The sequence below is a fragment of the Scomber japonicus genome, chromosome 2 (genome assembly GCF_027409825.1).
Source record: "Scomber japonicus isolate fScoJap1 chromosome 2, fScoJap1.pri, whole genome shotgun sequence".
In the NCBI taxonomy this organism is placed as follows: Eukaryota; Metazoa; Chordata; class Actinopteri; order Scombriformes; family Scombridae; genus Scomber; species Scomber japonicus.
In genome coordinates this window covers 22,135,898-22,206,400 of record NC_070579.1, presented here as the reverse complement: position 1 = coordinate 22,206,400, position 70,503 = coordinate 22,135,898, and the positions used below count along the sequence as shown (strand labels likewise).

Genomic DNA, 70,503 nt, shown 5'->3' with positions numbered 1-70,503 from the left:
AATACTCCACAGGGTGACACTGTTGCGCCATTTATTCCTCTGTGAATACAGCAAATATTGATGTTTGTCCCTTACGCAACACCGTAGTTGGGTTATTCATGCCGTGCGGGACGCCATTTTGGTTAAATGTTTTCATTCATTGTCCTGTAAGGTAAGCAGTGTTAGGCTACGTTCACACAGCAGGCCTTAATGCTCAATTCCGATTTGTTGCTCAAATCCGATTTTTTTGTTTGGCTGTTCATATTACACTTTTAAATGTGACTTCCTAAAGTGACCCGCATGCTCAGTTGATCATTAATGACATCACGCACAGAACGGTGTTTACTGAAGCGAACATGGCAACAGCAACAGCTAGTGAAGTTACTGGTAGTCTCATTTATGGTCTAACGTTAAAAACAGTGTGTAGCGGCAGCCGGGCAAATTTGTGAGCAGGTGATGTTTAAAAAGGTGTGTTGCTCCAGAATAACGTCAAAGTCGCATTAAATGCGACCTGACGGTCGCATTCCAAAAAATCAGATATGTATCTGATTCAGTACCACATTTGAAAGTGGCCTGAATCGGATTTGGACATGTCAGTTTCAATGCGACTTGCGCTGTTCACATTGTCAGAAACAAGATATGGGTCACATTTGAGCAAACAAATCGGATTCAGGTGACTTTTAACTGCGGTGTGAACATAGCCTTAGTGGCAGCCTGCATCTTTTTAAAATATCTTAACTAAAATCACCCATCTAGTCATTATGTTCATCTGATGTGTTAATTTACATGTTAGTTTACATTTCGGTGTGGGTTTGAGAAGCAACTACTTGTATTTTGTATGAAAACTTTGGCTGTAATATTGGCTAGCTTGCTGTGCACTAGTAGAGCACCTGTTCAGTGGAAATAGTGCAGAATTAAGCATTATTCTTTCAGTTTGCTGTTTTAAGTCATTTAATTTATTTTTATGAAGTCATATGTTTATAGGGTTACACTTCCTATAATTTATCATTTTAAGTTGTAGAGTATTATTTCGACACGTTGTTTATTTGCACTAGAATATAGCTTTTTAAGAGAAAACTACAAAAAATGTTTTCATTCGTTGTCCTGTAAGGGTGACGGAGCCAGCAGCCAGTGTAGAGGACCAGAGGTGAAAGCTGTCAATGTGTGCCAATAAAGTCTCTCCAGGTCTCAGTCACAATCCAGAACTCCTGTCTCCAGTGCTTCTCTTCTCTCCCCATGCAAACACCCTATCACAACCATAAACACAACGCAGTCTCTGGGTGTGTAGGGAGGCTTCGGCACATCCAGTGGGTTACATTAACATAATTGGCAACACCTGTCCCAGCCACTGTAGACACGCAACCCCAGTGAACTCAAGTTGTGCGTTTATGGTGGAGATGCACATTCTCAGGCGATGAATAGTAGTAGACCCAAGTACGAAAAAAACATAATATCTGTGGAGAAATGTGTATGTGTTTTTTAATGCTATAGCGAGCCTAGCTGCAACACTTCAACTTACAATTTTCAGATGACACATTTCAGAACACGACGTGTAAAAAAATCAGACTTGCTTAGCTTGAACTCTGTTTTTTGGTGCTGGGTAGATAGTGTGCAGTGGGCTGAAAACAGCTCCCTGTTGTGGCAGAAAAAGACACTGAGTGGTGAGTGTGAAGCAAAAGAGAAAAGTTGGGATTGGACAGGTAAACAATGAGCTAAAACTCAAACCAAAGGGAAGCTGCAGAGTTCGGTAGTAATTCTCTAGGTTAATCACTAACTTGGGGTACCTCTCACATTCTCATTTCATTCATTGTAATTATAAGCTTATCAATGAAAGTACATTTTAAAAAACTGTATGTTATTAATATCTTGATGCAGGGGCTCCCCAGTAGCCTAATGGTTAAGAGAAATACTACAGAACAACGTCTATGGTTCAATTCAGGCTGCAGAAAACAGGTTTTTGCATGTTGTGCTCTTCTCTCTTCCCTGCTTCCAGTCTGTTTGCACACTCAGCTGTCGAATAAAGGCCAAAAATACCAAAAACAATCTGTAAAAAAATTTAAACTCAAAGGTATGTTATGCAGCATAAATAATATACAGCTGTAGCACGGGCACACATGTGGACACACACACAGACACCCATGAAATTTGGATTAACCTAGACAGATGGCTTTGCACAAATTTCTCTTTTCTCTCATGTTATCTATCCCTGCTGTTCTCTTTTTATCACTCTCTATCTTTACCTCTCCTTTTCTCTTGCTCCATCTTTTCTTAACCACCCACATAGTAACACACACTCCCTCTAACTGTGAGTTATCCACACATAAATTCACCGCATAGTTAAAGAAAGAAGGGGGCATGATAGACACACACACACACACACAGAGAAGAAGAGAGAGAGAGAGAATGTAGGTAAGAAGGACCAGACGCCTACATTACATGCATACATAAAGGCACCAGCACAGGCTGAGATATTGACACCCACATCCCATCTGTCACATGAGAACCTTACACTAATAATGACTTTTTTCTCTTGATATGACACTTCTCATAATTTCTTTGCAGAAAAAAGTTTTGTTGCACCATGACCAGTGCAACAAATCACACACACACACACACACACACACACACACACACTCTAACAAGAAGGTTTTTTTTTAACTTTGATTTTTATTAGTTATTCTTTTTTTAAAGACATCACTAAAAAGAAAAAGGAACAAACAAATAAAACAAAGAACAATACCATTAAGGGAGTCTCATTCTATGCATTTTCAAGTCCTCATTTCCTGAGTCATTTGTCCATTTTTCGTGTGTGTTTTTAAATTGTGTCCATTTGTCCCATTTTTGCTCTCCCTGCTCCTCCTGCAGTCTCATGCGAAATGTCATCCTCTCCATCATGTAGATTTCTTCCACTATTTCCAGCCTTTGGTCGTTATTAGGAGGATCTGGTTTACACTACTTTCTGGTTATAGCCTTTTTACTGGCTATCAGTAAAATCTTTACCAGATATCTATCACTTACATGTACATTTCCCTCGTTGAAATTACACATATATAAAGTTTTACAGTCCATAGGAATATTATATCCTAGTATCTTTTGCAAAGTATTATGCACCATTTCCAAAACATTGACAACTTACAAAACATTTCCAAAAGACATGAAAATGGTCAGCATCTAAATCACCACATTCTGGCCAGCACATATGATTAGTATTTGAATATTTATTCTTAATCGTACGTGTGATAAAGTAGCATACTAAGTTCTTCCACGAGCACTCCCTCCATGTCCGAGAACTGGTGGATGTTTGATGCATCTTCCACATATCTTGCCATTCTATGTCTGTGATTTCTATACCAAATTCTGCTTCCCATTTCTCCGTAATATAGTTGGTTGAGTTCTCATTTGCTGTCAATGCTTGATATAGTGCAGATATAAGTCTGATTGGGTTTCCTTTGTAATCTAACAGGAAGTATAATAATGAAAGCATTGCCTTCACTGTCATTTTTGGATCTCATACAGTGCAATAACTATTTCATAACACTTTATTAACTATTAACTATAATTTCACAGTTTGGTATATTTTCATTACAGCTGGAAAAAATGCTAAAGATAAAAACTGATTTGCATTTGTTCAGATAGTAATAAGAGACGACCCTTCAGGAGCCCTCCACACTACTATACCCACTGTGTCACAGAATTGGCTTCCTCTTGTTCAAATGAATGAGAGAGTTGGTTTTTTTTGTGGCATGGCTAAAGTCGGCCTTAAGCCCAATTAAAGAGGACATAACATGCACATTTCCAGGTTTATATTTTTATTCAGAGGCTCTATTAGAATATCTGGGCTTTTGACTTGCAGGGAGCATGTGACCATAGACATCCAACATTATAACTGGAATGACAGAAAATCAAAAAGCATGATTGGTCCCTTTTGACAGTGCACTGTGATGTATTGGCTGCTGTCCCATGTCTGCTTCAAAATGGTTTGTGGGACAAGTACTTGCACCCCAAAATTTCAGAATTCAATCTAGGTCTGCAAGACAGAAAAACATGTGGCGAATGCGAAGATTTGTGTTAGACATCCTAAAGTTTGCCGAAACGTTAATCTCAGTTTGTTGAAATAAGTGCATAGAAGTCATGAGTGTACAACTTCCCCATTTATATGATTACTAGACATTTATCACTATTAGGGAAATATTCTGCAGAGTCCTCCATTAGCTGGCTCTTCTTTCGCTTTCTGTGTGTGCTCAGCACTGAAGATGATTTAGAAGTGAGGTACACCATCTCCAAAATTACAGAACAACATGGAGAACATGGATCAAATCCCTGCAGAGTCAAAAGCAGCAAGCACATAAGGTGAAATGACTGATAAAAAAAACAGGTGACGCATAGTATGACAACAACCACTGAAATCAATAATCCCTTCATCCCTGAGCAACCAATACATTTAAAAGAGAGTCTCACTTCGCTCTAAATCCAGATACCAAGACTTGACACTGCAATGGAAAAAAACGTACAAATGAGGCACGATTTTCTTTTTTCTTTCACAGTGCCAGCCCAGGACTTGAGCCTTGGTAAACCAGTGCATTAAAATGCCATTGATGTGGATTTCTTGTACAGTTAATATCTCCCCCTCTGTGTTGGTGTTTTAAAGCATCAATCCCTACATATCTGAACGTGTTGTGTTTTTGCATTGAAAAATGTACAGCCACAGGACTGGATATTACATTATTTCTGATGGTGCTGCAGTGATTTGAGTTTTTAGAGGTCTGATGGTCTTACCAATGTATGTAAGTCCACATGGGCAATTAAGCATGTACAGTATATGACATTGTCAGCAGAACATGAAATAATTAATTTTGTTATTTTTTTTCCTGTGTGAGGTGGTTGAACAAATTCGTTTTGATGTGTGAAATGGCCAGATGGATAATTTCCAGAGGGGATCGAGATAAGAAAATGTGAGGGTGATGGAGAGGGAAGATTTGCCCTCACTAGCTTGTTATGCAGATTAGGGGGTCTGTTATGGACCACTCAAGGGGGTTTGGAAAAACAGTTATTATGTACTGGATCTATTTCAATTATATGTTCTTTGATTCCACTGTCCTTGGATAACAGTGGATACCTAATGGCACAAAAACGTCAATATTCTGTTTCTTTTGATTTAGTTTTAACAAAGCATTCAGTTTATGACAAGTTGGAAGCACTTTTAATCCAAGTCTCTTCATATTGTCTTCGTCTGAAATAGTTTTTAAGCTCTTTAGTTTTGGTGTTGAAGTCCTCATTTGAGCAGCAGATCTATCTGATTTGGTTGAACTGGGAGACAGGAAGACTTTTTTTGAGAGAGAAATTCCCTATGCTAAGTAAAGACAATGACACCAAAAGAAACAGAACAAAGAGTTTGCTTCTACCACTCAGTATTCACCTGTATCCAAGGACACTGAGATTGCAGTTAGAAAACATTGGCATATTATTGAGTCGGATTCAGTACTTATAAACTGCTTTTCCAAACCCCCTTGGACTAAAAAGGACACCCTCATAGTGTCAGATTTATGTCATATGTTGCCACCACAAGAAAATACACTCGCCAGCAAATTATACTATTTCAAACATAAAACAACTGAGAGTTGTACAGGCAGCTTAAAGCAAGAAACAAGACATAGGGCAAGACCAAAAATGGCAACTGTTATAGCTGTGCCATGTGACCTGGAATTGAAATATGAATAAAAAATGTGCCCAACCCATGATTTTTTACTACTGTGATCTTTAACCATTAATATGTTTCTTGCAAGAAAGCTATTTTGGATTTTAAAAGTTTAAGATGTAGAAATATTCTAGTTCGTTTTACAGGTCCATTCAAACCCTTGACATTGCATGAGATAAATCTTGCACTTGCCCCTCCTGCATTCAGACTACTATTCTGTGTCCTGGTCATGTTTGAAATCAGTAATCAGTAATGCTTGTGTGGGCCTACATGCTCTGCCACATCATAGCCCAACACTTGCGTACTGTGAAAGCATATAATGGTACCTTCACTAATAAATATAGAGAAGAACGGTGACAACAACAAATAAAAACTGTAAAAATGGTATTGAAAGCCAGAGATGCACAAACCCAATACCCTAATAAGCCAAACAGAATCTCATATTAACCAGGATAACACAACATTGTATAAACATTGCCTCACTATTTCTTCAAGAGTACATCCTTTCTAACACTATTCTAACCTGAGGTGTTGCAGATCACTTAAGTATCAACATAACTACAGAAACATATAGTAAAGTTGTCTAGAGGGTCCCTATGTCAAATGACGAGAGTAAGTTATGAACAACAGGAGTCCCATGGTTTATATAGGGCCCAGATCATTAAGTCATGTGCTTGTTGTAGAGGCCATTCTTCACCAGTCAAAGATGCTTTCTTCCAGCAATTTTAAAATTCATGGGCTTCTTCAAGTGATTTGAAAGTGAGCATCTGTGCCTCGAAAGTTACCACCAGGCAGGCGGGGTGCATCAGACTCAACTCAACCGCCTTCTGGTAGCATGCCTGTTTCACACCGTGGTAGGTTGCATGTTTCTTTGCCAACGCAGAGCTAAGGTCATCTCAGAGCTGTCTCTTAAAAGTTTACCACATCGTTCCTGGACCACTGTAAGGCTGCCAGTTTTGTAGAGGAAAGCCTGATGTTAAAGTAGTAAAACTGATAATATGATCCAGAGACCTGCTGCCAACATCTTTACTATTACATCGCCAACCAGAAGGCCCAGGTCGACAGTTTTATTACACTCTTTTTCTTTCTGTGTCATGCACGCACTCGTATGCACTAACACACACGCAAAAATACACACAGCACGACGGTGGTTGAGTCACTGATCTTCCCTGCGCTTTTGTTCCTGATACACCTGCTCAATTTAAGACCCCCCCACACACACACACACACACACACACACACACACACACACTGGTAAACAGTCACAGCACCTCCAAACAGCTCAAGCAACTCAGAACTTGGTTCCCATGAGAGCAGCAGTGAGGGAGAGAAATAGAAAGATAGATTGAATGAAAATGAGAAACAATGGAAGCAACAAAAAAAGAACAAAAGGATCTTTGCTTCGCTGTCTCCTCTTTTCTTTTCCTCTGTTTTCCCTCCTCCTCTTCTCTATACCCTTTACTACCCTCTGCGCCTCCTTTCTTCTTCTGTTCTCGTATCTTGCTTTCTTTGCACCGTAACATCCTATATTCAGCCCTTCTTGTTGCCTTTTCACCTATACCATCTCCTGCTCCTCATCCATACATTGGGTTACTATTTGTCTTCAGATGATATTAATACATTCTACAAAGACAGAGACTTTGTTTATCTCTGGATCTTGAGAACTCATGCCAAATTTAGCCACTTTTTCCTCCATTTCTCATGATAATAAGAAAAATATGAACAGAGAAAGAACCTTCCAACAGCTAGATGCCATCCATTTTACATCTGCCACTGTGCCCAACTACTTTATAACTCCAGCGCACATGCTAGCCTGCCCGTTTGCTTCGTTGGCTGCCAAACAGTTAGATTTGTTCTCTGAGCACAGACGTTTTCCCCTGCCAGAACAGTTTGTCCCAGTTTCCCACAGAGAAACTCTTATGGAGTTTGTTGAGAAATGTGTGCGCATGTGTGGGCTTGCACAGGCATTTGAATGTCTGTATATGTGGAGATGGATGTACACTGAGGTGTCGCTGTGCTTCTCTGTGTGTGAATGATGTCAGATCTTCTGTCCCCAGGGGATCATGCAGAGGTAGGCATCGCTTGTCTATAGATAAAAAAGACAAACTCTCAGAACCACACAAAATGAATGTTGCTTGGCATTCGTGGTTTGTGGCTGTCTGCAAGGCTTGTAATTATGATAGGCTTCAGTCCATACAAATTCCATCCTCTAACACTCAATTTCACACGCACACACTTGCAAACACACACACACAATTTTCTACATCACATTATTGTTATATTTCTAGCATACCATCCTAACCTCCCCCAAGCGTAGCTCATTATAGGTTGAATTCAGTGTTTCATTAGAGTAAGGTATTAATGTTTCATTTTCAGTAACTGTGGTAACTGCCGATGATTTAAATCAGGGATATTCAATTAAAATTCACTAAGATCCAATTTGTGAAAATTTCCTCAAGTGAAGGTCTAGAACAGCATCTGTGTCTAGTGGGTCGATTGTAGACTGTTAAATAAATACAATGTAATTAATTTATTAGTATTTACACTGACCGTGTGGGATTCAAATAAATACTAAAATAAATAAATAAGAATAAAAAAGAATAAGATAAATACATTTCTTATGTCAAATAAAGATGACATTTAAAATAAAGTGCATTACAGAAAGCTTTTGATTGTGTTTCTTAAAGAAAGTGCTTAGTTTAAGAAAAATAAAATGAACTGGCCTCTGGAAGGATGAACATGTAGCTTACTGACCATTCTGGATTAAAAGCCCAATTTTCATTGTCCACTTTCCTTTTCTTCAAGAACTTCATGTGAAATAGCTACTTATTATCTGCCTCCTCTCTAAGATACTGCGTGTATCTCACTGACAGTCAAGTCTCTTCGCATCCGAAGCTGGATAGCTGGAGAAGCTGCACCCGTTAAAATAGAAACGCTCAGACAAAATATAACAATCCGCAACATTTCATCAGTTACAGGTCCGGTCCGAATAGGATGGCATATAGGACCACAGTCTATTAGTGACCTCTGATTTAAACCAATATTTACCAAGGAAGCATAACCCTGTCAATGTGTGTTGAAGAGGCTAAATGTTTTGATAAATTAACATATTCTCATTTTTTTCATCTGCACCATACAATGAGTTAAATTCAACAGACAATCTGTTAACAGGAACTAAACTATTTAGTCTATCAACTCTCGGTTGATGACATAAAATGGTTGCAATTCGAGATGCGACTGTGCTGCTTTTGGTTGTAATTTCCATTCAAAATGAAAGAAGGCAAGTGGTGTAATTCTTTACAGCTTTCCTAGCAATGAGAAGAGAAACAAGTGGGAAAATACAATTTCCTAAGTGTTCTCCAAGTAATGCTGATGCAGTTTTATCATACAATAGTTTGATCCAACACTTACCTTGAACAACTGCTGACAGAAAGTGCAGCTCTTTATAACAAACACTCTCCCTCCCGGTTAGCATAGGCGAGCAGCTGCTGCACCGACACTGTACCCTCCTCTCCTCTCCTCTCCTCTCTGATCATCTTCATTTTGATTTAAAATTACGGTAAAATCGTATGTGTTGTTCTCTTTGCCAACATTGTGTTTGGGTTCAAATTGAAAAGGCTGTAGAAGACATGTTTATCTTGCTGTACTGTAAACAGACAGGGACCAAAGACTGCTGCAACCATGGCGACCAGAGTTAAAGCATTTTTTTTCCAATTTTATGAAAAATTAAGACACCAAGAGTGTTTTTATATCACATTTAGTTGATGACAACAGAGATCGGTCTTGGTCTCGAGACCACATTTTTAAGGTCTTGGTCTTGTCTCGGAATCTGCCGCCTTTTTACTACTTTTTTTTATTTTTTATTGTGATTTAGTGTAAAACACTCACTTCAGATGCAACCAATAACTTTTACTTTGAAAGTTTTAACGCTGCAACCGGGGCACCCCCTCCACCTGTGAGCGTTTTAAACAGCACGCCAGTGTTATGTTGAAGTCTGTTCCCCCATCGATATGTGTTTCGATATGTGGACGTGGTGCTACGACTCCGAGAAACACAATTTTATCAGGAGAAGAACATTATTCGTGAAAGAGACTTCGACATAACACAGTTTTTTCAGATTCAGAGGTTTGAGGTGGAGCTGCAGGGTTGAGTGGAAGTGTGTGGGGAAGTTTATTTGTGCTGTTGAACGTAACCGCTGTGAAACAATCAGAAAATAGCTGGCTCGACCACAACTAATACAACATCATCAGTAAATTCGGCTCTGTGACTGCCTAACCGCTTATTGGCAAAGAAACCCCCCCCCCCCCCCCTCAGTGTCTGGACCTCTACAGCAAGGTGGAATAAAGTGGCAGCATTCTCATCTTGAGCAAAAGAGAGCAGCACCATGAGAAATGACAGCAAACAGCAGCAGAGGCTAACGTTAGCTGCACCTCTCTCTGGCTCTCCTGGAGCAGAGCACTTTGTGCAGCAAACACAGACAGGTGGAGGGTTGACATAATTTAACACATAAAGTTAACAACATAATCTGCATGAAAAAAGACTCCAAATTATGAAAAATACTGAAGGAGTATGATTTGATGATAAACGATATGCTAGCAAAATATGAAACGGTATACGTTTTTCTCTCGTCATACTCCCATACTCATACCCGCCACTTAAATAGCTTCACCTGTGTAATCTAATTCAATCCAATCAAACAGCTCTGCTATAAATTCGACATTTATGAAGTTTATACATTTTTATTAACATTGTCAAAAAAGTGATAATTCTACTTCATGTTTATTACTGAGGTCATAGTGAGTGATGGTGGTGTATTAGGGTGCATCATCTTAACATACCTGAGAGGGGCAAAATATTAGGACCACCAGTCAGTAACCCAGTATGCAACCACCACTTAATACATCCTCAGTAATAAACAAAGTAGAATTATCACTCTTTTGGCAATGGTAACAAAAACTGAAAAAAGTAGGATTTATAGCAGAGCTGTTGTATTGGATTGATTGAATTAGATTGCCTAATGAAGTGGCTGGTGACTATATATCATCATATCACACAGCCCTACTGTACATCTATTTGTATTTTACTAACATTCCTACATAAAGAAGTTTGAAAAGAGAACGTCTTTAACAACTTAAAAAGCTCCTTCAGTGAGCGACTTGTAATGCCTCAATGTTCTACTGAACATTTTAGAAGGTCTTTTGTTCCAGCAGCAGTCAGATTCTTGAATGAACGCTTTTAGTTGTTGTTCTGATCAAATGCTGTAGATCATGTTTCTAATGTGTTTTATTTATTTATTTCCTTGATTTTACTGTCCATACTGTTGTATGTATGAGCTGCTTGGTGGCAAATGAGTTTCTCCTCTAGGGGATTAATAAAGTTTTCTAATCTAATCTAAAACTACAACACTATTAATCTAATAAGGTCTACAAGTCTTAATAGTCGGCGATCCTTTTAAGCGGCCTGATCAGGGAAACATCAGTGTCAAACTAGTTATGTAAGGGATAACACTAAGAATGCCTTTACCTCTGCAACATAGGCTAAGATACGTTGTCGACAGGTTGTGCACCAGTAACACAGATACATGATGTCATCTGTCAGACTGCATTGCAGAATTGCTGCCCGTGTCTACAAAATCTATCAAAGTCTGAATAAGATTCCAGTGACAGGTGATTGGCATGACTTTTAGGACATAAGATAACAAGAATGTAATGCAGAAGCAAGGTAATAAGTAGTTGGATTGCATGCCTACCAACTTACTTACCCCTCAATGCAAAATGAGTAATCTTATAACAGTTTTAAGAAGGCAGAAGTAGCACTTTCTAACACACAAATAAATCTCTGAAACATGCTCATAGACCAGCTCATAATGAAAATAAACCAACAAATAAATTTCCTATAAACAGTATAATGAAAAAAATCATGATCAAGAGAAGATTCCATAGTTTTGCATTAAAATATCTCAAGAACTGGTAGATGTACCAAGTCTCCCAGAAGTTCTCACTCCTGTACTCCCCAACACTTCTCACTGTGCTGCAGATTGGTCACAAGGAGTCCACCCACAGAATGGCAGCAATGCGCAGACTGTTCTTACGCTGCTGGATATGCTTCATGTAGAGATATTTGCTTTTACAGCTATTTTGAAGGAGTCCATCTGTTAGTATTGACTAATTTGACAAAGTGTAGGCTAACTGAAGGAAATGAAGGGAATAGAAATAGATACAGGGAATATTAAGTGAGAAATTGATATCACTTTTAGATTTTATTCAGCACTATGTTGGTGAATATCACATTTTCATGTGTCAAAAAAAAATTAAACCATAGGGCTTTGTTTTTTAATAAGGCTAGAAATAGTATGCATGCATGCTCCTTAACTGCATGTTATTATTCAGGGCGATGTAAGGGCTGTGGTTCATTAAATGTCCTGAGTGTCTGGTGGAAACCTGCAGAGAATTTATAAACTCCACACAGAAAGGTTCCAAACTGAGATTCAAACCAGAGCAACAATGCTAAATATTGATGCTTTTTTTTTTTTAAATGGAGAAATCAACAAATACTTATAGGTTGTGATCACATCAAATTAGAGCACACTGTGAGCTTAATAGAGTGAACACTACTTAAAAAAAATGACAATCAATTAAATCAAAAACTTAACTTGGTTGGCAACCTCTTAGCACAGCATAAAATATGGTTCTTGTCAAAGGTTGCATCTGATTCATAGAAAATACTGACAGCTTAACCAGCTATCTATCAGCTATATATTTGTGTCTATATTACAAAATGGGTGATCATGGGTGTTTCTCTCTTATTTTAATGAAACATTAAGGTTCACCTGATTTTTTAAAGAAAGCCCCCAAAGTGTCTGTATATTTATATATATATATATATTTGTGAGTATTTAGCCTACATCTTAGCTAATAAGCAATGGGCTAGATGGTATTCTTTTGCTCCACTCTGCTTCGATTTACATTTGCCTGTTAGACATTGATCATTATTGACTATGTTAACAATCAGTAGCAGCATATAGTCAACCTGTCAGGCAGAAAACAGACAAATATTTGATCCTAGCTAAATGGTATAGTCAATGGAAACAACTCTTGGCATGGGCAGTTAGCCAGCCTGGCTCAGAAATGCAGTCTAATATTTGTGTTTGTTTATTGGTACTTTGACTGGTTTACTTGTTTTATAGCCATTTTGACAATGTTGTGACAATATTCTCATTACAAAAATATTACCCAAAAATATAAGTTACATAAAATCACCCATGTAATACATTTTCAGTCACAAAGACATTTCTCATTGTACCACTGACTGTTGCTGGAGATAAGTGACAGTTGAATAAATGGGTCATAAAGAAACAGCAGAAGTGGAAGATAAAAAAAACAACAACAAATAAACTGAACAGCTTCCACTTGCAGCTGCTACCAAAAGTAGCTTGGTTAAAACTGTCCTCTTAGCAACATTGTAAACATCCCAACTCTCCTATGACCCTATCAAAAGAAGCCTTAACCTTAGTCAGCCAAGCCCAGTTGACAATGTATAAGAACATCAGCAACATCCCCAACACCCAACACACACCTACACACATTTGCTCAATACACACAAATGCACACACCCTGCACATAGAGAGAGAGAATGCTCTGTGTGTTTATTCATCCCCCATACTGCTGCAGCATATAGAAATCACCCCCACCCCCACCCCCCCCAACATCCCTGCACCTGACCTTCAGTATTATTAAGGAGTCTTTATTCCTAACACTCTCACAGCTCTTCCCTGAAAAAAGCAATTCATCCATTTTTCCAATAACTTACCACCCTGGGCAATTATGTCTGTTTTTCTGCCACCTTTCTGCTTCTCAATAAAGTGTTCATAAATGGGGAGGGCAAAGATGTGGATCAAGGAAGTGATTTTGAAAAGATTGCTAGGTGTGTGAGGAAATGAGACAGTGAGAGTGAGAGAGATGGCTGCGTTAAGAGATGTGTGAAGATAGCAAAAGTGAAAGTGATATTAAAAAGCAGGAGTTAAAAGGAGAGAGAGAGTGGAGGATGGTTAGCAGAAGTTGTGAATTTGATGTGTCTGAAGCACAGAAGATACATTCAACCCAGCTCTGTTCAGAAACTGCTCCAGAAATGCAGTCACAGAAAAAGGGTAACAGGTTTTAAAAATGAAAATCATAGCTACCTTACTTCACCTGTGGATATTTGATTAGCTTGCCTTATTGATTTCATTTATACCCAAGCAGTCTTTCATAACAACAATAGTAACAATTAATAACAATTTAAGTATATTTTCATCAACAAAATGTCATTCAATTGCTTACTGATTTATTTATTATTTCTATTCCAGCATCTCAGAGGAAAACATTAATATTTTGAGTCTATCTTGTATATATATAAATGATAAATGATGCATGCTGTGCCTTTACACAGCTTCATGTGCAGTGATGACAAGTGATAAAATACATTCCAATCTTTGAAGCCAGAAAAAACTAATCCGAAGCTATACTGAAAAAATTTAAATACTTAATATTACCTGAAATTATATTATACATATAATTATTACAGGTCTTTTTTAAGATGTTACTAAACCGAGGTGGAAAAAAGACAGTGATTAACAAATGTATTTAACTGAATCATATCAATTAGTCTTAATTAAAATGTTAATTAACTGATGCAATTAGTGGCTACAAACACCTTACATCTGTTATATTTAAGCAAAGCTATGTACTACTTTAAAAGGACTTAACTCCTTTTTCACTCACTGCAATATTCTACAGTAACAAGCTGCAGAGGCTTGAATACAGGTCCACACCACATCCGTGCGTGCTAAAGCACATGCAGTAGGGTGCATACGCACACGCTGCTTCACTGTAAAATACATCCTCTGTTTTCTCAGTGACCAGAAAAAAAATGGAAAACCTAGTTCAGCCCCTTCTTTGTGTTTGATAACCACTGCCATCTGTTTTGACAGTAACTCAGTAAGAGACCCGTAGCTGACATCGCTGCTTCAAACAGCCAAGGTTGATTCCAGTTATTCTGTTAAACTCAATATATCTTTTACACCCCTTGAGGGTAATTTATATGGGGGTGTGTGCCACTGAAATAATTATAAACTTCTTCGGTGCTTAATTATAATGGATTAATTAATTGATATATTGAAACAAGTTATTAAGAGATTAAATGAATTTGCATTTAAATTGTGCACTTTAAAAAACTATTAGTAATAAAAAAAGTTATTTAAAAAAAATACAAACACATAATTGACATATGTGTCATTAGTCTATGATTGACTCATTTTTATTTTAAAAGGATTTTAGAAGGATTTAACATTTTACATAATATCATTCTTTTGCTAACATGTTAAATAATCAATTATTCTTATGTATGACAGTTTCTATTTCATCCACGTTTATTTAAAGATGCTACTTAATTTTAAGGACACCTTTCTTTAATTAAACGATGTGCATCTACTAAAAGTGTGCCACACCAAAAAATAAAGGATGTTTGGGGCGCTTCTGTGGCTCAAGGGGTTAAAAAAATCAACCATAACATTTAAAAAATAAATAAATAAAACAGATGCCAAATCCACAGGACCGCCAACTATTCACCATTAGAGAGCCATGACTATGGACCTAAACAATATCAACTTCTTAATGCACTCATGTAGCACAACCCAAGTTTTAGGTATCAGCACATATATTGAGCAGATCCACATTTTTCCATTTTTCATTAAAGAAAGTCTTTGCTTAGTCTCAACAGCAACAATCCCCCCCCCGAAAGCCCCCACTGCCCATTTCTCATGGTTGGTTTTACCTCCTTCTCTGACAGTGGCGTGACTTGTTTACAGGTGGAGCTCTCCAGAGAGACTAATAATACCCACAACTGAGATATCACTGCTGCCTACACCAAACACCCAAACACCCAGGCTCAGCAAGGGAGAGAGAAATGGAGAAAGCAGGGAGAGAATAAGATGTGTGCTGATAACTTTGCAATAGGAGAGAGGAAAGAATATTGAGAGGATGAAGAAAGCGTAAGAGAATGAAGTCAATTTTAGTATCATCATTTGCTCTAATCAACAGCTAATATTAAACAGCAACCTGGAAGGTGACAGTTATTCACAAAGTAAACTCACACTATATCACACTATTAGGCAATGCTACATTTCTGTCGAGCGAAGCATATATTTTAACCACGTTTCCAGAAAATCAGCAAAAGAAAATGCTAAATTAATGTCAAATATTGGAAATATCAGGAGTTGGCTTCATCAAGATAAACAGTTTGTGACGCTGATTATTTAGTCCTAGTGCCAATAAACTATTTTTTAGAGGAAAAGAGATGAAATTAAAAGTGCCAGTCAAACCTCGAACAATGGAAAATCTTATGGAAATCATGACAGAAGTATGGTATTTATTTGTTTTTCATTTTACTTTGTCACATTTTCTTTTCATCAGCCATGTGTAAAACATTTTTGGATATTTTATTTCAACTTTTACAAAAAGTAGAAAAAACCTACATATAATGATGGGTATACAGCACCTGACCTTGTTACATGAAGTAATTGAAGTAATAAAAGAAAGACAGAGGCAATAAGAGGATATATACAATAACCAAAGTAGTCCAGTGTTTCCACTCATGATACCGTCAGGAGTATGAATAAAAAAACACACACACACACACAAACACACACACACACACGAAAAAAGAGGAGGATCAAATCCTTAGTCAGTACAGAAAAAAATACAAAATAAATTATACAAATACATAGCAGCCAGATTCATATGTTGATCATTTAGGTCTCATAAAGTAAAGCCAAAAATGGCTTACACGCTTTCTCATAATAGTTTGGTGCATTCCTTCTGTTAAGGTGAATCTGTTCCATCCTAGAAACACAAACCATTTCGTTGAGCCACCTCTTAAAGCAAGGGGAGTAAAAGCCATCAGGTAAGTGTTATTTTAATAAACTCCTGGTGTACTTACAAACTTTCCAATGCATCGATTTATGAGTAAAGACCCTATTTGTACTACTGTAGAAGTTTGATAACAATCCAGGCATTATTAGTGGGGTCATTTACGAGATACACTGGTGAACCTGTTAGAGCCTGTACTAAGACATTCGGCTGATGGCTCCAACTCCACTAATTTGCGACCAAATGAAAAAAAAAGGGCTGAGGTGGTGTTTAGATAGACCTCATGGTGCATATGATGCTAGATCGAAATTACGCCAAACCATTCCTGTAATTGTATACCCAGACAATTTACTAAATGATTTTATATAATTCAGGAGGTTAGGAACTGAGACCACTGGGTCTGATAAACAGATCAATAAATCACCAGCATACAGATTAACAAGGCTTTCAACATTACCAAACTTTATCCCATGAATACCTGGGTGACCCCTTATTATACCTATTGCAAGTGTTTCCAAGGTAATATCAAAGAGAAGAGGAGAAAGAGGGTCCGGTTTTCAAAATATTTCTGTTTAATTTTCAATAGAAGACTACCAACACGTTTATTAAGAATGGTATTATATTCATATTTTAATTTCAAGATCTCATTGTAATCAGTGGATGAAAGGGATGATCTATAGGCCTCTTCCAGTACTGGAAGCATTTTTTCAATGTCCTTAAGGTGGCTGTTAAGTCCTCTTTTCTTGGCTGATTCAAATGAAATAATGTGGCCCCTCATAACTACTTTGAAGGTCTCCCACAAAATAAAATCAGAGACCTCCCCATTATCATTTGTAACAAGAAATCCGTCTATACGTGCAGTCATATGCTCAATAAAAGACTGGTCTTGAAGACCCCTTAAGAAGAGGGTTGAGATGCCAGCTATATTTTGGACTAAACAGGATATTTCTGAAATTGAGAGAAACTGGACTGTGATCAGATATTAAAATATTATGATAAGTTAGTAAGGTACCAGAAGTTAGTAACACTGGGCAGTAATCCAGAAGCCATCAGAAAGTAATTGATCCTAGTGTAAGACTTATGGACATGAGAATAAAAAGAAAATTCCTTATCTGTAGGATGCTGCAGTGGCCATATTTCAACCATATTCCTTGTTTTAATTAAATCATTCAGAATTCCCACTGAGGTTATTGCAGGAGGTGGTTTTGTAGAAAGTCTATCTATGACCGGGATCTCCCTCGGTCTGGGGCTCCATGCAAGAACTCACCTCGTGGGGCATCAATGAACATGAGGAAGGTGAGGGATCAGCCCAGAACTACACGGCAGGACCTGGTCGATGACCTGAAGAGAGCTGGGACAACAGTCTCAAAGAAAACCATTAGTAACACACTACGCCGTCATAGATTAAAATCCTGCAGCGCACGCAAGGTCCCCCTGCTCAAACCAGTGGGACGCTTTTCTGCAAAGGGGACAGGACGACTGCACCGTATTGAGGGGAGGATGGATGGGGCCATGTATTGCGAGATCTTGGCCAACAACCTTCTTCCCTCAGTAAGAGCATTCAAGATGGGTCTTGGCTGGGTCTTCCATCATGACAACGACCCGAAACACACAGCCAGGGCAACTAAGGAGTGGCTCCGTAAGAAGCATCTCAAGGTCCTGGAGTGGCCTAGCCAGTCTCCAGACCTGAACCCAATAGAAAATCTTTGGAGGGAGCTGAAAGTCCGTATTGCCCAGAGACAACCCCGAAACCAGAAGGATCTGGAGAAGATCTGTATGGAGGAGTGGGCCAAAATCCCTGCTACAGTGTGTGCAAACCTGGTCAAGAACTACAGGAAACGTCTGATCTCTGTAATTGCAAACAAAGGTTTCTGTGCCAAATATTAAGTTCTGTTTTATCTGATGTATCAAATACTTATGTCATGCAATAAAATGCAAATTAATTACTTAAGAATCATACGATGCGATTTTCTGGATTTCTGTTTTAGATTCCATCTCTCACAGTTGAAGAGTACCTATGATAAAAATTAAGTGAGAAAACCTGCAAAATCCCCACTGTACATCTAGTATTGTATTGCGCAGTAAGGTGTTGTGTGTGTAGATACAGGATCTCACACACTCACAGCGCAAACACATGGTAGTGAATGAATAGCTATTGCAGCGTCTTCTGAAGGATCTGTGGCTGTATGTGCTCAACGTGCTGCGGAAGCTCCAATAAAGGAGGATAAAGGGGAGTGTGGAAGGAGAGGGGAACACTGGGCCGAGGCAATCATCTCATTATAATGACTATTGAATCTCAACCCAAATTGGAAGAGAGCTTGATCCTCCACATTCAGCCTCCAAGGCCAGAGTACCAACTTTAGATGACTGTCTTCATTATGCAACAACATGCACCAAATTCCCATTTAAATTGATCTCAATAATGTGGATTTTAGTCATCTCTCTGCCAATGTTGCAATTAATATCCTCAGAGCCTATAAATTGCTTAAAGCTGCACTCAATAATTTTATGATAATTTTGGTCAGTTGATCGGCCAGCTGGTCCACTACTGTGGTCAAGACTGAAATATCTTAACAGCTATTTAATGGGTTATCGTTAAATTTTGTGACATTCATGGTCCTTCAGAATGAGAGTGCCAAAGTCATACATAATTGTAGCTCAGCTTTCTAGGCCACAGACTTCTCTTTTTATAAACCTAATATACAGCAGGCACCTTTCTTGAGCAAAAAAAAAATCCTAAAAACAAGCCCATTACTTGACGAACACCAAATGACAGACAAAACAGTGGCTAGCTGGTTAACATAGAGGAGCATGCAGCAATTGAAAGAGGTAAAGTGTAAATAATTAAATAAATAGTAATGATTTCATAACAGAAAGTAGTGTATGTATTCTACTAAAATCATGAAGTTGAGTTACAAATTACAAACAAACATAAGCATAAAACTCTTATGTGTGTTTAGAAATATACTTCACAGATTCTGACTTTAAGACAAAAACAGAAGTGTTGCATTCTTGGCTTAGAAGAAAAGGAAGAAAAAGTCAGTGTGCTGTGGTGAAATTCTGCTTTCCTAATGAGAATATGGGCTGGGATATGGATTTTGTTAATGATATTGCCTGATATGATATGACCTGATTATTTTGTCCTATTGGCATTATAAATGTATTACCCATTACTTAATGTTACCAACTGGGATACCCCCACAGATCCGACACGTATACTTTGTGTCATATCTCACAGGTGATTTATTTCATTATTTCGTTATTTTCATTACTTTGTTAATCAGTTTGTTCCTAACGACTTCATATCATTGTTTTCTGTTTTAATTACTTCTACTACAACAACAACAACAACAACAACACAACGTATTGGGGTGCTGGGGGACCCCAGTCAAAAGCAACCCCTGCCTATGCAGTTTTAATAGACGGAACTATGTTCATGTTTGCCATGGGTCCTAATTTAAGAGCTGAATTTTATTTCAGAAAAGTATACCTTTTTGTTGTACACAATGTACAAATTAACTGTAACTTTCCTAAATTAATGTAATCTATTTTTTGTTTTTATTTCAGATGTCATTAATTACTTAACCAGTAATGTTTTGAGAAGAAATAAGATGGTTGTGTCTTACAGTAGTTCATTCTTTGAGTCCCCAGGGACCCCAGTCAGTTGTCCTTGTTGTTAAATATGTTGGTAGGATGAGGGTTAAACATGATTTAAACAAGCAGAGAGACACTGGATGAAGTATGTCTCTTTTACAGTTTCCTAATGAAAGGCCTTTAAATTAGCCCTAATGTCTAACCTAAACAGCTTATTAAGCTACCCTGTTTGCCTCATTAGTTGGGATGCTAAGAGGGAAAATATGTGAAGTATTGTATCAGATTTTACTTCATTATTCAATTGGTTTTCCATTCTGGTCTGGGAAACACTTATGAAGAGAGAAGAGGATTATGAGAGAGGCTGGGAAAGTAATGTGTGCCAGCTGATATCAGGGGAATTCCTGAATAAATTAAGCACACACACGCACACACACACACACACACACACACACAGATATAAATGCATACACATGGAAGCACACATGCACACAAATGACTGACCCTTCGTGTTCCCACGACATCTGTTGCCACAGAGTACATTTGGTCGAATATGAAAGCTAAAATGATCCATGCTAAAGCACAACAGGAATTCACAAAAACATGATAATGAGAAGGCCAGGAACAGTAAAAGAGCAGTGGATATAAGTGTCTTTAGTGAAACTGTGCAATTGTGGTCATTTAATTAACAAGTGATTAAGATCAACAATACATCAGTAATGTGTCATGGATAACTCTTTTTTTTGTATGGTCAACAATTACCATGAAAAGATCAAAACCAATATATAACTCTATTTCCTCACCCTGTCTGTGGCACTCAAGCCTAAGCTCATATAGTAGACTCTATGTGCCACTGAAGATGTTAATATTTAACATTTTATTTAAAAGGGGGGCTTTCCTAAAACAGTTTTGCACTGAGACAGCCCTAGTGCAAATCACCAATGACCTCCTGATGGCATCTGACTCTGGACTTCTCTCCATTCTGGTTCTCCTCGACCTGAGCGCAGCTTTCGACACTGTTTCTCATGACATCCTCCTGGACCGATTAGCCTCCATTGGAATCACTGACATCCCTCTGGCTTGGTTCACATCATGGCTCTGTCCTTGGCCCCCTCCTGTTCATTATTTATCTTCTGCCTCTTGGTCACATTCTCAGGAAATTTGACATACAATTCCACTGTTACGCTGATGATACCCAACTCTATCTTTCCACTAAGTCTACTTCTACTCTGCCACCCACAGCTCTATCAGACTGCTTACTGGAAATTAAATCGTGGCTCTCACTCAACTTTCTTAAACTCAATGGTGACAAAACTGAGGTCCTCTTCATCGGTACCAGATCAACCTTAGCAACACTCAACACTTTCTCCATGTCCATCAACAATTCCACTGTTCCTCCATCCACTCAGGTAAAGAGCCTGGGTGTCATCCTGGACAGCACATTATCTTTTGAAGCCCACATCAATAACGTTACTCGGTCTGCATTCTTCCATCTACGCAACATCAATCATCTCCGTCCCTCACTTTCACCAACTTCACCGCTATCCTGGTAAACACCCTGATTACATCCCATCTGGATTATACTGTAACTCCCTCCTCTTTGGTCTTCCACGGAAATCTCTTAATAAACTCCAACTGGTACAGAACGCAGCTGCTTGTATCATAACCAGAACTCCCTCTATTGAACACATCACTCCTGCCCTGAAGCAACTTCATTGGCTCCCTATCAAATCCTGCATTGACTTTAAGATTCTACTCCTCACTTTCAAGATCCTTCACAACCTGGCACCATCATATCTCTCTGAACTTAATCACATCTACACACCCTCCTGAACTCTCCAATCCTCCTCTGCCAACCAGGTGCCTCTGCCCCATCTGCCAAGAGCCTTCAGACTCACACACTTCTGACTCTGTCTCCACCTTTAAATCCCGCCTAAAAACGCACCTATTCAGAGTGGCATACTCTGTCTCACACCAACTATGCAATCACATTCTTGTTTATTTATTGTACTAATGCACTTTGTAGTCACAATCATATTTATTCTTTATCTTTGCACTAAATGTTACCTGATTTATATTGTTTGATGTACTGTTGTTGTGTTATATGTGCTTTGTATGGTGCCCTTGAGTGCTTTGAAAGGCACCTTTAAATAAAATGCATTATTATTATTTTTATTATTTGGTATGCTAGTGCAACCGTATATTTCCAAGATATTACAATACACTACTCATTTTTTTCCAAATATGTTTCAGTGGTAAATGTAATTACTACCTCGATTTTATTCACTGGGAACATTTATCCAGTGTAAGTAAGTGCTGTTTCCTATTTAATTGTGTTATCATATATTGTTATTTATTTGTTACTCCTTTACATTCTTTTTAAATCTTGCTTTTTATATTGTCATGTGTGTTTTTATATCCTGTCCTAATGCCTTTCATGTCTTGTTAAAAGGTGCTACACAAATAAACTTTCCTTGCATTTTTTTTTTTAACATATCGAAGTCACAGGGAGGTGATTGGGGTGAGATTGGGGACTGTGATACCAGAGAGGGGTTTGTTTCACATGTTCTGTGTGTGTGTGTTTAGGTTTGGAAAACAAAAGCACTTTAGATAATGTTAGGAAAATGTTGTGGTTTCAGTTAATAAAAATGTAACATGTCCTATGTCAGCCTCAATTTGAGTGATTTCATGATTTGGTATAGTATAATCACGGTTTCCTTGCTACAAGCATATTTACTGTATTGCAAGAGAGGATATTATAGGGTATAAATAGGGTTGTCAGGGAATATTTGACTTATTTCATTCAGTATCAACATTTTGTGACAGTGAAAATACAAAGTAGCATCCTCACAAAGCCCATAATCCAGCAAGAATTATATTTCTACCATAATATATGTTGCAAATTAGTGGTATGAAGATAATTTCCAGAGGACAGGGTTAGGTGATGAGTATTCAGCGGGATTCTTTAAAAATAAACAGTATATATATTCATCATAATGAAGACACGTGTCACCCAGGGAAATAATGTGAATGTTATTAATAGTTCATGGATAATAATTTAGATCCATCGCTCAGAGTAATAAACTGTATCAAGCTTTGGCTACAAAGGCAATACTTGGCAGTGGGATTCATGTTTGTTTTTCACCTGACCTGACAATAAGAATAATATAGAATATCATCAGACATATCCTCTAACAATATGAGGGAAACAAGTTTTACTGTAAATCATTAGTGCTGTATCTTTTTCTTTGATATGGCATTTTATTTCCTCGGTAAACCTGAAAGTTTGGTGCCTCTGATACTAATTTGTCAGTTGCACAGTGATGGGAGTTTTGTTTCTCTAATAATGACAGTATTTTGCAGTTTGTAAGATTTCAAACACCATCATTATGGGTTATGCCCATGAGTAAGACAACCCGTTGTGTAATCATTGCCATAGAAACTATTTTATGAACTGTGCTTTGGCTCTATTTGTGCGACCCCCCACCATCGGTACCACCACCACTTCCAGTCCCCTGCAGAGTCTGACTCTAAGAGCGGTAAACATGGACCTTTTTATCTGCAAGAATTAATGAAATATGGACACATTTGAATTGTTTTTCATATTATTTTTTGAAAATTAGAGCTTGAAAACAGAGGTCAGGTGTTTCTCAATGTGAGCCGTGTAATTTGATCTGCTGTGCCTCAAATCATTTTATTATTCTGGCAAAAACTGAAAACCATATCTTACTGTGGTGTCTAAAGAGGAAATCAATGTTGTATTATACCTGAAATTCTGGACACCATAATCGGTGTTTGTAACACAAACAACTCTCTCAAATGAAGAAACCAAACTCAAAAAGCAAGAGACAAAATAGAAACACAAACAGTGAAAATAGAAGAGAAGGGATACATCAAACATTTCTTGTTTGCTGTTGTTCATTGCTGTTGTTTTGTGCACTCCCAGCTGGCAAAAATGATGTGCCGCTGAAAAGTCTCCATGAAAAAAATAAACATTAGCATCATAAAGCACTGTTTGACACATACGTTTTCTGTTTCTTTTTGGCAATAATGGTCAAAAATTCACAAGCAAACACTGTACTCTGCTAATTGTTTTTTTATGCCATGAGGAATAGAAAAGGACCGACTGGTGACAGACTGTAGGCGGACAATGCTAGCCTGAATACAGCACTCGTTTGTTTTTTTTATATTCTCTCATATTTGTCACATGGTTATGGAACAAATTTGAGTAAGAACAAAAATGGGGATTCATAAAGCTGAGCCCAGATTGCAGATTGTTCATGTTGAGTTTGACAATGTTTTTATTCATGTGTGAGCTAATTATTCCACAGAATGTGACTAGTCAATCTATTAGAAAAAGTGGGCTGCCATTCACTTATTAAAATGACACTTGACAGCTTTGCAGAACGGAACTCTGAATCTTTTGTTTCTAACTTTAGGAAAGTAGTGCTGTTCATGCATATAAATCAAGTTCCTATAAAACACTTGGGAAAAATATATGAAAATCTATTTTGAAATTTTGTGGTAAGCAGATGTTTTGAAGACTTTGTGAACTACGCAGCACTGCGGACTATGGTTATTAAAGATGCAGTAAGAGAATAGAGAATGGGATGCTGAAGAGAGAGCTACATGGAAACAAACTGTGTATACAAACGTGCATGTGTGTGTTCTTGCGTGCACACAGACACAAACTTCAGTAGATGTGATGCGTTTGAAGGGTTTAATGCTGGAGATTATCACAACCCACACAAACACACACGCACGCATAATGTGTGGGCCCCATATTATGGGCCCGCTCCTCAGGAGTTGGCCCTTCTGTGACATTTGGAAAGGGCAAGTGGAGCCACACACACACACACACACACACACACACACACACACACACACACACACACACACACACACACACACACACACACACACACACACACACACACACACACACACAGCTTTGACCTCCACACCGTCAGGTGTCAGCATGGCCCCCCCACACAGAAGCTCAATACTCAGATTATCATCAGGATCCAGGATTAGCTTACCCCTACAGCGTTTGGACACTGCCAAATCGTTTCACCTGGCTGTTCAATAGCAATTGGGAGCCACCCACACAAGTACACATCACACAGACACATGCATGCATCTGACAGTACCGCACAGATATACATATATCTATATATTGACATGAGGAACTGATGTTAAAGTGATGAATGTAATCGGTGAAGATCCTTAAAAGTATAGTAATAAAGATGTGTGTGTGTATAAAAGGAAAACAGTGGAAAATGGATGAAGAGCCTTTAACCCTGGCTGTATATTCATGAGAATCGCCCCTCTCCCAGTTACATAAACAGCAGAATAATGCATTAATGTTATTCCTCATCTCACATCCACAAGCCTATAAGACTCATTCTGGGACACTATTTCTGCTACAAAGTACAGAATAGTTGAAAAAGTGCCTCAGCAACAAAACTCTGCCCCATCCTTTAGTGCCTGTGCTGTCTTACATAACGATGCCTCACAGCAAGTGAGCTTGTTCAAAATCCTTATGAGGCATCTCTTCCTTCTTTCAAATTGTCAGGTTTAGCAAAAAAATGCCTGGCTTGACCATGGCAGTCCTCACCAGTCAGTCAAAATCAGATAATTGATTTCTTTGATGTAAGGTTTGAAGAAAGGGCACACTAAAAAGTGTCTGAACAAAGCCTGTAGACTGCATGGGCCGGTTTAGAGCGTGACAGCATGTCAAAACTCTACATCTCCTCTATTATACGTGCTCTGTCCCATGATCTTCTCTATTTATATTTAACAAGCAAATCTGGATGCTTCCGCAGCCACGGTGTGCTTTTCATTCTGAAAGGTTAGTAGATGAACTGCAGCCTTGAGACTGGGGTCAATACAGCAGGTTTGGTTGTTTTTATCTCCTCTGTCTGTCTGAGAGGCTGCAGCTCCTCTGGTTCGATGAGTCACTCACCAGGCTGGAGCAGAAAATAATGCTGTGCTACTGCCACCATGTGGAGACTGTCATTTTAGAGATCAATTCCAAAATCCCTCCCTCCTTCTCTCGAAGTTATCTCATTACAGGAAAACAGCATTTGGAATCTGAACTAATTTCACAGGTAAAATGTTCACAGATATAGGTTGCCACTGCAAAATGAACTGTTAGCAGTTACTTATATGAGCCCTATTCCCATAATTTACTCATAAAATCACTATGTATCATCTTGAATTTGCATGTATTTCATTGCTGAACTATTATTTTATTGTCATAAACATAATGACAATTATGCGTGGTAGCTCCTGCCATCAGTGTATGAATGTGTGTGAATGGGTCAATGACAGGTAATGTAAAGCGCTTTGAGTGGTCACAAAGACTAGAAAGGTGCTATATAACTACAGTCCATTTACCATTTACCATAATTCCTACATGTCATAAAGCTGCTATGGATATAATATAATAATAATATAATGCTATAATTCAGTTTTCCACAACAATCATTTAAAGAGGGGCCAAAAGTGTATTACACACATACAGTATGTATCATCTTTCGGTCTGGAGCTGGTTTTCATGGTTTAGGCTGAGCCCCTTAAATCCAATTAACAGAAATCATAATGCTACAGCATACAATAATATCCTAGACAATAGTATATGTCCAATTTTGTGGAAAGCATTTGGGGAAGACCCTTTCCTGTGTCAAGATGACAATGTTGCAAAAAGCAAGATTTGTAAAGAAACATTTTCTGAGTTTAGTGTGGATGACTTGCCTACACTGAGCCCTGACCTAAACCCCACTGAACACTGTCAAGATGCCTTATTAGTCAACATCAGGATTCAATAATCTGGTTCCTGAATGGGAGCAAATCCTTGCTCAGAGGAGCAGATTCCAGCATGGTTTGTGAATGATATGTGTTCAACAATCGAATGTTGGTGTAAGGTTCATGTTTCCACACTCTTCTGGCCATGTAGTGTATTTTCAGTGATAGTGAAGGCTAACCAGAGGTTAGACAGCTAATAAGCTTTAGCCAGACATCCTTATACTGTGCATCTGCATTGTCCCTTACATTATTAAATTAAGTAAAGGCTTCAAAACACCATCTATATCCAGGACATACACTCCTCTCTTTGGGTTTAGGTCCAACAGCAGTTCAACCCAGACACCTGAGGATACAGCACGGACAAAATGTGTGAATGAGGCACAGACAAAGAAAAAAGGAAAGAAGGCAGGAAATATGTGGCTCTCTTGTGTGTACATGAGGTACTTTCAATTCAGAAGCTGTGACATCGAACTGTCAGTGAATCCCAGAAGTGCAGAGAGGTAGTGCACACACACACACACACACACACACACACACACACACACACACACACACACACACACACACACACACACACACACACACACACACACACACACACGTTCTCATACTGTTGTAATTGAAAGCTGTCACTATGAGATTTTCTCTTCCACAGGGATTTGTACTGGTTGGCTGCAGCTCCAGCACTTCACTTGTCTCTTCTCTTTGATATTACACCTCACCTCTAGATTACAGTATTACTTCCTCTCACTCTCTCTCTCTCTCTTTCTGTTACTGTACATACAGTAACACACAAACACTTTCTCATTCCTCTCTTGTATGCACACACACACACACCTGGCCATCTCTCACAATTTGAGCTGTGAAAAACAACTGAACAAGGTCCAAATGAATAAAATAGGACATGGTGACTCAGAAAATAGATCAAATTCCGTCTCCAGTTCAGTTCACTCCAGAGTGACAGCATCGGTCTAATTGGCCATGGTTATACCTTGATTTGCCCAGGTTGCTGCGGCTCACAGAAGAAGTTGTGAGGTCGAGCCATCTGAAGCAGAATAATTTGTGTTTGTCACTTGGAAAGTCTCAGTATTCACTGATGTCTAAATCTTCTCCCCCTCTCCCTAGCATTCTCTCTCTCTGCTATGACTAAACAGTGTAATTCATTTATTATGGATTAGACCCTAAATTAGGTTAGCACATTTTTAATCATTCATGTGGGCTCACTTCTTTGACTGGCCTGCTGAATCATTAATTAGGACTTTTGGAAATGCTAATTTCTTCTATGATCCCAATGAACATCTGAAAGTTGAGTGAATTGATGGATGCTTTTCTTCTGTTCTGCACCTAGACATAAATAGTTTTCTGAATCAAGGACTGAGTTGAAGTTTTGGAATAATATGCCTAACCAAGGACTTCTGACCACCCACCCATTCACACCTGCAAACACACCAGAGCTCATCCTTAGCCTTTTTAATTATCAGTATCTCCGGCTTTTGATGTGAAGATACAGGAACAGATGGTGGATATAAGATAATATGAGTTTGTTTTTTGTTTTCTTTACCAGAAATGTCCAGCTAATGTACAAAAACATACACACACACTCAAATTCAAATTTTCATACCCCTGCGGAGTAGCTAATAATACACTTTACATTCCATAGTGCGTTTCACAGTTAATAAAGAAGTCTAGCAGGGCTTTTAAATGCAAATACAATAGATCAAAAACTAAATCCAATAAAGTAAGCACAGGGCTGTGGCACCCTGCTTGCATGGACTTGCTAACATCCTTATAATGAATACATGAGAGCTACCCAGATAGTGGACAAGGAAAGCCAAACTGTTTTGGACATTTCCAGTTCATCCTAGAGGAAGGAAAAGGTATCAGTGTGGGCTGTGCACTATTTTAGCCTATTTTTCCCTACACTACGTGATCGTCTAAGTGGTTTGAACTGGGCAGAGTTCAGTTTCAATAAAATAAGCAAATATGCACCAATTAGTATTTAACAAAACTTTGATTGGTGTGAATCTAATATAGAGAAAACCACACCCACACAGTCATAAAAAACAGACTAGCTGAATTTTCAAGTGTTAACCTCCAGCGCACATACACTGAGAACTGACTTTTAGTAGGAGACAGCTTGCGTTCAGCACATAAACTTTTAAAATGAAAAATATGTACATATTCATAGATTCTGCAATTTAATGAGGGAGAAAGTGTAGATTTAAAGAATTTAACAAAATAACATTCAATTTCTTTTTTAATATCTGGAGAGGACCTTTAAGATTTACCAAGTTTTAAGGGACTTTAATATGACAGAGCTAACAGATCCAACTCGACTGACACAGCAATTGAATTCATAAAGAAAACACACTTATACTATGTTCAGGCTAATCACAACGAACATAAATGGCATTTTATTCATAAAAGGCATTTTAATGTAAATGTCCATGGAGCTCTGAGAGAAGTTACTGTGTGATTCTTGAATAAAACGAGGGAACATCCTTTATGTTAAATCCCCTACCAATTAATCTGTGCATTAAAGCTTTGAGTGTGCAATAATATAAAACTAATCTGGGGGAAGACTGCCCTGTATGTAGTGATCTACTCTACTCTGTGCTTTCAACAGTCTGGGCATCCTTAAACAAATAACATAATTTGGTGATTTTTAATTGAAAACATACACAGCCTCTCTACATAAGGAGTATAATAAGGAGCATAAAACACAATATTTTCAGTGTCAATATTTTTCTTTTTTATGCCATTAATGGAATAAAAAGTGCTTCTAGTTCAGCAATATTCTTGGACCATCTTGCATGCACAGCTCTTTTAAAATCTACCCACACATTTTCAACTATGCTTAACTCTGGACTATGAGGGCCATTCTAAAACCTGCAGTTCATGTCTCTTGTGGTAGTCCATGGTGGATTTTGATAGGATCATTGTTGTAGAATATTTAGTGTAATCTATTCTTTCCTCCACCTGTGCAATGTTTCCTGTGCCACTGGCTACAACACAGGGGCAGATCCAGATTATTGCCAGGTTGGGGTTACAGGGCTGAACAACAGTTAAATTGGAGGGGGCACCAAAAATAAAATTTATTTATAAGTCTGCTGGCACTTTGGCAGCTTGGATCCATTTCATGCGTTCACACTGGAAAGCCATGTCACCAGCGTATGCATTTACTGACACAGCAACCCATGCTGATAGGTTGGTAAGATATCTTCCTCCAGCACTGACACAGCGCTAAAACAAAGTCTGAATCCAAATGTCCATCCACAGGACTTGCAGACTGAGCACTTGTGGATTCCAATGTATATACTGTGCTGGGCCGCAAGGGGACAACATTGTGCTCTGAGTGGGAAATGAATTTGAAATTCCTGACCCTGTAACTCACATCAAAGTGTTTTTCTGAATGGCTCCTGACGATTTTGGTATGTCTGCTGCTTTAATCCCAACAAATCTGGTAAGAATGCTCAGGGAGATGTAATTTAGCAGATTATTAGAAACATGAAGTTATTAAGCCTATGATCATTCTGTATCATTTACAGAACAAAAGTGGAAAAAAAGCTAATTTCATCAACAGTATTTTACATAGACTACTATTATGATAATAATAATAATCAAGCATATGGATTCAGCTGAAGTGTACAGATAGGTCTTGCCATAGGACACGAGTGATGCTTGGATACACAAATCTGATCCAATCACTTGCAAATAACAGTGCAGATAGTCTGTCTTAAAGATCTGATTTGAGAAACAAATCTGATTTGACTGCAGTCAGAATACACCCAAACTTTTGCACGTTTTTGTTTTTGTTCAGTTTGGCATAAATGTATGCATTAATTAAACATCAGCAAATGTTATGTGCCATGGTGTGCCCAAACTTTTGCACACAACTATATTGTGCTTAGCTCTCCATTTACTTGGGTGACCTGGTTATACTCTGGTCTTATCTCACTTTTTCTCTCTCCTGATTACCAAGTGGTGGAACTGCCTTCCTTCCTCAGTCAGCAAAGTCCAGCTTCAGTTAGATGAACTGATGCACTCAGCTGCATAACAACAATATCTTGAGTGTGGAAGTTATGGCCCTTTAAAATTCTCCAACCTCCTATACAGCACATATTTGGAAGCCATGAGTAGTGATAAGGCTACACCATATTTATTGATTAATACACAGAGGAGATTATAGCCCCTGTATTGGCCAAATTTGCACTATAGGCACATCATAATAGTTAATTCCCTTAGGGAGTAGAATTTCTCATTGAAACGGTGCCAGAGGACAGCAATGGTTGAATAGTCCCTTAACGTAAACTGTACTGTAGACATGAGGTAGGTTTGTATTAAAGCACTAAAACACCATGATGAATAGTGATCATGACATTCAGGTTTTAACGCTTTCACATTTTTTTCTAATGTTTTGTCAGTGTTGTACTCTGTTCCTGAAGAACTCCTCTTTCATTGTAACTACATTTTTTAAGTTTACATCAAAGCAAGGAATAACTGCAATGTTGTTTCATTTGCTGTGATATTGACAAGTTGGACTATAAAATCAACATTTTCTAATTTTTTCTCAGTTTGTTATTAATTTCTCTCTGTTAAGATGTAACTTGTAGATATTCAATTTAATGTGAACTTGAAAGTTAGAACATGCTTCCCTCAAAACCATCAATGTGCAGTCCTGATGGCTCTTCAGGCACAGCAGGAAATTATTCCAGAGATAAAATTATTTCTATTTCAAATGTTTGCTAGCTCTGGAGAAATGCCAGTGTTCTATCAGATTTTTAGTTTGCAGCTTGCAGCTTGCAGAAAGGAAAAAGAGAGAGATGTGAATGTGTGTCCAAGGTAGAAGCTTAAGTTAACCACTAAGTGGCGCCCTTTTGCTATTTTCTCCAAGGAGAATTTAGTCTTAGTTATTGTAAATACCTGACACATTCATGCATATGGGATGTAAGTACAATCAAATCATCATTTATGCTGTGGCTAAAGAACTATTCATATCAGTAGTATTCTGAACAGTTCTGATAAGATACACAAAAAGAATAGAGATCCAGTTATCTTGCATTTTCCTTATTGACAAAAGCTAAATACTAATATTTTAGAAAGATTGAACAAAATATGTCATTGCAATGAATTCTTAGGCAATGTATACTGTAATTTATATAACAGTATATATCACAGCTTGAAATATGCTGAGTTCCCTTAAAGTTGGACTCCTACTCCTGACCTGCAGTCTTCTTCTTCTTCTTGTTAAAAGAAAGAAAACAGCAAGAAACACCATTGTCAGCTATAGTGAAATCAAAGTTGACAATGAAGGGATTTTGACAGTGTGGGAAAGTGGAAGTGACACAAATAGATAAGGAAATAGCAATGTTCACCTAATATATTTAATTTCAATAAGAAGAGATCAACTGAAAGTGAACAACAATATTTACTGTGATAAGCAACACAGCATTTCACACCAACCCATCATCCTTTCACAGGGCCCAGTGGAGCGCGCTGGTGTCATTCTGCTCTCTTCTGACTGAGGGAATAGCTGCTTCTAGATGGGAGAGAGAAAAAGGGAGATGGTAGCTGATGGTGGTGTTATGAGACACACATGCACAAGGATTGGCAGGATTGCCAATTGGCATTTCTATTTAGTTTGACATACTTTAATTTTGGAGTTCAGTTGAGCATGCTTATATTCTCAATTTAGGAATTTAAGTTTCAGTATTTTGTAACTATTGTAAATACAGATCTTGTCCAAAATGATACCCACAATATCCTGCAATATTCTAGACCACAAGATATCAATGAGTGGTGGTGAGAGGGGAGAGAACTGCTGCAGTTGTAGCTGCAGGAAATCCTGTATGTACGACTGAGAAATAGGTATTAACAAATACCAATAACTGTTGACACTTAAATAAACAAAGCACATAGACTCGTTCTGACAAGACAGAGATGTGATTCAAAATAAAGGTATGAAAGGAAGGAAAATGACAAATGTGGCTGAAACATAGATAGACAGGTTGATAGTGGTTAAAAAACAAAACACAATACAGAGTTAAGATTAAAAATAAAATAAAGGCAGTTCCATGTATATTAAAGTGAAATGATAACAACTAATCTTGCATATACTCTTTTTGTGATGAAGAGATTTTTGAAAAAAAAAGTGAGTCATGAAGGAACACAAATAATAGTAATTTATTTTTTTAACTAAAAAACTCTAAATCAATAAATAAATAAATACAAAGCAAAAAACAAAAATAAGGATGATAAACATGTTAATCCACCCAAAATATAAACACATTTTTCACTTATTTGCCCCCACCCCCCTTTTTTTTCCTGTGAACTGTGTGACGTCACTCGAGGATTAGTTATCGATACTCGACAAATCGAACAAGAGACGGAAGTACAACAGCAGGAAACAGTGGAGATAAATTGTGTGTATGAAGTTAGTTAGCTAACGTTCACTTAAATAAAACAAAAAGCGGCGTTTAATATAAGGAAGTGTTTTTTTTTTGGTGTATATATCATCGATATCTTACCCGTCACTTTCTCTGACAACAGGAGCAGCTTCAGGTAACGTTGAAAACTACCGAGCTAACACTCAAGCTAGTAACACTTTGCTTCCTTCTTTTGTCGTCCAAATGTCCAAAGTTGATGGCAAAGTTAGATGTAATACATACCCTGGTAACCTTTGCTATATTGTGGGTTTACATTTCCACGGTAACACGACCTCAGACTTAACCGCATGACCGACAACTGGCTGGCTAGCTGATAGTAGCTCCCTTACATGTCGCCACATTTTCTTTACAGACACCAAATGAACTTAGTGTGGAATCACTGATCATTCATATACATATTTATACCGCTGTAGGTCTCTCCTGTTTAGCTAATGTTCGCTGGCATCATTTGAAACTGTTTAAATGTGATTAAGCTATTTTCAAAAACTGAATAGAGATTCAGCTTTAAGTCAACAAGGCATCTGTCAGTCGCCTTGTGTTTTATCTCGTTTAAGTCTTAATATATGTTTGTGTGCTGTCAGCCAGGATGGATCCGGCTCTGCTGAGGGAGAGGGAGCTGTTCAAGAAGAGAGCTCTGTCCACCCCAGCTGTAGAGAAGAGACCAGCTGCTTCAGAGTCCGGATCACACAAGAAGAAGAAGCCCAAAGTTGATAAGGAGAGCTCCTCTGGGTCTAAACACGGTGCTGGTAAGTGAAGCACTCAGTGTTGAGATCAACATATATTACTAACACACTGACTGAGTGATTTCCCTGTGTTGTATTGAAGGACGTTATTTCATTTACATACCATTATAGCACATGATTCTGGTGCCCATCACTTTTCCAACCGACTTTTCAGTGTCGGCTGGGATGCACCATTTAGCATTTTTACAGCACATACAGATTGTCTTAAATACCAAATCCAAATTGTTTCAGTTTTTACAGAAAGATCAAACAGCTTCTACCTTTTGTGGTCCTATTTTTGTTATGTATCAGTTGCAAAGCTGGCAGTTTCATCCTCTAATCCTCTAAATCTGCTTTCGCCACTTATTCATACTTCTCTAAATGATCAAAATGAATCTTGAAACAAACATGTTTTGTATGTAAATAATATAAGACAACATGCAAGAAGTGGATTTTGAGCAATGGTGGCATCTCATGTAGTTTTGCAACCTCAGACTACAATAGGCGATGTCTGGGCATCATCATCATGCATCAGGATGTGATAAAATGATTTAGTGAATAACAGTTTTTTTTTATCAGCAAATTTAGAGACAATCAGTGGCGTCAATTGAAATCTACTATTCAGTTTCAGATGGATTGTTTGCTGATTTTTATTTTTTCTCTGTATTATTACATTTTTAGTATATTTACCTTGAGTTAGCTACTTGAAATATGATGTGTTTTTAGATTATATTTCTACCAATATTACTCAGTATCTGAGTAAATTCTATATATAATGTCTTAAGAAAATGCAGGCAGTGTGGACACTGTCTGAAATAGTTTTTAGTGATTAATATTTCTTCACAACACTTCCTGATGTGAAGTTGGTGTTTATCATAATTGGAGCAAAAACTTAGTGTGATTGCCATCGTGTTCAACAAACATACAAGTATTTTGTTTACATTTCATTTGATCTGATCTATTACCTACTGGAGAAGCACATCCACAAAGCCGACACAAATAATCACTCAGGAAGTACATTGAGAATTTGAAGGCTGTGTTGAACATTTGAAAGACTCAAAATTTTAGTTATAAAACATTTCTACACTTAAACTAAGCTCTGCTTCTCTGTTGTTAAACACTTCATGTATCTTCCCTTTTTATATGATTGCCCTAACAGCAAAAACAAACAACAGCATGATTCATTTTTGTTCAATTTATTAGGCATTTTGTGGTAAGGCATATGAAATCATACGTTGTGCTCAAGATGACATGGTAAATAACATCACTGTGCAGCAAACAAGTGTCACTCGTCGTTAAATAGTGTTGCAATGCTAAACATGTTGACGACACTGCCATACAATTTACTAAAGAACAGAGAAACACAGGCTTTATCCAAAGCAATGACGACGTCCAGCTAGGCCACTCCAGTTGATTTGTGATGACTTCCTGTTGAGCAGCGAGGATATATATGCAGATCCTTAGACTGGACAGCTTCTCCTGACTGCACACAACATTTCACCACATCTCATAGAAGCCCATTTGCCCACTCACAGGGTTCATGTCATTGTACAAGAATACTTTTTTTAGGAAAAGTGTTACTAACTGGTATTCTGTCTGATTGATGTATTTTTTTGGTATTCATACATGTTTCGACCATGCAACTTCACGCTTCATAAAAGAAAACAAAGCAAAAACAAAGCTCACTCTAGTGAAACACATCCCGCCTTCATTCTACAGCATTACAAATGTGTGTTTTTCAGGCCACGCACGTACCTTTACTATATTACTAGAGTGCTCTGTCTTCATTTAGGTAGGATTCTTGGTTTAAGATATGGCTTTCCGAGTCTACCATGTGTGTTTAGTGGTAGTGAATGTGGGTGAGTGAAGATTCCCTGCTAACATAAATGAGAAGCTAATAAGACTCACTCCGTACCAGTGAAAAACTGCCCACATCATTCTTTACAGTGTCTTGTAACTTCATCTTGTCTTCCTTGGTCTTAACTGTGAGCAGTTGAACCATCATTAGGCAGTTTTAGAAGTTCTGTTCCCGGGGCATCAGGGTAAACACTGTGGTATTGTCCAGTTCAGCAACTAAACCCAAACTCTTACTCCTCCATATTTTCACTCTTGTCGCTCCTATACCACCTCAGTGTGAGTTTCTGGCTCCTTGCAAATGCTGGTCATCAGCTTGCCACAGCTTCCAGGCCCCTCCTCCTGTAGCTGGTGATGTGTCTTTCCTTTGGCACAGCAGCCACAGTCCAGGAGTTCGTAGAGTACAGCCAAGGCAGCCAGAGATAGGACAGTGAGGATGAAGAGCAAAAGGATGATGAAGCAGGCCACATTCCAGCCGTCATGAAAGGGGTAGACCTCTTGGACCTGTAAGGAGACGTGGGAGAGACGGGCTGCTGCCTCTGAGTGCCATGGGACATTACTCGGGTGTATAGTGGTACTGACGTTGGCCATTTCTGTTTGGATGTAAGATAAACAAGAAGGAAAAGGAAAGACTGTTATTGCTTGTGATGCTGTGGAGTCATGACAGGCAGGGGGGCGACAAAGTGGTGGTTATAAAATACTTGTTTCCATGGTGATTCAAAATGAAACTAGCTGAAGAATTGCTCTTTAGGGCAAATATTTAGTATTTTCTTGCTTTTTACTGTAATATCATAATTTTAACTTGATGTACCGGGCTCTGTAGTGCCAGACTTTTAGAAACATTTGCTCCTAAACACAGTAAATATTAAAAATAATACATTTCTATAGATCATTTGCCTTAATTTCATTTTCACTTTTACACAGCAAATGTGGGTAAAGTCTCACCAGAGACCAGAGGTAGAATGAGAAACCCATTTTCTAAAACCATCAGGACCTCTCTAAGGTAATTTGACTGTAATGTGATTCTGTTAGCACAATATCATTGTCAGTCATAATCAATCAGTAATGCTGTAAAATGATAAACTGCATCCTGAGTATGTACACAAAATAAATGAAGGTGGTTTGTTATTACGAGGAAAAAAGGTTGCACTGTAAAAGAGCTCAAAACTTATTGAGACTGTCTACTCTGACAAAATACAGACTTTTAATCCTGAACAAGAGAGGGAGCCGCACATCAGTATGTGGCACTCATGCTTGGTTTGCAACTCTTTTGGCCGTGACACCTGACACAAGGTTGTGCTAAAGGAATTTAAAATCTAGGAGTGGAGTTAATAAACGTTATGCAACATGCAAAATTTCAGACCACTTGTCTCTCCTTTGCTATTCTTTCACATTTTCAGCCAACGCCTACCATTTTAAATCCCTAAGGGAACAGCTTGCCAGTATCTCTCTCTGCCCACACATGCATACACATACACAGACACTTTTATATCACATACTGAGACTGAGGTAGCTGACCCAGATTATTGGAGTGAACCACAGAAACAAGTTGAGGAAGAGGTGCGCAAGTGCTCTGCTTTGCACTAGAATTAATCCTGTAAAGTATACATGTTTGAATGTGCACATTTCCTCTAAGAGCTTCTAGCAATAACCAGGCTTACTATGTGTCAAAACATACTTAAATTATGTAGGACAGAATTCTGGTGTCTGAGACTTTGACCTGTATTACATGCCAGATTGTACTTGTGCACTTGCAAAGATTAGTGAATGCTCCTGGTGTGACTGAAGCTTGGTTTTCCATGTTATCTAAACCCTAAACATGATATAACCTGTTGTTGTTGTTGTTGTCATGGCAACATCATCCACATTTTTAGGACCAACTTGCCTAATTTAGTCTTGCATTGGTATCCAAAATCAGTATAATATGTTATGTCTTATCAATGAATAATGAATACCCTAGACATGGACTTTTTTAGACATGGTTACCTGTCACTCCAAAACAACAGTAGCAAACATGATCATAAAAAATGCATGTACCCTGGTTTCTTTTTGGGGTCATTTAAATAACATGACGTGTACTTTTATCATTGTAATAACTTAAGTGGTGTACATGATTTTTACCACGGTTACATATATACTATATATACATAATACATGTTCCTTAGTTTAGTTTGTTAAAGTCGGTGCAACTATTTCTGCATACTGACAACATAATGGTGGGATTTTTATCTGGCTGGTGAAGGCAGGAACATAATGATTATCAAGAGGTCACACAGATTTAAATCCATCTACACAAGCACATCTGTTTACAGTGTATTATGTATGTGAAGTGTTTACTGACATTTTCCTCTCAGTTGATGCAACTCCCTGTTCCCTCTTTAGCATCCTCATAATATCAACTTCATTTCAACTCATCGCCATGACAACATCCTCCTCCTCCTCTCCTCCTTCTGTCAGAGCATAAGGACAAATTGGCTCCCTACAGCATCTGTTATCTCACCCTAAATGAGCCGCACCCCACCCCTCTTTAGAGGTGTTGTTGGGCCAGATACACATCGGCTTCCTCTCAACACACACAAACACACACACTTGCACACGCCTAATGCCCCCGGCTGGCTGGAGTCCCTCATTGATTTGTGTCGAGAGCTGCAATTTGCATCGAGTCATGCATCTCAAACACAGACAGTCTGCACATGAGTACATGCTCGGTTTCTGATGCTTCATCTCCAAGCAGAAAGGGAGCAGACATGTTCATGTTTATTTAATAGGATGTATGCCCAGTCTTGGCCTAAATATCATAATGGCTGACTAAAGATTTTAGCTTACTAGTTGGTATAGTATTCACATTTTCCACACGCAGCTTCTACATATGGTGATTTGCCATTTTTAGTTTCTCTAATGCCGAAGCAGTCTTCGTGAATACATCTAATGGATTCAATCATGTATGATTGACCCTGTAAATGCTGGCTTCGTCCCATAAAACAGTCTATAGCTTACAGTTTGTAGCTTAAATGTATACTTTGAATAATGTGTGCATGTTAAAAATCAACAGATCACAGAAATACAGAGGATGCTATTCTGAAAAATATGCAGACTCACCTGTGTCTGGCTTAGCCTTTAGAAGATGCAAGTCAACAGATGCACTCTTCTCTTTTTCCGGTGCTCCACCTATCGCTCTGTTTCCCACTTTCTTCCTCCTCTCCGTTCACTCCTTGCCCTGTCTTTCCCTCCTTAGCACTGTCACGCACTTTCAGCTGTCGCGCGTGCACCTGCTCATTCCCTCCCTTCAGCCCTCCCTCTCTTCACCACTCCTTGCAGCTCTTCATCTCTCATCTGAAAGGCACGGACTTCTCTCCATTGGTTCCTTTCTTGTAGCCCTGCCTCTGCACCATACGTTAAACGGCCTGTCACATTTTCAGCGTCCTGCCCACAGGGCAGCTCAGAGCCACAGAAGCTCCTGCCCACACCATGAATCATTCATGAATCAGTGTCTGTTTTCAGCTTTCATTGGAGTGCTGGGCCCAGACCTCAGACAGTCTCCAGGGGGGAGCAGCATTATTGCACTCCAGCAGAGAATGGGACCAGCTGGCCAGACTTCAATTCACTCATCAAATTACTCTCATGTAGTGCTTCTTCAGTATTTCAGGATATTTTGTTAAAGGCTGGTGATAGTCTGTAATTGCTACATATTTACAAATCGCAGAAAAGAGCAAAACTAAAGGGGAATTGAACCATATTGTCATACACGCCCCAAAACCATTGACAGGCCTTTGTCACAGAAGACGTTGTGATGGTAATAAGAGCCAACATTGTGCTGGGTGACAAAGTTTCTTCATCACCATGAACAGGAGCACTGTAGTTTGAGTCAGTCCCACTTACATCTCTCTGCTGCCTTAAATACTCACTAGTGCACCAAACATGTATTAATCAGCAGCTGAAAATAGTCCCAAACAAATGCACTTGGGTTTACTCCAGTTGAGTAATGTTTGTTAAAAATGATGGTACCCAGCAGTTTTAGAGGGATTGCTTGACATCTTTAAAACATGAAACTATTTAGTAGTGACTTGTTTTTAGAGGGTGATTGAACCTGGTCAAAGGTCCAAAACTTGACATCTGTACACATCTGTACACTCTCCAAGTGAAAGGCTTAAGCTTCAGTCACATCTGAACAATAAGTTTGCAATGTTACCTTCACTTCCTCCCTGTGATAACGTCAGATTGTTTTCACATGCCCACATATACTTTGTTGCTAGAGTTGTTCCATGGGTTGTTCATTTTAACCACTACTATATTTCTGATTGGATATGGGCTTGAACATGTACACATATATTTGAGAAGTATCCATTTAGAGTAAAGAACAAAAGAAGTGAAGTTCTACCCTCCTGGCTGCTGGAAGTCAGTCAAGGGGCAGCTTCTGGGAGCCATGAGCTGACCAGTCAAAACAAAGTGAGCTTTGACCCCCAGAATATAAAAATAGACCTGGGAGTATGCATGAAATGTCGAAAAATGTAGAATAACACCAGCCTACCTTTTTAACTAGGTGCTGTCTCAACATATTCTCGAACTCGACAAGCATTGCCATAAAATATTATTAAATAAGATTAGTGAAAAATATATAATGTATCCATGGTTTTGACACTGATTGGTATGTAAGTCATGTCCATTGATTTTAAACGGCTTCTCACAAAACCTATGACTTCTGTCTATCTGTATAGTCTACTGGTGTCAGCCTTTGTTATACAATAGATTATATGACTGTTAAATATCTTGCTTAAAGTGGTTTTCTTTCTTTTCCACAGACTTGAGTAATGGCAATTTCAACATTAAGACAAGCTCCGGGTACAAGTTTGGCTGCCTGGCCAAGATAGTCAATTACATGAAGGTAAGTCTGTGGAGACATTTCATCTTTTAAAAAAGCAAACATTCTACCAATTTAATACGATCTGTTCCTCTTGGTCATTGTTTTGTCCATGATGTTTTACAAGCTCTCACAGCAGCATCCACTTAATAAGTAGGCGATAAGCTTGTCATCATGTCCATCAAAGCTCTTTAAAAGCTTGGCTTGTTTTTTTGTGTCAATCAAGTGAGTCAGATTTGTCCGCTGTGTAGCATTTGGTCCCCAGCCTTTTCTTTCGGTATGTAAACAGCTTATCATGCTGTGGTGCTGCAGAGAGGCAACCAGGCTCTGTCACACTAGCTGTCTGACTCATCCCTTGCTGCAGAACTCAAATTGACAGATATTCTCTGAATGCATTTTTTGTACCATCTGTTACACAGAGCTTTAAACTGTGTCAAAGCCTCAGCAGTTGGATATAAGGCATTACATTTCCATAGACGTTTGGCTAAACCCTTTTAAAGGGGTGGCACTAAGAATTTCTTACATTTTAAAATGAGTGAAGGATGCTGTTGATGCTATTTATGTGGTGTGGTTTTTTCACACGTGTGCTTTTACTTTTTTTTAGACAAGGCATCAGAATGGTGATACACACTTCCTGACCCTAGAGGAGATTCTGGATGAGACCAAACTTCTCGACATCAGCATGAAACAGAAACAGTGGCTCATGACTGAGGTGTGTTCACATGCTGTATGCTGCAACTGAGTAGCAACAGATAATACTGACACAACACAAAATCTAAACTTCCTAAACAATATTTAGTACTTTGCTGAAGATACTCTTGTTTGTAATCGAAAAAATATACATCCTCTAATATTGATTTGCTAATCTTTTAAAGATACTTGCAAACAGCCTGTTTATTTTTTTTTGCGATGACATCTCCTTCACTGCTTCCTGCTGATCTCAGGCCTTGGTCAACAACCCAAAAATTGACGTCCGGGATGGGACGTATGGGTTCAAGCCAAAGTATAATCTGAAGGACAAGAAAGCCCTGCTGAGACTGCTGGACAAACATGACCAGCTGGGCCTTGGAGGGGTGCTGCTGGATGACGTGGAGGAGGGGCTGCCCAACTCGGCCAAGGCCATCAAGGTAACTCACATTATAAGTCTTTAATGCAAGGGAGTTACACTTTAGTCTCACACTCTTGTATGGTCAATTGATTTAATTGTACCTCAACTTATGGTGACTGAACAATAAAGAAATTGGCAGAGAAGTAAGCCCTCATATGATCTATCACAGGCTTTGGGAGATCAGATCATTTTTGTGACAAGACCAGATAAGAAGAAGATCCTATTCTACAATGACAAGCACTGCCAGTTCGTGGTAGATGAAGGTTAGTAATTTCTCTTTCATGGAGCTTTTCTTATTTTGAAAGTTTGGGCTGCAGCAGGTTTTAACAATCAATGAATTGTATTAGTTCAAAAGTAAACATGAACATCAAACACCAAACAGCTGGTGATAACCTCTGTGTATTGTCTCTGATATATGAATGAATAAAATAAACAAACCTGAGACCGATCATTATGCATTTTTTGCTGGAATAATTAAAACCTTGCTGTAGCATGTTTAATGCATTTAATGTCATATTCCTTTTAAAATGTTTTGGTTATCATTAATTGATCATTTTAACATACTGTGATATCCAGATGTTTTCATTTGTTTCAAGGTCAAGTTTGGGCCAAATCTTTAAGTTTATTTTATTTTTATTTTAAATTGTAGAGTTTCAGAAACTGTGGAGGAGCGTTCCGGTGGATGCCATAGATGAAGAGAAGATCGAGGAGTACCTGAAGAAACAAGGCATCTCCTCTATGCAAGAAACAGGAGGAAAGAAAGTGGTCTGTGTCTTTTGGTCTGCTTGATTTTTAATTTAACTCGCCAAATGAATACTACTTATGTATAAAATGATTGATTTCACTAGAAGTAACGACTTTACAGGGAAACTATTTTTAAACCTGGACCCTATTTTAAAGTGACTTTAAAGGAATTTTGAAATTGTTCTAGTATTGAGCGAGAGCCCTTCAGCTGGGTCATGGTTGAAAAATCCTCAAACACTCAGTATTAACATCTGTACTACATCTGTGTTCTCTGCAGTTACCAGTTCAAAAGAAGAAGAACAAAGGTGGACAGAGGAAGAGACACTTCAAGACTCACAACAACCATTTGGCGGGAGTGCTGGAGGACTATACAGATGGTGTGCCTGGGAAGAAGTGAACCCACCGCAGGATAGATGCAGAATCACTACAATAGAAAGACTTTTTATGGCTGTTCATGTCAACCAGCTTTCTTCTTTTCCTCTCCTCGCACTCCTCTGTGATCTTGTATTACATGGAGTCAAGAGCAACTATTGTGTGGAATCCTTTTTAGTTTGGTTATTGATATGTGATAACTGCAGGACCTTAGAGGAAAGGAGTACTGAGACCATTAATGATGCTGTATACCCCGACCAAAACTATCATCCTTTTTACAGGGGGCGCTGTCATTTGACTGTAAGAAACCTGCAAATCAGAGTTTAAGTGTGTAAATATTTTTTTTCCTTCATTTTACTCAGTGTATCACAAAGAAATGTGTGTAGAAGATATTCTTTGGGGCAACTCTCCTCAAATATTGATAACTTTCCACCATTTCAATAGGAGTTGCTTGTGTTGTGCATCATTGAGATCACATTGAACCATCTTGGACGTCACTTCTCATTGAATTCCAATGTATTTAAATTGTTTTACACCGTAGCATCATAGCAAAGATTTAAAATGCTAGAATTTTGTGAATTTATTTTAGTAATTGACACTGTTACATGATGCTGCCTCATTTCTTGATTTACATTCATTGCAGTGTATAGTGGTGTGTTACATTCGTTAATTGAGGTCAAATGGCTTTTCTGAGGTCTTCTCAAAAATGACAGTAAAAGTAGATAGCTGGTGTTTTTATAGAAAAATTAAATTGAATATCAATGACCATATCTGTCCCAATTGTGGATACACACTGAAAACCTATTCATTCCTATGTATTCTAACTGGATGAAATGACCAGTAACAACTGTTATCATAAAATAGTACACGAATCAGTATTTTAGGTTATTTAATTAATTATAGAAAAGGATTCATCAGCACAGCAAGATAAAGAGGAAATGCTTGTAGTTAAAGTAGAAAATACCAGTGAGAAAAAGTACTGATGAAGCTCCATACATATAATTATATACATTCATGCTTCCTCCCCCAGCATTACCTATTTAAATATGGGTTGACTAGCCATTTACAATAAATCCTTCACAAGTATAAAGTTCCATTTCAGTTAGCAGTGTGGCCTGGTTTAACAGTTTTCTTTAAATGGTGGTAGTTTGGTAGAATCTTCATCAGAAAGTCGAGCTGAAGAGTCTGAGGCTGTAAAGATTACAAACAAACAAATGTGTTAAAACTCAGAAGACATACAAGTGGTGTTTCTTCCACAACCATTTCAGACATTGGCCTTTTTTTTTTAAATCTTGCACTACTTACAACCAAGGTACGCTCAAGTTTACCAATATTTAAGTTTTTCCTGAGAAGACTACAGTTAAAAAAAAAGATGAATTATGGTAAAATTTTGTTAAACTTGTGGAGCCTTAAATCTGTCTTCCATCAGCGTAGATTCATGCAGTAATGTGTTAAATCTCATTACACACGTGCAGTTTAAATATGGAGTTTTTGTTGCATACTACTTTTAAATCAGATGTAGACTCTAAACAAGCCAAAAACATGTCTGAGCTGCAGCTCATATATACATCTGTGGTTATTTGCACAGTATTCTTTTGTATACAGCATGGTTTAAAAACTCATTAATATACATACTTTTTAGGAATTATATTTTGGAGAATATATAATAATATAATCTGTGATAAGCCAATGTATCAGCCAGCATACGTAGATAATTTGCTGCTTATTTATCAATTAATAATTTAATGTTTATTTTTTCCTTTACAGTACTGCTGCTAAAATATTTGACCACCCTGAGCTTTTTGTGACATTTCTGATCACTGGGGCAACAACATTACTATTCTTGGTGGGATACATCACCTATGAAAACCTTAATGTGCCAGTTTGTGTATTATTCAGACAATTTGGCAAGGTTTCCACATTGACACTCAAAATGTTGCCATTTAGTGAAAGCACATACCTGTGGTCTCTCTGTCTGAACCCGCCTCATACATCCAGAGCCATAGATGACCGTGTTCTCAGGGATGACCTCACAGGTGTTGACCTGACAGAAAGCCCCGATGATGCATCCACTGGTCAGGATCACATTCCTACCAACGTCAGCTACACAACAGAGGATATTAGCAAGTGAGTTACTTCATTCATATAAATGCTCCAGTCTTTCCTTGAGATGCTGCAGGTGCTCACATCTTGATGTATGCAAGCACTGAAAACCAAAACAAAGATTTGAACATCCCACCTTTTGACTCTATCACATTGTTGTCCCCTATTTTCAGGGCTTGTGACACTGGTTCACCAGTTAAGGCAAAATCAGATTTTGACAGCTCAAAATGTTTACATGGCTACAAAATGAAATCCCTTGACCTGTCGAGTCAAGACTATTTAAAAGGATACCGCAGCCAACTTCAAATACGTTGTTGATACCAATGGTCATAGTCTTTGGTTCCACTTCTGAATCTGGTGTGATGTTTTCTGGGTAACTTGGGTAATAAAAACCAAAGCGTGTAGTTACTATAATGATTACAAAGCAAAGACAGTACACACTCAAAGATGGATAAAAGAGATTACACTGAGTAACAGGAAATATTGCATTACCTATTAATGATAAGTGCTTGCTCTTCGATCAAATTGCCTTCTCCGATCACAATGGGACCTGCATCGGCAATGATGCGAGCTTTTGGGTGGACCACTGTTCTGGGGCCTGAGTAAGGCAGGAAAAGTTACTGAGAAAAGATGCTGGACATATACATCTAAGTAGCAAAAGTAGACAGGCAGTAGAGACTGACCGGATTAAAGGAAAAGAAATGCAGGGTTGTGAAGTCAGCAGTTTCTATTTACAAGTTGCCTACAGCATCTTACCTATGGTGACATCTCCTCTGATTTCACTTTCAACACAAACTACGGCGCCTGCGGCTATTTTGACGCTACAAAAAATAAAACAAAATAAAAGTTAGCGAGGACATGAGAGAAAATGGGTTAAAACGTTAACGTGGCTAACTAGCTAAGTTAGCCACTTCGCTAAACTGTTTATATTAGCTACAAGTTGACTTCATTGTTGCTATTTAGTCGTTTGTATATCCACTATTAACAATTAACTAAGAGGTTTAGTGTCATTCACGGGCAAGTTTGTATTATTACCTTTTCTGGGCATTTTGTTTATCTGCCATTGTGAAAGATGAAGTCTGATGGGAGGCGCCGCTCGACTATCGATTTGAATTCCTTGTTGTTGCAGCGTATGCGCATGCGTCAGTCATAGTTACATTACAAACAGCACATGGAGTATTGAGGGGAAAATGCATTTCTGATCCCAAAAAGACAAACAGAAGTAAAACTGTATCATTACAATATGACAGTATCGCAAACCAACGTAAATAATCAGGCAATATCGTTAAGATGTCTTTAAAGTGTTTTGTTTTTATAGGTTATTCTAGTCTACAGACAGCATCGTAGGCTGGAAAAAAACAGCAATTTTATCAAGTAATCCACTTATATTCAACATTCAGAAATAAGACCATGCTTTCATACCTTATGAGTCTCCAAGATTAATAAGAAAACTTGAATCCAAAAGTTTCTTGCATGAGTACAGACATATAATAACCAAGGAAATATGTTTTTTGCAGTGGGAAAATAAAGGGGAAACATCATGTCTATAATTATAGCGATAGTTTGTATTCAAAATTCTAATATTAAATTCTTTAACTTTATTTTGGACTTAAATCTGTTAAATTCAGTTCAAACATTCCTGCTAGTTTAAGGAAACATCACTTTCCAACAATGAAATGAGTTAGGATTGCTGTGTTGATTCTGGCTGATGACTTTCTGATCAGAGATGCCAATTAGAAAAATGTCTGTAATACATTATCAGGAGGAAATGACTGAAAGAATAAACACTACCACATGCATAATAGCACATTAAAAAAGCAATATCAACAGTAGTTATTCAGGGGTAATTCAGTCTTGTTATGGTCATTTTTTGGTGGCAGGTAGGCTACTCTCGGCCACAAAATATAGGCAAGTGTTACTAATATTAATTCATAATACATTTAACTAAAAAGTGAGATACCTCTATTCTCGCTGCTGATATGATTAGAACATACCCTGGGGGTCATTTAAAGTTATTGCTGAGGCGCCAATTGCAAAAAAAAAAGATGTCGCAATTCTAAATCATTTTAATTTGTCCCTTCTCGCTCCCACTACAAAATCAAAACAAGGAAGAGTAGGAAGTGGTATCTATTATGGCAAAAGGGAAATTAAAGGAAACCACAAAAAACACAACTTCAGACGTAGCAGTGACACAGAAAAGTCAGAGCGAAATGTCAAAGCCAGGGAAGGTGGAGATGTTTTATCTTGCAACTATAGTTTTGGTCATAGCCGTCTGCGTGGTACCACTGACAGCTGAAATGTCGACCTGTAAGTACCGATACCCCCACAAGGGCAAGTTTTTGGGGATGAGGGCTCACAAGCTAGTTTCACTTAGCTACCAAGCTAATTAGCTGAAAGTCCAGTTATAATTGACAGCACTTTGATCTCAGTGGCTTTTTAAACTCATTTCCTTCCAGTATTAACGAAAGCGTCCAAACAACAGCAGATTCACGGCTATAGAAATGAAACTGACAATTAAAACCATAAAATATCAGCTTGGAGCTAAGTTCAGGTTGGCTTCAAACAGCACCAGCTGGAAGAAGCAGCCAACAATGAGCTCCGTCCGTCTCGTTTGAACTTCCCTCCGTGGGGCTATTTTACGGATTAATTCAGCATGTGACCACCGGGCTCTGCAGCCATAACTTCAGCCTTCTCACATGCTTTCCTCTTCCAGACAGCAGCACTAGCCTGTCTGTAGCTTGCACGTCAGTCCGTCTGTTTCTTTGCTTATTCCGGCTACATCCAGCTACTACCACATACACACTTTTGGTATGGAATAAATTGACCTCGGTGACAGTGGCCGAGTAGCTTTGAGGTAAGTTACAGCACGATAGTTACACTGATTTAGCCTCTACAAGAGCAATAACGCAACGCATCCACGGTATGATTCCTCCCACTTAATGTTATACAATATCTATGTAAATATGGAGTCAGAAAGGTTAGGATTATTCAACGTATGTGCACTTGGTTCATATGATTTAAATAATGTATACAGCGTTTAGTAAAGAGTAGACTCATAGTTGGGTGTGGTCAGCTTGAGCAACACTGTGGGCTGCAGCATCTTTACTGCATGGTGCCTCTGTGTCTGTATAGCAAATGGATTTGGATTTATCTGCATCTGCTCAATGTGTGCTGCTCATTTCTTTCTCCAGCTGGCTTCTCTTATCACAAGCACAGAGTCCTGAAGATGGATGAGGCACTTCTGAGAGTTAACAATGAGTTGGACTCTGATTTAGTGGTGTCCTGGGTGTCAGAGCGCTGCTATCAGGTAAGTTGGGCACACTCCACACCAAAATTCAATCAGGAGAGAGAAGTGAATGAAGCAAAAATAATAGTTTATTATAGACATTATATTTATGATTACATCTTGTCAAAAGTCTTTGCCGCTTAGAGCCTACAGGGAGATGTTATTATTACGGGAGATCAGTCCTATGCAGCAGCAGCAATATAAATCTCTCCATGGAGTTCAGACACTGGTGGTGGTGGCTGATGACTTCTGCTGAGACTGATAGGGCTGATGAAGTTGTTGAAGTGATAAACCTGTGACTGGGCAGTGATAGGGAGGAAGTGAGACATGCAAAATGGCTGCGTTAAAGCACTGAGGGGCAGAAAGGGAGAAAATAGATTTAAAAGAGCAGCTGTAATATGATATGCTGAAAATTAAGGTGTATCACCGACACCATGTTATTGGTTAGATGTGAATAGCTGATATCTCAGTTGATGCTCCAAACAATGATAGCAAGGCAATTATGAGTAAGCATGTGTGAGGGATGGGAAATGAAACTAACTGACTGAACTTTCACCAAAGCTCCATTCGTCCCTTCCAGTGGTGGATATCTGACTAGTTTATGTTTATGATGTTGATGATGATAATGCTGCAGTTCAGATGCCTGGTGCTTGTTTCTCTGTGTGTTAGTGTTTGTACCAGCCGCTTGGGGTGGTCCTTAGTAAACCCGGTCCTGGTCAGCTCAGTTCAGAGGATTTCATTGTGGGCACTCAGCATGGACTCACACTACAGCTCAATAGTACTCCTGACAACCTGGAGCTCTGCACGTAAGTTAATGAATACAGACATGTTTCACATATGCAAGACCTCGGCATATATTGTATAAATGAAATTAACATTGAAGGTCCTCCAGTTTATCCTTCAACCAGTGGGAAATGTCTCTGACAGTTCAGATGAATTGTGTGTCTACTAACTATCTTGTAACAAAAAGATATGTTGAATGATTTGTTGAATAACTGATCCATGGAACGACTATGTGCATAGATATCAAGCATTGACATATTGTTTTAAATACTCAGGGTTCCCTTCCACTTTGGGGAGCATGGGAACTACTCTCTGTGGGTGAAAAATTTGAACGACTCCTCAGTGGTCAGCTGCTCCATAGTGACTGATGCAGACCCTGTCAACAGCTACATACGTGAGTCACACGCACATACACACATTCATAAGCTTGTAAGACGTGGATGTAAGGTGTTCACCATTATTATCCTTCACAGAGTACACACTATTGTACATCTGATTGTCTCTCCACAGCAATCTTGGTAGCTTTTCTTATCTTTGCTGGACTGGCCTTGGTGTTTGCCATTGGAAGAACAATATTAGGGTAAGCTCATTTTATTCTGTTTTGTTCAACTCTGTTTATTCAGTTGATTAAAGTAAAGCTGTGATCTGTTTTGTTCTGACTGGAACATGTGCAGAGTTCATAAACAAACAAAATCAAGACGTATGAATGATACATGAAATTAATGATGGCATTTCTTTAGCTTTTCGCTATTAGAGAATCACTTCTAACTGGTTGCTTATTTCCTGTCCAGACTTGATGTAGTGAAGGGTCTACTCTTCCGAATTGGTGGCACTATGGAGACAGAGAGGCTCATCAACTCTGTGAGTGTTTCTCTGGAGGGCATTCTTCCAGTCACAAACTATATTTAGCTACTCTGACTACACCAAAATGAGCTACAAAATATCATTTTCATTGGGGTTTGATATCAGTTTTCTTGGTATACTTTTAAGAATTTATGTCAAGCAGCTCTGTGTGTTTTTAGTTTTTAGTTTAAAAAAACAATTGACACCATTTAAAACATATTTTATATGACACATGCTGCCTATATTTAGCACTTTTTCACTTAAAGAGTTAGTAAAGGTTTTAGTAGAGAGTTTACAAGCTATTTGAATGGAGGGTTGCTTCACTTTCATGTCAAACAATAACTAATAGTTGCACAAAATTGGTTACTAGATATTTTCTTCAAGAATTGATATTGGTCAAATCCTTTACGAATTGTATAAAGTATTATGTGTAACTCTGTGACTTGTATAGTGAATGTTTCTTTCACTCAAGTTAATGCCACAGGGTGCAGTAGTGTGTATGCTTTCAGTAGAATAATGTTAATATCTAACTTAACTTTCATCATGCAGGAACTGGGCTCCCCTGGCAGGACAGTGGCACCAGTTACTGACAACATCCTCCCTCCATCACCCAGCCCCAGCAAAAGGCTGCGATCTCTGGACACATTCAGAGGGTAGGCCATTAACCCCACCCCACCTGCCGCTCACCCTAGCAGCTCAGCTTTTTAAAGAAATATGTTCGCTAATTTACCACTTGGTCTGATCTGTCGTGTGTCACATGATTCTCACTGCTATGCGTTTCACATTTGAGATGAGTGTGTCCATGCAACTTTGATTTTCTCCATGCTTTTCAGTAATGCTGTATTTTCTGTTTCCTGACAGGATCTCTTTAGTAATTATGGTGTTTGTGAATTATGGAGGGGGGCGGTATTGGTTTTTCAGACATGAGAGCTGGAATGGTGAGTCTCAATTGTTCTCTTTTTTTCAAACATGTTAAAATGACTCTTTATTCACATATCTTTGTAAAATATCTTGGTTTTGGAGTTTATTAGCACTTTAGAAACACTGTGTTTGTTAAAATCATGCTATATAAATAAAGTGGATTGGATTTATTCTGACAGTGTTTCCTGTTTGTCTCCTTACAGGCCTTACTGTTGCAGATCTGGTTTTCCCTTGGTAAACTCCATTTACATTTTCTTCTGTAATGTTTCACTGGCATATTTTCACACTGCAGATTAATCAACTCCACTCTACAATTGGACACTCTTTATTTCCACTCAAACATGAAAGTAACTATTTGCTGATATTTTGTAATGCAATGATCATGGCAAAGTATGTACTGACAGAGAGCCAGAACCATGATCATTACAGATAATGTGGAATTCATGCATAAAGGTATTTATAATGAGTTGCAGTAGATGTTCAAGTCATTACAACTTGCTTGAAGGATTATGTTCTGATATGCATTTTCTATCATAAGCTAGTTCTCCCTGCAAACCGGTGTGAACTTGTTTATGGGTTGTTGAATTTGGAAATAGACTCCAGACCAATATTTAACCAGACACCCCCCCTAAAAAAATTAACTTAATAAGGCCCCGATAGCAAGATTAATATAATCTGATGACAATATGTTGGCCATATTTATTGGTGGGCTCTAATTTGTTATCAGATGTATATGTATCTTATCTTATTTAATCATATATTATTTCTAACACTCTCTTTGTCTCATTTTCTCTCTCTCTTTCCATCTCCCTCCTCCACCAGGTTTGTGTTCATCATGGGGACATCCATCGCTCTTTCAGTCAACTCAATGTTACGTGCAGGTGCGACTCGCAGCTCACTGTTGAGAAAAGTTGTGTGGAGGAGCCTGCAGCTCTTCATCATTGGCGTCTTCATCATCAATCCAAATTACTGTCAGGGACCATGTGAGTATAAACAGTTCTGTATTAATGGTTGTCGTATCCCAAACCATTTAGATGATTAACAGACAATATTATTCATCACTGTACAGTCTCTGTGGACTTATGTGGCTGCGTCTTCCTTTATTTACTTGCTTGTGTGTTTCTTCCTGCACTTGGGCTCACACTTGATCCTTCTCAACACCGCAGTATCGTGGAACAACCTGCGGATCCCAGGTGTGTTGCAGCGCCTGGCCTGGTCATACCTTGTTGTAGCCTGCTTGGATCTGCTGGTGGCGAGAGCTCACCTTGACATCATTACAACGGTCAGCCAACAGTTCCATTTTACCTTCATTCTTTAAATTGATCTGTAACATGAATTACTTAAAGACACGTTTGCCATGAATACATAAATCCTAAATGAATTCTGATGTAACCTCTTGCTTAACTATCTATGATAAATTTGTTTGTTAAATGAATTTGGAAGGACAATGAAAGGGTCTAAGTGAGAAATATCTGTGTTTTCCAGGATGCATGGTGGTCCCCATGCCTTGATATCCTGCTGTACTGGCCAGCCTGGCTGTGTGTACTTCTTTTGGAAACCATCTGGCTATGCCTCACTTTCGTACTTCCTGTACCCGACTGCCCAAAGTGAGTCAATCAGGACAGCACATGTTTATATTTACATGTGACTGTATTTTTGTACCAAGAGGGAAATGCTTAGCGAACAACAAGGATTTGTCCACTTTATTTATTTATAGTATTTTTCAATGTGTGTGTCTTTGGTCTTTAGTCTGTTTATGTGAGGGGTTTGTGTTTCTTGCAGAAATGTTTAAAGTAATGGTACTTCCGTCTAATTATCAGCATATGCTTTAGTAGTGTCATTTTGACCCAGATGCAGATCTCAAATTTCTCTGGAGGCATCAACTCAGATTGTTTTGCTTTCTCTCAACAGATTGAGTCTGTATATAGTGTTTATTTACTTCTTTTTTTAAACCTGAAGACTAATAATACTGACACCCTCTTCTTTTGAACAGTGGCTATCTAGGTCCAGGTGGCATTGGGGACATGGGTCTGTATGCCAACTGCACCGGTGGAGCAGCTGGGTTTATTGATCGTTGGCTCCTTGGAGAAAACCACATCTACCAGACTCCCTCATCACGGGTTAGTGACCAAAAAAAACTCCCAGAACATACCAACAGCAGACACATTAAATCTTTTTATAACTTGAGACGGTACACTATATATCAGGTTTCTCTCATGCACAAATGATGCAATGGTGGACCGAGTATTTACAAAAATCAATTTTTCCCATTCAAATGAAGGTGATTTATGCGACTGGCATGCCTTATGATCCTGAAGGTGTTCTTGGTAGCATCAACTCTGTCTTCATGGCTTTTCTTGGATTACAGGTTTGGAATATGTGTTTGTCTGTCTCTTATTTCTCTGTGTCTCCAAATGAATGCTCATATAGCTAACTGGAACATCCAAGGGGATTCAGTTAAAGCTTGAATTGATGAATTTTCCATTTTTCCAGGCGGGAAAGATAATCTTACACTACAGAGATCTCCATACAAGTATTGTGTCAAGGTTCCTCATATGGGGTCTCATACTGGTAAGCACAATAACTTGATCTGCTTTTTACAGTATGTGCACTCATGTATATTAATAACTTGTTCCTTCTGAGTACATTAAATCACTCATAACATTACTAAGTAGGATTGCAGTCACAATGTTTGCAATGAAATAGGACAGTGTTTACTTTTTTGTCTCTTGTAACACACAGGGAGCCATTTCAGCAGTTCTGACTAAGTGTTCCACAGACCAGGGATTCATTCCTGTCAACAAGAACTTATGGTAATGATATCTTGTTGTTATATTTTTCGTGTATCTTAGAACTGCTATAAGTGCTCTTTTGTTTATTACATTTTTAGTACTTTATAGTGGCCTGTCGTAACATTCTTTCCTCTCTTTGTTTTTAAATGCCTTGTATGCCTTGATGTATATAAACGGACTCATGACTCATGGTGTATCATTTACTAAATTTAAGTTCTGTTATGGTTTTACAACATTTCCTTAACAATCCTAGACAGCTACTTCCCTAAACCTAAAGTACTGTTTGACCAGAACATGCAGTCTAAAAGTTCAGCTGGGTTGAATTTTTGGCACATGGTTGCCAAGCCAGTCACCCATCTGAGCCAATGCATTGCTAGGCATGGTCAGAAGTTGTTCACCTTTAGGGAAATCCACTTGAAATGACACTTATGCTGGTTTTAAAGTTCAATGGTGAAGTATTTGTGTCCTGTATGTGAAGAGTTTTGTGCAGTTACTTTTTACCAGACACATTAAAACTTGAGATATCCTTCAGAAATACAGTAGAATGCCTTTATGACTGTGTGTGTGTCCATTTGACTTCTAGGTCTCTGTCCTATGTGACGACACTGGCCTGTTTTGCCTTTGTGCTGCTAGTGCTGGTCTACTACACAGTGGATGTAAAGAAGTGGTGGTCTGGAGCGCCTTTCTACTACCCTGGTGAGTACTGCACCATATTGTCAGATATTAAAAGCCAAGTTAGTGGACATTTAATATTACATAATACTATACAACCTACTTGCCTGTTTTTGACTTCAGTTAAGTTGAACCCTTTCTATCTTAGACTTAGATAAATATGAACCATGAAAATCATCCACATGCATACCCTTCTTTACTTCTTAGATTTTGATTATTATTAGTCTTTCTCTATAATCAGCATGACCTTTTGATTTACTCTCGCTTGTGTGTGTGAAATCAGGTATGAACTCCATCCTTGTGTATGTGGGCCATGAAGTGTTTGAGGAGTACTTCCCCTTCCGTTGGCACATGGCCAACAGTCAATCCCACGCTGAGCACCTCACGCAGAACCTTGTGGCTACTTCCTGTTGGGTCTTCATCTCCTATGTGCTCTACAGGAAGAAGATTTTCTGGAAAATTTAGAAGCCGGGCCCCTTAATGATGGGGTCTTCAGACAACGAAAGCAGAGGACATTGTTTACATCAGAATTGCTGGAGTTATAATCTGAAAACATGGAAATTGGAAAAGTGGAGACTTGATTTATTCTGTCAAAATTATATGGACTCTGTCTCTAAATGTATATGCGTGTCTTACTTCCAAGTAGCACTACTTTTTCTAATTTTGCGTCACTACTTTATAATAGTGTCAACCTTTTTTTTTTCAAAGATCTGAAGATATAAAGCAGCTGACCCCTGCCAAATATCTTAACTGACTCAGGAAGAACTCCACAAAGAATAGAAGACAGTCATTCTTTAATTGCTGTTTGACTATGTGTTACATATGCTGGTTTTCATTCCTCATCTTGCACCACAGACTGCAGCAGCAGGGTGTTGAAGTAGTGGTTTAACAAGCCCTTGTTGACTTCCCCCAGGGAGAATCCCTGCTGCCATCACAAGTACCACTGCATTACTTTTAAAGCAGAAGTGAGATTTTATGAGACTGAATCCCAGGTGTGTTGCCAGGTGAAATGACCAAAGGAGGCTGTGAATGATATACCCCGAAGTGAAAATCTTATGAAGAATGTATTATGAACATTCATATTGATATAATTCACAAGATATTTAAGTGTGGCAGTATGTAGATGTTTTAAAACTTGAGATTAACAGTATATACAACATTTCATTCCTCTGTCTGTGTAGTTTTAATCATCATTTACTGGTATTATTGCTGATCATTAGGCCTGTGTTTTCCATTTGCAATCCTCCGCTCCCTCAGTCAGCAGGTGTCCACAAGTGTGACATGATGCTACATGTTCCCAGGAGCTGAGGGGAAGTGAAGAAGGGCATGTCAGATGACTATTCAAACCCACAGGAGGTTGCTTGCAGTTTGGGTAATACAGAGTGCATTTTTGATGAGGTTTCCAAAAACAGAAGTCACAAAATAGCCCCCTCTTTAAAATGTTTGACACGCAATGCCCCATTTTATGATGCCATTGCCAAAAACGATTAATCTTTCTCCTGCCAAAAGTTTGCTTCTTTTAAGTAGATTTTTTTTTTCACTTTGGTAAATGTATCATGAATTTACACAATATAATTATGTAATGCTACTGTATGTTTTCTCTGTACAGCAGTGAGATTTAAAATAATATATTTGATGATTTCTTGTCATACCACACACGTTCAATGTGCTCCTTCCAATGATTGGAGGTGAATATGTTTTATCAACATATTTTGCAAAATCATGTTCTGTATGTTAGATATCCAAATGCTGTGAGAGATTTTGGAATAATTGTTTATCTTCTACTGTCTTCATGGATAAAATTGTCAAACTTTTATACATTTAATTTTTTTATATTCACCTTTGAAAATATGTTAATAATAAAAAATAATTCCGAAATATTGTTTGTGCTGTTTGAGTTTTAAGGTGGATTTTATTGTAATGTTAATTTAACATGGTCATTTCTTTGTTACTCGGTCTTTTGGCCAGGCTATGAAACTGCACTTTTCTCTAAGGATAGTCTTAAAATGGTGTGTTTTTACAATGTTTTATATACGTTTCATGTTTTCCAGTTCATGTTCACTAATTCAACCTCAAACTCTACTTTCCATACTTTCAATGTAGAGAGGTGTTTCCTTTATTGCTCAATAAGGCGTGGGAATCCAGTTACAGTCTGTGTGCCTTGTGTGTAAAAAAAAAAAAAAAAAAAAAGAAGAAGAAAGAAACCCAGTTGTGAAAGTTTCTCTGAATCTCGCGATACAACCGGTCAAACTTCATTCATGTCTATTATGAGAGTTTTTCCGCTCTCGCGCGACTTTGTAACTTTCCCACGCCTGTTGTTTTGGCGTCTGCCCTCTGCCCGTCTCTGCCCTCCCTCCCCCTCTTCTCACCCCTTTCCCCCCTCCGTCACACCGGTCACACCTCCCCCCTCTTTTTTTCCTCCCGTCTTTTCCTTCCAGTCTAGTTCTTCTGTTGTGTCGTTGGCTTTGGTGAAGGGGGCTGGGGGAGGGATCTCGCGATTGTTAGACTTTTCTTTTTTCTACAATTTTTTTTTAGGAGGGGGGCGGGGAGGGGTAGTTATTTGGAAGATGGCGCCCGTTGTTACGGGGTAAGTGCTGAAATTCAAAGCATAGTGCTATGAAAAAAAGTTTTTGTTTTGTGGTGGTCAAGCGTGGCCGAGGTGTAGCGTTTCTGAAGGCTGTATTTTGGGTGTTAGTGTGTGCTGCCGTTGCTTCATTAGCTTCAGTGCTGCTGCTCTGTGGCTTAATGTGGGGTCAGTTCTACAAAACTATTATTCGTACTATGGTGGTTTGCTGGTTTCTCTGCCATTTGTTGAGCTGTCGTACGATAACTATTTCAGAAACGTTATTTTTTTTGGTCAGAAGTTCTACATTTTGTCTTAGCTACCTATTTTATCACTACTTAATTTCAGTTTCCACAAGTGCAGTGCAGCAAAAATGTAATATCTTCACAAATTATAGCAACATTGTTAAATTTATGTCATAGCAAACGAATAGTTATTATTAGTAACTGAGAAGCAGAGTGACGTTATTGCTAGAATACTCAGGGTTGGTTCCCATGATCCTAACCACACATTTCTGGGTTTAATTAAACTATTATTTCAGGAAGTAGCTCAAAAAGAGAATAATTAGTTATAGTTATAATAATTAGTTCATAGTGGGTAATACTATGGAATTGTACATCTACATCTAATAATCATTGTATACCGTATAGTGGCTTTTTCCCAGGCCAACCTTAACTACAATGTGTGTCAATGGTCTCAGGTTAATACAACATGATGACATCTCTCCATTACAGATGTCACTGACTTCATGCACCTTGCCATTGATTTTTTAAAGCACTCTTTTTTTGATCTACATCATCTCTGTAGAGAAACCACACTAATCACCTTTCACCCTGATGTTTTGTTTCACAGGAAGTTTGGTGAGCGACCTCAGCCTCAGCGTTTGACAAGGTAAGGAGAAACAAAGGCACCCCTTCACAGTGCAAACAAGTAGAAACTAGCCTTTAAAATAAGTGTAGAAAGCTAAAGGAAAACAACTTGATTAATTTGTTTTGTGTGTTAACATGTGTCCCCCCCCCTTCATTTCAGAGAGGCTATGAGGAGTTACTTAAAGGAGAAAGATGATCAAACAGTGCTCATACTACATGCAAAAGTTGCACAAAAGTCATACGGCAATGAAAAAAGGTTTGTGTGGGAGTGTTAAAAGCTGCATACTTTGTGTGTGTGTGTTGTAGTGTGTGTTTTTTGACCTCTGCTTGTGTCAATTAGGTTTTTCTGCCCTCCGCCATGTGTGTATCTGATGGGCAGCGGCTGGCAGAAGAAGTTAGAGAATATGGAGAAGGAGGGTTGCACAGAGCAGGAGGCCCAGCCATGTGCATTTATTGGGATAGGCAACAGTGAGCAGGAGATGCAGCAACTCAATCTGGAGGGAAAGGTGAGTGGGCATCTGTAATTACACTGTACTGTAGGGGTTTTATCTTGCTGATTGTGTTTTTAATCTACACTGTGTCTACTAGTGTTATCTGATGTTTCACACTGATAAACCATGCAAAGTAACCACAGGATGAAATGTACTACTGCTTTGCTTAGCAGTTTGACCATATCCTGTTTGTCGCTGCAAAACTGTGTTACCTGAATTCACACTTTAACTGATATTCATGCATGTCCTCATGTCACCCTTTTTTTCTAGTCAGTCAGTGATAAACTTGTTCTGAGAGAGAGATGACAGGGAAGTGAAAGGAGGGCAAGCAGACATACACACGCAAACAAAACTTTCTAACTTTTTTTCCTCTTGCATTAGCACTTCTGCACAGCCAAGACGCTGTATATCAGTGACTCAGATAAAAGAAAACACTTCATGCTGTCTGTGAAGATGTTGTATGGGAACAGCGCCAATATCGGAGTCTTCCTTGGCAAGAGAATCAAAGTCATCTCCAAGCCCTCCAAAAAGAAACAGTCCTTGAAAAATGCAGATTGTGAGTGGCACAATATCACATCACGCTCTTATGTGAGCTGACATTTCATTTTCATGTGGAAAAGATCAAACAAATACTTTAATTTACATTTTAGGTTCTCTTTGAGTGTTAAAATATTTCACTCTCTCTCTTTCTCTCTATCTCTCAGTGTGTATAGCATCGGGAACAAAGGTGGCATTATTTAATCGTCTGCGATCCCAGACTGTTAGTACCAGGTATCTTCATGTCGAAGGTGGAAACTTTCATGCCAGCTCTCAACAGTGGGGTGCTTTCCACATCCACCTCTGTGAGTCACACTTTCTCTTTTTTAAAGTTACACAACATATAGATATAAATGTGTATTAAAAAAATAACATCACTGCCATATTTATGTCTTTAGATGTTATTTTGAGTGCGGACGGAGCAGCTACAATGTCAGCATAGCCGTGATCTATCAGAACTGACAGACAGACATGCCAAAGCATAAATTCAGACTTTTTGCAAATGTGCATCATGATGCAGATATTTCGACATCCATTTGAATTTTATTAAATTAATTTTGGGTTCATTCATGCTGAGCTTGAGTAACATCACTGCGCTGGTTTTGGACTCGTCAGTGTTTGCTGTTGCTCGTTTGGCTGTTATGAGAGAATAAATACAAACAATCCTGTCGTCAAAGTCATGCAAGTAACAGGAATAAACAAAACAGGATCGACAGTTGCCATGGTAGCTGCAGGAGAGAGTGGTGAGGTGAGCGGGACAGGCACTCAACCTGCCATTCTGAACAGGGCTGTTTACACAGGATGAGAAGGCTGCTTGATCCTTGAGGTATTCGGACCAAACTGTGTCAGATACATTTTATGAAGACCCAAGGAAACTGTTTTAACTTATGGAAAAGGTCTATAATATGGCCCCTTTTAATTCCTGCAAAAAGTGACTTTGTTTCTGTATTCTGTGTCATTTTCTTTAGTGGATGATGAGGAGTCTGAGGGAGAGGAGTTTGCTGTGAGAGATGGCTACATTCACTATGGCCAGACAGTTAAACTGGTCTGTTCTGTAACTGGCATGGCCTTGCCTAGACTGGTATGCATTGTGTCTATGTCAATTCATATGTCACTTGTACTATTGTTTGTAAGAAATTGACCATACCGCAGGTGTACTTAAATATGGGTGTAGTGATGTTTCTAACTGTGTGACCTGGGTTAGTGTTCATTTGGGCATATGTATATGATCTGTTCCTGTGTGTCAATGATAAGTGTGTTTCTTTGTATTTCGCAGATCATTCGCAAAGTGGACAAGCAGACTGCATTATTAGACGCAGATGACCCGGTGTCCCAACTCCACAAATGTGCCTTCTACCTGAAAGACACAGACAGAATGTATCTCTGTCTCTCACAGGAGCGAATCATCCAGTTCCAGGTGCGCAATCAGAGTACCTTTTGGAGTTTGTCAGCTGTGATCATGATTCCATTTCTACTTATTGAATCAGGTCTTAATCTTATCTTAATCCTAAATCTCAGTTTGAGTCGTAGTTGCACTGAAGAAAATATGACTCAGAGAAGGTTAGGGGAAAAACATCTGCTTCTTTGTTTTTGCATATTAGCAATTCTGTATGAAGTTCACAAGATTCAGTACCTTTTAAAGTAGTAAAGAAATGTTTCTTTTGTAATAAGTGGAAACATTTTTGTAGAAAAATGTGGCAATATAATAACTGGTAATAATCTGTGAGGTAGTATGTATGTTAAAGGTCAGATTCAGGTTTTTACAGTTTTAAAACAATAGTCAGGTGCCCGTATGAACATTAAAACAGGTTTTGAGAATTTGGAATGTGGCACTAAAAAGACAGTCTTGTCTTATTAGGCTAATTTTGATGACTGGAGCCTCATATTAGCTTCAAATAAACTTTAAAATACATTTTTGCATTTTTGAGAGGGCGGTCATTTTGTCTCCAATCACTTACATTTAAAGTGAATTATGAAGGAATGTCTTAATGGTCAGTATGAACAGGAGGAAACATTACAGCAAGAAAAAAACATGTCAGTTTTCTTTTGGGCACTTAGTTGTCGGACAGACTCAAAAGAAATTGTAAACCTACCCTGTAACTAGTGTGTCTGTCAATATAGTGTTTTTGTAACTTCAGCTAGCTACAACTGTTTCTGCTTGTTAAAAAAAACAGAATTTTAACCTGCCAAGAGCATATTTTACAGCAGGTGTGAGCTTTGAAATTAGTTCCCATTTAAGAGGTCTTGCAGTTTCTCTCAGTGAAAATTCTGGAGCAAGAGAAGATAGACTAATCTTTGACCCTGTCATTTCAACCTCCTGCCTGACACTGTGATATGTTGCTCAAGTATGTCTTTCCCCTTGTTGGTTATGAAAGTGGGAAGTGAAATTTATTTACATGTTTTTTGGGTTTTTTTTTTTTTCTTCAGGCCACACAATGCTCTAAAGAAACTAACAAGGAGATTATTAACGACGGGGCTTCCTGGACTATCATTAGCACTGACAAAGCAGAGTACACCTTTTATGAGGGCATGGGCCCGGTCCCCTCACCGGTCACACCTGTTCCTGTGGTGGAGAGTCTGCAGGTAAACACATAACCTTTTCTTTTAAAAATATACTTATGTTTTTTGTCAGCAACTGCAGTTCTTTCATTTTTTATTCAGACTTTAAAGCCTTTTTTGTATGTCTGTGTCCAGTTAAATGGTGGAGGAGATGTGGCGATGCTGGAGCTGACAGGACAGAACTTCACCCCTAACCTCAGAGTGTGGTTTGGAGACGTGGAGGCTGACACCATGTACAGGTACAAGTGTCTGTCACTGTTACATATCTCTGTGTGTGCACATTTGTGTGATGACCCAAATATTCAGACCTTTTCTCATTTGTCTGGTTTGCTAAGATGTGGAGAGAGCGTACTGTGTGTTGTGCCGGACATTTCTGCCTTCAGGGAAGGCTGGCGCTGGGTGAGACAGCCAGTGCAGGTCCCCGTCACGCTGGTCCGCAATGATGGCATCATCTACGCCACTGCCCTCACCTTTACCTACACCCCTGAACCGGGGCCCCGACCCCACTGCAGTGCCGCAGGGGCCATTCTGCGGACACATAGCACCTCTTCATCATCACCGGCTTCTTCATCTTCACCATCATCATCATTGGGCAGACTAGGAGATGGCCATGCAGTTTACAACAGTAGTGATATGATTTTATTTGATTTGATTTGATTTTAATAGGACCCCCAGAAAACTTCATGGTGTCCACACAAAACATATGACAAAGGAGGAACCATCAACACACAAAAAAACAATAAATAACGACACACAAATAGTAACACAAATAATAAAATAATAATGTATGAATAAAATTAAAATAATAAGTCAGCAATGCACACTTAGATCTAATAGCCCGGAGGTGTTGCTTCACTTGTTTTTGAAATTAGCTTTATTCTGAGTTATTTAGAAATATGACCTGGAAGGGAGTTCCACTCAATCATAGCTCTGTACGACACTGCACATTGTTTCAAATTTGTTTTGGTTTTTGGATTTGTGTAGTTACCACTGGTGGCATATCTTGAGGGATATTTGTGCAATAGAGCTGAGTCTGATCTGCCTATACAAACAATCAGGGATTTTAAATACATCAATGTTTTTTACAAAAGAAAGAAGTGATGCTTTTAACCTCTCATTAACTTTGAGCAAGAAGAGTTAGTCATACAAGTTGTTTATATTAGGTCTCTGTGTGTACTGAAGGGCAAGCCAAGCTGCTCTGTTCTGAACTTGTAACTTCCCTGGATTCATCTTTATAGTACCTAACTAGACCACCAGGCAATAGTCAAAGTTTGATAATACTTAAGTCTGTAGGACCTGTTTGGTCAGATGTGTTGTTAAAAAAGAACATCTCTTGACTTCAGATATGTTTATCCCCATTTTTTGTGCCAGTAAATATGTATGTCTTGACCATGACAGTTTACAGTCTAAGGTTACACCAGAAAGATTAGTTTTCTGATCTTGCTTAATAGCAATATTATTCAGAACCAGTTCAGCTGGGGTTTAGGGCTAACTCAGTGTCTGGTTCTTAATACAATACTTCTAGTCAGAGGGCTGAGGGAGGTGATTTCCTTAACTGTTGGTGCAGACATGTACAGTGTTGAACCATCTGCATACATAGACGACTTATAGAAATTGAGAAAAAAGCAGTGGTCCAAGTGAAGAGCCCTGTGGGATCCCATACTGTATATGTATTGCATTTGAGAAGCTCCTGTTAAAGAAAAGCTTCTGTGGTCTCTTATATTCATGCTAAAGCAGGTGGACTAAAGCAACAACTCTTCCTTAGTAGCAAACTATGATCAATCAAAGGCGGCACTAAAGTCTAATAGTATTACTCCTACAATATTCTGTTGATCAATTTCTTTTAGCTAATCATCTGTCATTTGAGTAAGCACTGTTCAGGTTGCAACTACCGGCACCGTAAGTGGGCTGGTAGTTGCTCATAGAGAAACAGCATTATATCTGATCAAGTACAATTTTCCCCAAAAGTTTGCTTTATGATAGGTAACAAGCTGATTGGTCAGCTGTTAGAGCCCGAAAAGGCAGCCCAAGCATTTTGGTGTATATTTGATCAGTGCATGTGGATGATACAGTTCCTGTCTTAGTATAAACTGGTAGGTTAGATAATAATTTAACCACATTACTGGTACTGGTTTACATTAAGAATTTTCCTCAACAGAACAGTTTGATGCAAGAAAATGTATCTTTACTTCTCACAAGATATACATTTCTTTATTTTCATTGCATGCTCGATCAATCATCAAACCACAGCGGTGGTAGCTAACAGAAAGGAAGACCTTCAGTCCAACAGCCATCTAAAACTGGATTAGTATCCAGTCAGGATGATGTACTTGTTCATCCTGTTGACAGAAAATATGTTATCGGTTGTGCAGTTTCTTTCATTTTGTAAAAACAAACACGCTACCAACCCAGTTTTCTTTATTCAATACATACTTAGAATTTCTATCTGCCATCTCCATTATAGACTAAATTAATTAACAAACTCACGCTTTTTCTCCTACCTTTTTCTTCTAATGTTACTTGCCCTCTCCACTCTGACACCAACCTCTGCTGTAGTTAGTTGTTTGTGCTAAGCAATAATGTTATTACTATGCAGTGCACAACATTACAACAGCTTTTGCCAGTTCCAAAATTCAATAATAATGACAATTTCAATTTACCTCTTCGGTGAACATGCTTCTTTATTCTGTCTTATTTCCAGAGTGGTGCTGACCATTTGTTCAGAATTATATTCTGAGAAAAGCAATCCAGTTGTCTGTACAACAGCAGCACAAACAATGATACCACTTGGAAATGCTATGCAGTAAAGGTAAAAAGTTGTATTTTTTTCACTTTAAGGGAGATATTGGTACCATACAGTTTGTGTCCTCTTGCCATAATGGCCACTTTGTTCTTCCATCTTAAAAATGTGACGATGATGGTTCTGTGTTGGTTTCCTGCTGTTGTAGAATAACTTGTCCGATGTGGGTACTCCACTTTGGTTCCTCATCCATTTAACATTTCAGCTAGAATCCAGCAGACCTTGTTCTCAGTTTTCTTCCAACTCTCACACTGAGACTCTGGAATGCTGTCAATAATAATGTTGCCCCTCGATATAGTCAATTTTCCCATCCAGTGATAGTGCAGATTCACACACTATGTATATGTCTCTGCACATTGTTGCAATCTTGTCGCTGGTCTTTTTATGATCATCCAGTTTTAAAAGGTGTTAATGTTGTTGTTTTATTGTCTTTTTATTTGAACTTTCTGCTGTTCTTTCATTTCTGTCAGGACATTGACAATAATGTATTCCTCATCAGTGGCTGACTCTTTCAGGGCCTTTTCAGAGGCATTTTAACACAAATCAAGGTGAATTAAACTGTAGGCTACGAATTGTTCATACCACCAGAACCAGAACTGTGACTCAGGCATGTTGTCAGGGTCATCTACCATGTCAGTGCTGTCCCAGTAATACTTTTGTGTGTGTACGTGTATTGTTATTGAATGTGTTTCTATAAGTGTGTAAGCAAATTTGTGCAAGTGTTTTCCAAAGAGGCTCAAAGACCTGTGAAGAATTACACACAGAACTCAGAGACTCTTCATCAGAGATCAACTGTGATCACTGGGAATACAAAACAAAGTTTGGAGAGGGGGACAAGTTGAAAGGATACTGACTCCTCTCTTTAGCACCATCTTGTGGACTGTTGTGGATATGTCAGAAGGACTTGGATATCTGAGACCTCCACCTAACAGAAGATGAATCTGCCTTCTAACTCACATCAACCTGATTTGTAAAAGAACAATTTTGTTTTTATATGCCTGTGGATTTGGAAGCTGTTGTCATGCTTCTGTCCACAGAGGTCATGTTTTTACTGAAAAGTGTGTTGATTTTTTTGTGTGCAAGGGAATTTTTTTGTTGTAAAAGTAACATAGTTTTTATGGACCAAGGAATATTATTATATTATTTTATTCATATTATATTTTATAAGCTTTGCCGAGGTACATTTTGACTTTTTTATATTATACTACATAGTGAGTTCATTTTTGTTATCAAATGGAATTTGTCATGTTGACCACAATTTCAGTTTTGTCTCAACAAGGTGGTCAGGATGGAAACTACTTTTTCTCAGCTCTTTTTTAATCTCCACTGATGTGTTTTGGAACTAGACAGCCAAATGTGTACTTATTTACACAATGTTTAACTATTGTACATGCTGTAAAAAAAAGAAAATGAAGAAGAAACGATATGGCTGGATCTTTAAGGAGACTCATCAGACAATTTATATCTGTCCACAGTTTTACGCTTAACTGTCTTATATGTTGAAGGCCTCTGGGCTCAATTGACCAGTTTCTTACTACTTTATATATCAAAGATGACAGAGAGTGAAATTTGTGTGTTGTTAACATGTAATACTGTATCTGTATATTCTGGGAGACAAAGCCCTGTGCTTTCTAATCAGTTTGCTGTCTTTGTACCTGAATGTAAACCATCAAATCAAATCTCAATCTCAAATCTAAATATAATGAGTCCCTATACTTTAGCTAAGTACACAGCAGTGCTTCTGTTTTCACATTAATGATACAAAATGATTGATTGTGAAGTACCTTGTTATAAAGTCAAAACTTAACATCTGTCCAGTCATTTTAAAGGTTTGTTTCTGTGCCAGAAGGAGCCTTAAATTTCCATTTGAGTTTGAACTGAATGTGTTGGAAGAGCTTTAACAGTGTCTCAGCCTTGTAGCCTGCAGCAGTACCCTCACACCACCTGCTGCTCCACTAAGTCATGATGAGATTCAGCCTTGTTGAGTCAGGTTTTGTCCAACATTGCATGTAACTGTGGTTATAGAAACACTACAATCCACTGTGTTGACAGGAAACCTTGTGATTGGGGTCTTATTATTGGGCGATTAATGATCTTTGCAGACTCAAGTCTGAAGAAGTAGTTTCTTCTGCTTTTCTACGTACTTTGCCAAGTAAGGTGAATGTGTAAATGTAATACTTGAACTGACGTACTGAATTTCTCAGGGTTGACGTTCAATGATGTCAAAAACCACTATTTGTCTCGGACTGCCTCACTTTGTGAGTTTTCACAAAATGTATTTGTCCTGGTTAGTTTACAGGCAATTTGAGGGTTTAATGGAAATGATGCCATTCATCGATTGTATACCAAGTATATATCATACCACTTCAGCAACATCTGTTTGTGCTACGATCAAGCCATATCCGGCCAGTCTATGGCATTCTCCAACATTTTAATATTCAAGGTGCATCATCTTCAATTTATCTAAAGATGTTTTGCATAAATTCTGTCTCAGTAGTTTGATATAAGAAGCAACTTTCAATATCCCAATGTTTTACTCCTCTGGTCCCTGTGTGGTTCTGCAAAGGCAGAGACATTTGGCATTTTTGGTCATTCCATTTGCACATCAAATCATAACTCACATCACTGAGGTACTTGTTTCTGTACTGGCCAGAGATTGGATCCCTAATCTGGCCTCTTAATTTCTTCTCTGTACCCATATTCTGATTGTGCCTTACTTTTAATTAATTTTTGGTCTGTAAAGCCACCATGAATACACCAGGCCAGGTGAGATTAAAGTTAATACTGTACAAGAAGCTAGTGTGCAAAAACATCATCCTGATAGATTTACCGACATTTTCATTTATGAAATAAGTGTATTTTACTCATATCCTGCCTTTTTACCTACTTATTTCCCCCTATATAATATCAACCCTCTATCTTTTAAATCTGCTGTGTTCTGCTGTGCCCTTTCATAAGAGACATGACCTTTGGAAGGTCGTGAATTAAAAGTTTGATTTCAGTCACTCATACAGTATACGTATATATATATATTTATTACTGTATACTCACACTCATCCTGCTGAGGCCTTGTTGGACACTTGCCATTTGGGCATGCTCCACAGGGTAGAGGTCAAAACTGCCTCACTATTTTTAAACTGGGAGCCGGATTGCTGGAATGAAACTTGACACTTTGTTACTGTTAAAGTGTGTGTGTGTGTTTGCATGTGGTCTGTTTGGGTCTCTCACACTCTTGACGTTTGTTTCAATAATTTTAGATGAACAGATAGACTGTCTGTGTCTCAGTGTTTCCGTACATGTGTCCAAGAGGTTGCAAACCACATATGGACATCACTAGAAACCCCACCAACAGGTGTACAAACAGTTCCTAAGTCCATCCACATGGCCTGAGGATCCGTGAACATGGGGGGATACAACTGTTAGACCTAGACAGCCAAGCCGTGACATGACAAATGTCATGCTATTCCTGTCATGGAAGTATTGATCTCGAGTAATAGTTGTCAGAGTGAGATGTTAAGGATTGGAATTGATCCTCATTCCAAACCACAATTAGCGAGATAGGATAGTGAAAATGATCAAGTAGGAATGACTTGTGTTGGTTTAACAGTGTAACAAATCATTATTCAATCATGACAGACAGAATAGGCATATGAACAAAACATGTCTGCATACTGAGGTCCGTGGATCAACACTGGATCAGGTCACTGGATCAACACTGTACCAACTGGAATTTTTGACCTCTATGTACATATTTGGGTTGGGGAGAAGGTGAGGAAACATAATAATGTGTTGGGGGCCCTGTTGCAAGAGACACAGGGAAAGAGAGAGAGGCGGTCAGTTCCGCGCAAGAACGTCACATCTCGACGTCTTCTCTCTGTTGGGAAGGGGTTTCAGAAGAGTGAGCAGAGCGCCGGACAAGTATGATTAGCTGACGTATAAAGAGACCAAGAGCCAACAAAAAAACAGTGGACACGAGGAACAGGGGAACGTTCTCAGCAGGATAATCAGTGCCTTCCCATTCAAAAATATCTGACCTGAAAATGGTGTTTTCTTAGATATTTTCTGCGTATGGTCACAACTTTGGATTTTATGCACGATGGATCAGTCACTGGATCAGTTATCCTGACAGGTTTTATCTTCCGAAAATCAGAAGCTGTCATTCTCCTGGAATACCAATACCCCCTCTTGGAGTACTTTTACGCACAGTCTTCTCGTGTGTGTGTGTGTGGTTGACAAATCGTTACTATAAGGATTTTAGAAGTGCTTTGAAACCTTTAAATTCGCAAATATACATTTTGAGTTGCACAGTAATCCGTCTTGTCTGATTTCTCAATAGAATCGTCAGTATCACATCTCTTCTGGCTGCACCCGTAATAGCAACAGATCGCCTAACACTTTTTTCGCATAGTGACTTTGGTGCCTCTTAAACGGGGGCTGGTGCCGTATAGGTTCTTTCTCCATCTGTTTTGAGGAGTGTATCAACTCTGGACGATATTATATAGTAACTGAAATGCTGGCCCTGTTGTTGCTCGTTTTCCCCGCAGCGCTCCTCATGGGCGCACAAGGCACCGGGGACTTCCAGAGTTACACCTTCCCAGTTGGGAGCGCAGGGTTTGACCCAACAGGTATGTGCTAAATGATGCATGTAAGAGACTAACATAAATATAGACTGAACCTATCAGGCCAGATGGACCTCAGTTGAGCTTGACAAAGTCATCTTTTTCGAATCTGCCCTGTCATCGCCAATAATGCGCCATATCACGCACCAATCTCTTTGCACATTTCTTGGCACTTTGACAGCCTGTCATACGTCTGTTTTAAGATTTGCTTTCCATTTAAATCACATGTGATCGATTTTCTTTCAAATTAATTCAGCCGTAGGCCTATATTACAAGAAAATATTGTATCTCTTCTTGTGGCAAATGTTTTAGATTTTCTTTTACTTGGCAGAATTACTTCTATTTTGATAATAATGAAAAATAGAGTGAGTTTATATTTATATACAATTTGGGAAAGTAAACATCGTATCAGGCTTCTAAATCTTGCTGGACTTTGTCGATGGCTTTTATTTCACAAGTGTGACCTCAGACTGTTAATCCAGCTACTTTGGGCTCCAGTCCTGTACTCAGCCCACCTGTGTAAAAAGGTTAAACACAGCTCATATGTAGAGGTCCTACAGGGACGCAGTAATATATAAACACACTGTTCAGATGGCCTATGATATTTGATATTTGATAACCCATCCAGTTGAGATGTCCTCTTCCTGTTGAGAAATGCACATTTAATCAATAACCAGACAATCAGTGACTGTGCTTTGAACATTTGCGGTCTGGTTGTTAAAATGTGCAGATGGACATGAATCATATTCATAGGCAAGCCATATCTCACGAGTCTCAATTTTTCATGAATGTTCCAAGTGAAACAGCGGATTGTCAAGAATTTTAACTATTCATATCAAATGATTGTAAGAATAGCTCAAACGCATCACAGAATTAACTGATGTGTCAAACAACAGACAAAGTTAAAATGAATCCGAATAATTTTAAGTCATTGCATTCTTTTATGTTCAGTTTGTGTTGTTCTTTCTGCATCCTTTAGAAACATTCGTCAAGCAGGCTTGATGTTTATCCAACAGTATAATCACTGGATCCTATTGTACTCACATACTCCTTTGTGCCAGCCCTAACTGAACATAGGCAAGGTGCAAGATGATTAGCTCTACATGAAGAAAAAACAATACTACTTATATGAGATATATTTAGGCAAAAATGTCAGAATTCTGAGATTAACATCCAAACTCTTACTGTAAATAACAATTCACTTAATTCCCAGAAGTCACTTTCTCCCATAGCTTTATTCTTGCTCATGTTGTGGGCAGGGAGAGGCCACAGTTACTGGGGTTTGCTTTGACAGCAGGTTTAACTAGCAGACCTTTGACCCCTAGACCCCTCAGCTCCTCGGAGCACAAAACACAACAGTCACTGAGACAAATATGGATCCTGACTCATTGGACTGACAGACCAGAATAACAGAAAGCTGTCTGCCATCCTCCCATGTATTAGCCTCCGCATATTATACTACTATAAAAACAAGTTCAAAGCTGTAGCTGATCATAACAGTTGATTTGACCATGATGATGGATTTTCCAGAGAGTACGCACTGCCAAGTGACCATGTACTTTCAGCACATATTGGGCCTCATTCA

General features: G+C 38.5%; 5 protein-coding genes across 6 annotated transcripts; 3 read left to right on the top strand and 2 right to left on the bottom strand.

The window, feature by feature from the left end:
- The first annotated feature begins 33,362 nt into the window (after nt 1-33,362).
- On the top strand, nt 33,363-43,689 carry gtf2e2 (general transcription factor IIE, polypeptide 2, beta). Of its 2 annotated transcripts, none has more exons than XM_053339337.1 (8): nt 33,363-33,537; nt 34,008-34,168; nt 40,798-40,880; nt 41,461-41,568; nt 41,801-41,983; nt 42,134-42,227; nt 42,614-42,729; nt 42,986-43,689. In XM_053339337.1, exons 2-8 carry the CDS (start codon nt 34,009-34,011, stop codon nt 43,103-43,105), a joined length of 864 nt encoding a protein of 287 aa, XP_053195312.1. In that variant the 5' UTR covers nt 33,363-33,537; nt 34,008; the 3' UTR covers nt 43,106-43,689. The 2 variants fall into 2 exon arrangements, with proteins under 2 accessions (XP_053195312.1, XP_053195311.1); XM_053339336.1 differs by having other exon boundaries at nt 34,004-34,168.
- smim18 (small integral membrane protein 18) lies at nt 36,263-37,080 on the bottom strand. Its single transcript, XM_053339340.1, has one exon. The coding sequence runs from the start codon at nt 36,587-36,589 to the stop codon at nt 36,263-36,265; it is 327 nt and encodes a 108-aa protein (XP_053195315.1). The 5' UTR covers nt 36,590-37,080.
- Nucleotides 43,690-43,952: 263 nt separating the features above from the next.
- LOC128379686 (dynactin subunit 6-like) lies at nt 43,953-46,276 on the bottom strand. The gene is made up of 7 exons (XM_053339339.1): nt 46,219-46,276; nt 45,940-46,004; nt 45,676-45,781; nt 45,475-45,560; nt 45,320-45,367; nt 45,041-45,183; nt 43,953-44,271 (listed from the first exon to the last, which is right to left on the bottom strand). Exons 1-7 carry the CDS (start codon nt 46,245-46,247, stop codon nt 44,179-44,181), a joined length of 570 nt encoding a protein of 189 aa, XP_053195314.1. The 5' UTR covers nt 46,248-46,276; the 3' UTR covers nt 43,953-44,178.
- A 1,026-nt stretch (nt 46,277-47,302) lies between these two features.
- hgsnat (heparan-alpha-glucosaminide N-acetyltransferase) lies at nt 47,303-56,352 on the top strand. Its single transcript, XM_053339318.1, has 18 exons — nt 47,303-47,490; nt 48,375-48,490; nt 49,139-49,275; nt 49,528-49,646; nt 49,763-49,832; nt 50,044-50,113; nt 50,645-50,748; nt 50,957-51,033; nt 51,220-51,250; nt 51,839-51,999; nt 52,183-52,298; nt 52,502-52,623; nt 53,010-53,136; nt 53,298-53,384; nt 53,510-53,587; nt 53,759-53,829; nt 54,392-54,504; nt 54,764-56,352. Exons 1-18 carry the CDS (start codon nt 47,316-47,318, stop codon nt 54,943-54,945), a joined length of 1,956 nt encoding a protein of 651 aa, XP_053195293.1. The 5' UTR covers nt 47,303-47,315; the 3' UTR covers nt 54,946-56,352.
- A 686-nt stretch (nt 56,353-57,038) lies between these two features.
- On the top strand, nt 57,039-62,907 carry LOC128379644 (suppressor of hairless protein homolog). The gene is made up of 11 exons (XM_053339335.1): nt 57,039-57,067; nt 57,896-57,934; nt 58,073-58,168; nt 58,253-58,418; nt 58,785-58,959; nt 59,108-59,245; nt 59,909-60,021; nt 60,217-60,357; nt 61,368-61,523; nt 61,635-61,738; nt 61,835-62,907. The coding sequence occupies exons 1-11, from the start codon at nt 57,048-57,050 to the stop codon at nt 62,154-62,156; spliced, it is 1,470 nt and encodes a 489-aa protein (XP_053195310.1). The 5' UTR covers nt 57,039-57,047; the 3' UTR covers nt 62,157-62,907.
- The last annotated feature ends 7,596 nt before the right edge of the window (nt 62,908-70,503 follow it).

Bases quoted from the DNA above. Each gene is read 5' to 3' on its own strand.
- LOC128379686 (XM_053339339.1), bottom strand. From the start codon at position 46,247: ATGGCAGATAAACAAAATGCCCAGAAAAG. The intron at 45,561-45,675 runs GTAATGCAATAT...TTATTACCCAAG, and splicing joins CAAGCACTTATCATTAATAG to TTACCCAGAAAACATCACAC. The intron at 45,184-45,319 runs GTGGGATGTTCA...TCTGTTGTGTAG, and splicing joins CAATGTGATAGAGTCAAAAG to CTGACGTTGGTAGGAATGTG.
- smim18 (XM_053339340.1), bottom strand. From the start codon at position 36,589: ATGGCCAACGTCAGTACCACTATACACCCGAGTAATGTCCCATGGCAC.
- LOC128379644 (XM_053339335.1), top strand. From the start codon at position 57,048: ATGGCGCCCGTTGTTACGGG. The intron at 59,246-59,908 runs GTGAGTCACACT...CATTTTCTTTAG, and splicing joins TGCTTTCCACATCCACCTCT to TGGATGATGAGGAGTCTGAG. The intron at 61,739-61,834 runs GTACAAGTGTCT...TGGTTTGCTAAG, and splicing joins GAGGCTGACACCATGTACAG to ATGTGGAGAGAGCGTACTGT.
- hgsnat (XM_053339318.1), top strand. From the start codon at position 47,316: ATGGCAAAAGGGAAATTAAAGGAAACCACAAAAAACACAACTTCAGAC. The intron at 48,491-49,138 runs GTAAGTTGGGCA...TCTGTGTGTTAG, and splicing joins TGTCAGAGCGCTGCTATCAG to TGTTTGTACCAGCCGCTTGG. The intron at 53,385-53,509 runs GTTTGGAATATG...CCATTTTTCCAG, and splicing joins TGGCTTTTCTTGGATTACAG to GCGGGAAAGATAATCTTACA.
- gtf2e2 (XM_053339337.1), top strand. From the start codon at position 34,009: ATGGATCCGGCTCTGCTGAGGGAGAGGGAGCTGTTCAAGAAGAGAGCT. The intron at 34,169-40,797 runs GTAAGTGAAGCA...TCTTTTCCACAG, and splicing joins TGGGTCTAAACACGGTGCTG to ACTTGAGTAATGGCAATTTC. The intron at 41,569-41,800 runs GTGTGTTCACAT...TGCTGATCTCAG, and splicing joins AACAGTGGCTCATGACTGAG to GCCTTGGTCAACAACCCAAA.